Source organism: Equus caballus, unplaced genomic scaffold (genome assembly GCF_041296265.1).
Source record: "Equus caballus isolate H_3958 breed thoroughbred unplaced genomic scaffold, TB-T2T unassigned-0002597, whole genome shotgun sequence".
In the NCBI taxonomy this organism is placed as follows: domain Eukaryota; kingdom Metazoa; phylum Chordata; class Mammalia; order Perissodactyla; family Equidae; genus Equus; species Equus caballus.
In genome coordinates this window covers 182,037-253,001 of record NW_027222360.1, presented here as the reverse complement: position 1 = coordinate 253,001, position 70,965 = coordinate 182,037, and the positions used below count along the sequence as shown (strand labels likewise).

The 70,965-nt window shown below is 49.5% G+C and overlaps 1 long non-coding RNA gene across 1 annotated transcript; it reads left to right on the top strand.

The window, feature by feature from the left end:
- Nucleotides 1–11,499: 11,499 nt before the first annotated feature.
- Nucleotides 11,500–65,614, top strand: LOC138922790 (uncharacterized). Its single transcript, XR_011435909.1, has 4 exons — nt 11,500–11,670; nt 12,402–12,496; nt 65,088–65,123; nt 65,372–65,614. It is a non-coding gene; the product is annotated as an uncharacterized lncRNA (long non-coding RNA).
- Nucleotides 65,615–70,965: the final 5,351 nt, after the last annotated feature.

Sequence of the window (70,965 nt, the reverse complement as noted above, 5' to 3'; positions counted from 1 at the left end):
CCCATGTATTTAGTCTATAAATATTCTATAACTGGATCTGCCCTGTTTTGTGATTTGAAGAGTTGGTTGACTACATTAGGCAACTAGGAATATTGTTTTAGGAAGTGCTTCACACCATGGAAGGAGATCTCCTCTACTTGTAGGTAACATAGATAAAGCTCCTATGTAGCATGATTTGGTGGCATTGTGGGGGTAGGGGTTGTCAAGCTGCCCCTGTCTAATTCTAGCCATCACCACCCCAGTGGTTTTTACCAACATTTTTCATCTTTGGGATAACTAAGAAAGATAAGGACAACAAGAACAATATTAAAACGTTCTGTAATACTTGAGATGGGAGTTTGGGTCTTAATGGGCAGAGACAAAGGGGAGTTAATTAAATTAGCAGCATTTTCTGCTCTTCCTCCAAAATAAAACGTTCCCCCTTCTCTTTAAAAACCACTTGGTCAAAATTGGCCTTAGTGTTGAAGTAACTAAATAAAAGCATGGGCTTTGTAGTAAGACAGAGCTTAGCCCAACTCTTGGCTTTTCCTCTTCCTGCCTGTATCCTCTCAGTCATGTTAATTAAACTCTGAACCTCCATTTCCTCATCTGTAAAAGGAGAATTGGAAAGGCTACTTCAGAGGACTGTTGGGAGGATTTAACAGAATAATGTTTATAAAGTACAGAGCATGCTCTTGACGTTCTTGATATAGAGTGACAATTATTACCTAGGAAACAAAAGGCAACACTGAGAATAAGGTAACAGAATTCACACTATTTTACGGCTATTTTTGGTGTAGAATTAAGAATTAAGTTATTTGTTTGAAGTCATCTAATAAAAACAAGTAAAAGAATTTCCTATACTTTAATATTTTGAAACAGTGCTTCAATGCTTTAACCAATTATTACAAAAAAACTTGTCAAATTTGAGTCATTCTTAACCTAAAATTGTTCATTTTAGTAAATTGGAATTTGTCAATCCCATGTGATAAGACTGTAGATATACCAAATATACTCCACAACTCAACTGTCTAATACTGTGTTTAGACCACTGGGAAACTGAATTTTATCTATTTTTATGTTTTCAAAGTTTTATTTTTCAAAAATCATTTAAAAAGTTTATATTGAATAAGGTGTTGTTGGTAATAGTATTTTTAGACATAATCCTTTCATTATAAGATAAAATAAATTGCTTTTTCAAAAAAGTATTGGAGAAAAAAATGACACAAAAATTTATGGTCTTGAGATTAGTTTTAGTAAGACACAACAAAATTATCAGATATTCATAGTGGGGTCTAAGTATATGGATGTTTTAAAAGGTTCGTATAAACGATAGAGACAACACCAATGACAAGATCATGGTGTAGTTCTCTTAGTGCTTGGAAGCACGGGTCTTATTACAAAACCCCAGAGTATTCAACATAGAGCAGAGAAAATGCAGCTATTAATGGTGACAAATTAACCCCACAGAGACCAGTAAGAAGTAAACAGTATATGCAAAGAATCTAACAATCTTATTTCTATGGGTGATGTAATAAGATATTTAAAAATAAATCCTGAAAATATCATATTAAATTAAAGAAACAACATTAAAATTTCACATTGAAATTATGATAATCATAGTGATGTAAGTAAAATAAAAGTAATTCTAAAGCTTCTTTTCAAAAGAGGATTTTATACAAAGAGAAGCAGTATAAGAATGTCATAGAAGAAAAAATAAATTCGTATGACAGCATTATTATGAGAAGGTGCTTCAATATCTTCTGTAATTTCTAATGTTACTATATATACGCTTATAATGTTTGTACGTATTTACTAAAGACATTTGACCTACAATGATTTAACACATGAAAATATTGTTAGCGTTTTATCACAAAATTATTTTTCTAAATAATGATATATCTTTGAGGCTTTAGGTCTTGGAATTACATATCATATATTCTAATCTAATCTTCAGTCTTAATTTACACTTATGCCCTGAGTTGTCCCTTATGTTAGAGATGAATTAAATACATGATACTGTATATTTTAAAGAAAAATAGGTGGAAAAAGTGGGTGAATGAGAAGAATGGCAAAGAGAAAAGGGAGAAAAAGTAGGATAGAGGAAAAAAAGACAATACAATAAAGAAGCAGGCCACTGTTCAGATCTTGACTCAGCTATTTAGTAGTTATCCATCCTTGAGAAATTTGCATAAACTTTATATGCCTCAGTTTTCCTCTCTTAACCATAGGTATAGTAATATATATCTTACAGAATTATGAAATTGTATATAATGTATTTAATGTGCTTTGAACAGTTCTCAGCAAGTAGTAAGAATTTAGGTGGATCATTGTTAATATTTATTCTATTCTTACCATGTGGGCTCTGGCATCAGATTGCCTGGGTTCAAATGCTTACTCTTTTGCTTACTAGGCTATGACTATGGGCAAGTCATTTAATTTGTGCTTCAATTTCCTCATTTCTGAAATGGGAGAAATTATAGCAGGGTTGTTAGGAGGATTAAAGAAGAGTACATGTGTAAAACTTAGAACAATGCCTGCTTCATCGAAAATGCTCAATAGACATTTGCTGGCACGATTATTGTTGTTAAGAGAGCAAGATATTTAAAAGTGATTAGGAAGTCAGAGGTAAAAGTGCAGATAGGAGGAAGAGCCTGCATAGTTTTTTTGGAGGAGAAAAGAAAAATAGTTTTGTAGTAGATTTGTTATACCACCCACCTACAACTTCAAGTGAAATCTTATGGTTAGGACAGGATTATGTTTATATTCAAGTTCACATTACAAAATTGCATGTGGAATCATGCCATTTTCCTCAGACGAGGAGCTTAGAGGTCATCCAGTCTGGAGCCCCAGATTTGCCTCAGGGCACACAGATGGTTAGTGGAAGCACTAAGGATAGAAGACATTATGTGATTCCTAGTGTGTTACTTTTCTTACCTTCATCACGCTACCTCCGTTTAGCTATATTGGAACTTAGTCTATAAGGGACTTAACTTAGTTTGAGACCAAGCAATCGTGGGAGCTAATGCTTGAAATAGAGGCATTGAAATAGTTAATTATATATAGTTTCTGTTATATTTTCTTAGAGGACATTACCCCCTTTCTTTGCTTTGTATTAAGAGAAAGACTGAAATTATGTCAAGAAAATAGTTACCTGGGAGCTGTATCTCAATTTTAATATTATAGGCCACTTTTCTTCTCTTCATATCAAAAGCAGTTCTGGGCAAGGCCAGGGAAAGCTACTTATAGGTCCCTTCTGCCGGACCTTATCACAGACACCTGACAGGCAGTGAACAGTGCACCTAAGCCACTAGCACTGCCAGTAGCGTCCACATGTTGGTGATCTGCTAACGTGAGGTGGCACTTCAGAAGTAGCAACTGAAAGCACTCTTAGGAATGGAACTGAACTCTACCATAACCCTCATAACATGGGTGATATTTTATTCCTAAAATGTACTTCCAACAAGATGATCTCCATAGCTCCTGCTGCAGGAGTATGTCTCATATTCAAATGCCAAATTGTTGAAATATAATTTTGTATTTGGGTCAGTTTATATATGACTACTCTCTTGTTGACCAATTATTGTCACAGTAATTATCAGTACATATCAAAGACATACTTTGTAGCTGTAATTAGCTATTCGTGTCAGGAGCTATAATTTTTAAAGTATAACATACATGCCCACAACGGCACAATCATTAGTGTACCACTCGGTGAACTGTCACAAAGTCAACCCATACACGTAAGCACCACTGAGAAGAAACAGAACCTTACCTTCATCCTAGAAGCTCCCATCCCAGAAACCCCTTCCCAGTCTTATCCTCATCTTCAGCCTCCTACCCCCATCCCCACTTCCTCCTGCCCCTGCCCCATGCCACAGCAAAGGCAGGCATTTTACCGATCATTCATTAGTATTTGCTGGGTTTTGAGCCTTATATAAATAGTATCATGCAGTACGTATGAGAGTTTTAGTTGCTCCACATCTTTGTCAATGTTTGATGTGAGTCTTTTTCCTTTTAGGCATTCTTATGAGTGTATAAGCGTGCTTCATTGTAGTCTTAATTTGCATTTCTCTGATGACTGAGGAGGTTAAGCACTTTTCATTTGTTTATTGGCTACTTGGATAGCCTTTTTTATGAAGTACCGATAAGTTTTTTTCTTCATTTTTAAACTGGCTTATCTGGTTTTTGCTTGTTCATTTGTAAAGCTCTTGTGTATTCTGTAATGAGTAGTTTGTCAGATACACACACACACACACACACTCAAATCTCTTTTCCCACTCTATTCTTGTTCAGTCTCTTAAGTGTCAAGAGAAGTTCATAATTTTAATATAGTTCAATTTATCAATCATTTTCTTTGTTGTTAGTGCTTTTTTTGTCCTGTTTAAGAAATATTTGTGTCACCAAGGTCATAGAGTTATTCTCCTATTTTTTTTTTTTTTGAGAAGATTAGCCCTGAGCTAACTACTGCCAATCCTCCTCTTTTTTTCTGAGGAAGACTAGCCCCTGAGCTAACATCCATGCCCACCTTCCTCTACTTTATACATGGGACGCCTACCACAGCATGGCGGCTTGCCATGCGGTGCCATGTCTGTACCCGGGATCTGAGCCAGCGAACCCCAGGCCATCGAGAAGCAGAACGTGCCAACTTAACCGCTGCACCACTGGGCCGGCCCTCTCCTATTTTATCTTCTAGAAATTTATTGGTTTTTCATTTCACATTAAGATCATCAGTTAGAATTGATGTTTATATATGGTATGAGGTAGGGTAAGATTCAGATTTGTCAAGGTGGCAAAGATAAAACATAAATGACAAGAAATAAACTCAGATTGTAAGTCCAAAGAAAAAGTACAGAAGGGTAGCCTGCTTTTTTAATTTTTAAAAATTAATAGACAATTTTCTTTAGAATAGTTTTAGGTTTACAGAAAAATTGAGCAGAAAGTGTTCAGTTCCCAAATTTCCCCTCCTCCCATAATTTCCCTTGTTATTTACATCTTGTATTAATGTGATACCTTTGTTATAACTGATGAACCAATATTTATACATTAGTAACTGAAGTCCATAGTTTACATTAGGATTCACTCTTTGTATTATACAGTTCTATGGGTTTTCACAAATGTATTACATAACCTTAGTTTTAAATCCTTTCTCACCTTTCAGTGAAATAGCAACAGATGTGACCGTGTTTCAATATATCCTTTTATTAGCAGAGCTGAAAATAGCAGTAAAATGAGAAGATATAATGTTAAATATTAAATCCTTAAGTGAGGCACTTTTGACAACGTATTCAAAATATTTGGTGAGGAAGATAAAATGTGTTGATCTGGGATACAAAATAGGTGAGTGCTTTAGGTCATGAATTTTATCTCTGACACTGAGGAATGTAATTCTCACAGAGGCTATGCAGTTGGCTGTTGTGAGCATGGCATACTACTGGCACTGCTCTCACAGTACTTTCCAAAGAACAACTGCAGAATAAAAGTCAAATGAAATCTGTCCAGAGCTATTTGTAATTTTGTTGCAAAAGCACGAAGAAAACCCAATAGGCATTAATCTGCTAAAGCGACGTGGAAAGTACCATGCCATGTCAAACACCAGTTCATCTGTGCTAGTGTTTTTACTTCTTAACAGAGACTGTCAGCTACTATTTAAACCGCTTTTAACCCAAATTCATAAAATCCCATGATTATTTTAGATCACCAGCCAGATTCTCTATGAGCCAAAACTATTCTTAGTGCTTTAACTGATTCAGCAATTCACTATTTTGGTAGCTTGCTGAGAATCTTTCGGTAATTTTTTTGTGTCTATCTAATTTTTGTCACACATTTAAATGTAAGAATATCTACATTCTGTTTCCAGTCTATTTATTCAATCACATTTTTCACTCCTCACTTATACCAGCACTCAAAGCCTTTTCTTTTTTCATTCCTCAGGGAAACTCACTCACTTTCAAGGGGGCTAACAGGAGTCCTCTAGAGCAGTGACAATAGTAGGGCTAGGGAGGAACCACATTGGACTATTTGTCCTCTTTTAAAGATTGGCACCTGAGCTAACAACTGTTGCCAATCTTCTTTTTTCCTTCTTCTTCTTCTCCTCCACAAAACCCCCCAGTACATAGTTGTATATTCTAGTTGTGAGTGACTTGCCTGTGCTATGGGACACCACCTCAGCGTGGCCTGCTGAGCGGTGCCGTGTCCGCGCCCAGGATCCCAACCAGCGAAACCCTGGGCTGCCAAAGTGGAGCTCAGGAACTTAACCACTCGGCCACCGGGTGGCCCTAGACTATTGTAAAAGGGCCCATGAACTCATGGTGATTCTCACTGGTGAAATCAGTGCCTGACACCAACCCATGCTGTAACTTGATCAAGCTGTTTATCATTCAGTTGGCATTGCCGAGTTTCCTCTCTGTCCTGTTGCTTATACTATACTTATGATCTATTGAAATTATATGTGGTCTTCAAGGCCTCACTCACAGTCTACTCCTCCATGAAGCATTTCCTGTCTCTTGCAGCAAGAAATGATCTTTGCCTCCTCTAAACACCTCCCATTAACTCTTCATAGGCTGCCCTGCATATTTGGGAACTTATCTTCTCTCTCCTACCAAACTGTAGGCTCCCAAGGAAAGAGTCTGAAAATCACATTTATCCTTGCATGTCCTATAGCACCTTGCCTAATTTCTTGCATATCTAGGTGTTCAGTAAATATCTGCTGAGTGCATTTTACCTTATATTATGTGGATCTCTTTCAAACCCAGCTGAGCTGTCTGTGAGCAAGTAAATATGAAATTATCTGGTAGTCATAATAGGGCATAAGTTAAATATTTGCACTGATATGGAGAAAAAACCTTTGCACTGAGATAAGTCAGAGAACAATAAATATCAAAGTTAGACTATGACTATCTATATCACTCTAATTTCTTCATTAATTTTCAGCTTTTAATTTAGAACTTTGGAAATAATCTATAGACGGGCCAGATAGAGACTCAAATTGTTGGAAAGATTAAAATAATGACTTGGAGAGAACAATTTTGAAGAATGAGACTAAATTAAATAGATATGATAATAACTAGAGAAAATAATAACAGCTAACATTTAGAGAACTTATTATAGGCCATAGATTAGACTAACACTTCATTTGTATTTCACCTTAAAACAACTCTTTGAGATAGAATTGTTTGAGATAGTATTATTGTCTCCTCATTTACAAATGAGAAAATAGGCATGGAGAGGATAAGTGGCAAGTTCTACTTACCTTACTACCTGCCAATAAGTAGTAAAGCCTGGATTCAAACCTATCTGACTCCTCTTAACTGTAATTCTGCATTGACAGTAATTTAGGATGTTCATTCATCTATCCATCCCATCCGTGCATCCATGCATCCATTCAATACACATTAAGGAGTACTATGTGCTGGAGACTCTGCTGAGTACTAGGAATAAGAATAAAACACACATTCTTGACCCTTAAGAAACTTAAAGTCCATTGAGAAGGCCAGCAAAAGTTTCCAGGAAACCTTTACTAAAGAGTTAACTCTTGAAGAAAGAGCTAGACAAAGAGAAGAGAAGTATATTGAAGTCAGAAGAAAATCATGTATGCAAATAGCAGAGGATAAATAGAGTGTTGCATGTTTGGGCTGCCGCTAGACTGTAGAGTGAGGGTTGGTTGAAACAGGTAGACAGAGGCTGGATTATGAGGGTCAGCTAACTTGCATTTCTATTAAAGGAACTACACTAGAAATATTTGTGTATTCCTATTAGTAGTATTTTATTGACCAAATCCATAGTATTTGATTGCCTAGCTGTAATAAGGGCAGGGAGTTAATTTGAAAAAGTTAAAGAATGCTAAGTGAAAATAGTCATAATTCCTATAGACTTACTTTTGTTCCAAGTCTCCTTCTAAAAAAATAATGAAACAAAAGAAAGCTTTAAATAAAATCTCGTACAAATATTGTATTTTCAATAATTCATTAAATTTCTAAGAAATTGCTGGTACTAATGAAAAATTTACATGTGGTTGTTTTGGCCATAATTTCATCTGTATAAAATAAAACATTTAGTTACTTGAAAACTCAATAGTTTTGTAGTTTGCTTTTAGATCTAGAGGATGGCCCCAAACAAGCTATGGTTAGGTGAACGGACAGAAGCCTTTACTACTGCTCGAACTTTATTGGCCTCTGGAGCTGATGCTATTGAAAGGATTATGTCTTCATAAGAGGCTTGCATTTCTCATCATCAATTTGATTAAAATAAGATATATGAAAAATCAAGCAAAATGTAAATTACAAGATATACTTAGTATTTTGAAACATTTTTCTCTACCAAACATTGCTAAGAGTAAGGCAGCCCTCCCAAGTATATTGCTGCTAATAACCTTTAATTTTACACTTTCAATTATAACTCCTCTTTTTCTGTCTATAGTATGATGTATTTGTTTTTAATTAAAAAAAAAAACCCACACCCCTAGTGTGGATTCTGGAGCCAGAGTGCCTAAATTTAAATTCTTGCTCCAGTATTTACAAATTATATGAACTTACTCAAATTCCTTAACCTGTCTGTGTCTGTTTCATCATCTGTGAAATAAGGATAATGATAGCATTGACTTTGTAGGGTTGTTGTGAGTTAATACATGAATGTTTAAAACAATACATATTAAGCAGTCACTAAATGTTAGCCAATAATATTACTTATATACCTTGCAAACTTTTACTCATCCTTCCTGACAAGTCAAGCCTCACCAACCACCTCTAAAACCCTCTTGTGATTCCACCTTCTTTCCGCCTTCGTTGCAGAGTCTGGCTCTACCTCTTCTGTGTTCACAGTACACCTGGTGCTTTACCACATTGTAATTGACTATCCCCCTGCACCAGGCCCTGAGTGGAAAGCAGGAACTGTCCTACTCAGCTTTACATTCTTAATATCCATTTTAATGCTTGGAATGTTGTACGTGGTCAATAAATACTTGCTGAAAGAATGGTAATGACCTGCAAATATCACAGTGTTAAGACTGGAAATCATTTTATTCAGTTCAGATGTTACATAATATTCCCATGGACAGACATTCTCACTATTAATTACTCTTGTGGCTTTTGTATCAATATAAATTGCCAGAGCATCTTTATAAATTTAGCTGCCTATTAAATAAGCCTCGAATAAGCCATATAAAAGAGTTACAAAGTTTGTGATTTACCCACAAAACCTTTCAGTCTCATTCAACAACTGATTTCTTGAATTGGGTTAAAAATAAAAGTAAAACCAGTTGTTTAGGGCCACGTACCAAACCAACTCAATTTTAAAAAATTTTTCAAATAGTAATTTTGATAATCTGAAGACACAGTTTTGAGGATAGTTTTTGATTAATAAATTACTTATTAAAATTAAATGACAAATCAAAATTTTGGCCATCTCACATTAACATACTTTGGTATCTAAGTCACAGAAAGAATATCAATTAGTTTTTCTACATTGTCTCCGACACAAAAACTGATTGCATTTTGCTTTATTTTGGCTGACTGTGCTTTGAATCACAGAATGTTCACTTCTAAAGAATCTATTGCTGCTATGACAGCACATGAAAGCATCATGCATTCTCTGGCTCCAGAGGGAGCAAGGGTCCTTTTAGAGTTAGAGTTCAAGGGCAAACCCCCTGTCTTATATCCCAAAGTAATTTGTCCACAGTCACATTCTCAGGTTTTTCAGACACTCTTGGCCCGCTCCACCCTGACTCCTGGTCTACTAACCTTGCCTCCTGCTTTTTAATTGACCTCTACATTTGGTTTTGGACTTTTTATTTTTATGCAAATATATTTAGCCAGGTTTCTTTGAATCCATATTTTGTTAATCCTTAGCTCTGTTTTCCTCTGCTTGAGAACTCAGGAGATTTTTGTGGATAACATTTGAGAAATTACCCTTTAAATAGCTATAACATACAGAAATGCATACTAATCCAGCTACAGACCTCTCACACAGTAGAAACACGGTAGAAAGCTTTTGACAGTAATATGCACTCTTTTACTGCTTGTTTTGCACACACAAAAATCTTACACAAATGTCAGCATTGTTGTATTATTCCACAATTTATTGTTTAAGAGACATTTACTAGTGACCTGCTCTTACTGGTCCAGTTTCCTAGTAAACATTTCTGTAAGGGAATGGTTTTTGTGCTTTCCTTTTCACTGAGAAAGATGGTCTTGACAGGAGATGAGTCACCTTTCACAGTACCCTGACAACAAGGTGTTTTTTTAATAGAAAAACAGCAGGAGATTCAGCCTAAATTGGATCACTGGCAGGATAGGAGCAAGGTACCACTCTATTGAGCCTTATGGACTAAAGCAGAGATTTATCTCATCTTATCTTTAATCTCACCTAGAAAACAGTCATATTTAATGTTTTTCTTTGGGCATATAAATCATGTTTGGCTTGAAAAGAAGCTGAATTGTGGAATTTGGACTGAAAAGGAGTTGAAGATTTACATTGAGCTCACTCCCAATTTTGGTATCCTCTAGCAGGGATATTTTCTCTGCCAAGCTTAGGAATTTTGACAATCAATTTGACTCAGAAGCATTCATTTCTAATAAGAAAAATATATTTTTCTTCTATTTAAACCCTATTTTAAATTGAAAAAGATATCAAAATAAAGGATCATAATTTCATTGAATGAACTTAAGCTTTTCACAAAATTTCTAATTTTCTGAAATGAAATCTGTCATTTGAACGAGTCAAATCAGAAATTTGACTAAAGATTTATTTATTTATGAAGATTTTATTTTTTCCTTTTTCTGCCCAAAGCCCCCGTACATAGTTGTGTATTTTCAGTTGTGGGTCCTTCTAGTTGTGCTATGTGGAACGCTGCCTCAGCATGGCTTCATGAGCAGTGCCGTGTCTGTGCCCAGGATTCCAACTGGGAACCCGAGGCCGCTGAAGCAGAGCGTACAAACTTAACCACTCGGCCCCGGGGCTGGCCCCAAAAGATTTGTTTTTTTTAAGATCGGTACCTGAGCCAACATCTGCTGCCAATCTTTTTTTCCCTTCTCTCCAAAGCCCCAGTACACAGTGTATATTCTAGTTGTAGGTCCTTCTGGTTCTGCTATGTGCGATGCTACCTCAGCACGACTTGATGAGCGGTGCTAGGTCTGCACCCAGGATCCAAACCGGCAAAACCCTGGGCCGCTGAAGTGGAGCGTGAAAACTTAACCACTTGGCCGTGGGGCCAGCCCCTTGACCAAAGATTTTTAAGTCTCACTAATATTCTGAAATCTTTACATTTTGTTTTTAACCGTGACTTGAATGAATAATTTTTTATGTGTTTTATAATCCCAATCAAACTTACATTGACACGTTGCTATGTTGCTCTCTTGAGAAACTTTTTACCGTTACTTGTTTTAGTTATGATATGTTATTTATTTTTTCATGTATAATAAAATAGGATCTTTAATATTAAATCAAAAAAGCTTATATGATTGCATATTTTTTTAAGTCTGTCTTGAGTATATTAACTCTATTTTATTTCTCTGTGTTGGTTTTAGATCACTGAATTAGCAGGCTATACTGCTCGAGTGTACAATATGTTTTGGGTCTTTGATGAAGTGAAAAGAGGCATTTATAAGAGAACTGCTGTCATGCAAGAGTCTGAAAACCATAGCAAGAATGGAGCTAACATAGAATTATCCCTCAGTGATACGTTGGAAATCAAAGGTATTAGACTCAAATTTTTTTGTATTTTTCCTGTATTTAAGTGTTTATCAACAGAACTAAAGTTTTTTAGAAGCTAGTCTTTAACAGATAAAAGAAACCAACATTTATTTATTTAAATAGTTATTCCTAAACTTAGTATTGCAGTGTGAGGAGTGGTGACTAACATTACCATTAAAAAAATTGTTACCTTTATTTAGAACAAAATTTCTAGAATTATTTTTGGAAACTGCACATATGGCAGAATGAATTGTTTGCTTTTAAAAATCAAATAACAGAATTAGAACTAATGTCATATTGTTCTTCATCATCCTATGTTTTTAAACTTATTTGGTTATCATATTTTTAAAAATTATATATAAATGTCTTAATTCCCTTTCTGGGGCACCGTGTTTTTTCTGTAAGAAAAGTTAATTTAGAGAAACAAGTAGTTGTAAAGAGTATGGCTGGGTTATATCAGATAGAGTTTAGCTTTGCTCTCATTATGATGTTGACATTAGGTTATTGGTAAGTAATGTTTCTGAGAAAGATTTTCCAAGTAGATGTGTCAAAACGTCCAAATTTACGAACTTTTCTTTAGATATAGATATCTATATTTCACTTGGTTTTCTGATTTGTTACTGTGAATTATCTTTATAACGAATTTATCTATGTTGCATTATACTTTAAGTTATTTACGTAGTTAAGAATAACGTGTGATAGCTTTTGTAACTTAAGTCGTTCTTAACTTATAGGAGAAGTTATTGATGTGGATCATGGAATTATTTGCGAAAATGTTCCCATACATACACCAACGGGAGAAGTGGTGGTTTCCAGGCTAAACTTCAAAGTAAGATGATATTCAAAATCTTCTGATTGTTGCCATCACACTAATAAAACAACACAGAATTCATGTACATTTGTTAAATACATGGAGGAGCATATGGAAAGAGGGGGAAATCAAGGAAGGTATGCACAGTGGCTGAATTGCCAAAAGCAGTTAATTCCTCAGAAAGCAGAAAGAAAGAGAAATTTGATGTCTACTGCTTTATTGCCAGGTTGAAAATTAAAATTACAGTTCACTGAGAGCCTATACAAGGTTCCCAAACGGTTTTTCACACTGCGTTTTCCTCACCTGAAAAAACAGGCCAAGAGATTGTGACGATCCATAATTAGCGTTTTAATCCATTTGGCAGGACTCAGTGTTTTTCACGTTCTGTGATACTGGGATCTGCGTCTTCACTGTCATGTGTTAAACCTTTAAGTCTTGTCCAAAAGTCATGTCATTACCTAGAGAATCCTTCTGTGAATTTCCAGGCAGGTTGCCATCTTTCTGCTTCCGCCTCCTCTCCTCACCTTTACAATGGGGAGAATAACGGTAACCTGCCTTTTGGATGTGAGGATCAAATGAGACAGTTGGTGCAAAGCAGTCGGCGCAGGATCTGGCACAAAGTGAAGCCTTCAATAAATTATGATTACAGTAGTTTTGACTTCCCTCCAGTCGGAATATCGTTGAGTTGAAGTTAGTGGCTATGTCACAGCTGTGTCTCAGGCTGGTGTCTGCCGCCCTGAGCCAAGCCGTAAAAATCCCTAGAATAACTTTGCAAAAGCCTGTTAGCCTCTTGAGGCTCCTACACTTCTTTATTTTATTTTGTTTTATTTTGTTTTATTTTACTTTATTGCAGTGACAGTGGATTCTAACATCACGTAGCTTTCCAGAGGTACGTTGTAATACATTTCGAATTCTGTGTAGATTACGTCGTGTTTACCGCCCCAAAACTAATTATAGTCCGTCACCTCACATGTGAGCCTCATCGCCCCTTTGGCTCTCTCCCCTCCCCCTCCCCTACGGTAACCACCAATCCAATCTCCGTTGCTCTGTGCGTGTTCGTCATTGTTTTTATCATGTACTCATGAGTGAGATCACACGGTGTTTGACTTTCTCCCTCTGATTTATTTCACTTCGCATAATACCCTCAAGGTCCATCCACGTTGTCACAAATGGCCGGATCTCATCGTTTCTTAGGCCGAGTAGCATTCCATTGTGTATACACACCACATCTTCTCTGTCCATACTTCCCTTGATGGGTACCTAGGTTGCTTCCAAGTTTTGGCTGTTGTGAATAATGCTGCAGTGAACCTAGGGGTGCATGTGTCTTTCTGCATTGGTGTTTTCCAGTTCTTTGATAAATACCCAGCAGTGGCTAGCTGGATCATACATATGGTAGATGTATTCTTAGCTTTGAGGATACTCCATACGGCTTTCCATGGTGGCTGCACCAGTCTGCACTCCCACCAGCAGTGTAGGAGAGTTCCCTTCTCTCCACATCCTCTCCGACACTTGTCTCCTGTCTTGTTAATTAGAGCCATTCTGACCAGAGGAAGGTGACCTCTCCTTGTAGTTTTGATTGCCTTCCTCTGATCGCTAATGATGTTGAGCCCCTTTCCATATGCCTGTTGGCCACCCGTATACCTTCTTTGGAGAAGTCACTGCTCAGATCTTTTGCCCGTCTTTTTAATCGGGTTGTTGATTTTTGTTGTTGTTGAGCTGTCGGAGTTCTTTCTGTGTTTTGGATATAAACCCTTTATCCGATATATGGTTTGCAAGTATCTTCTCCCAGTTGTTAGGTTGTGTTTTGGTTTTGTGGATGGTTTCCTTTGCCGTGCAGAAGATTTTTTTTTCACTTTGATGTAGTCCCGTTTGTTCATTTTGTACTGTGTTTCCATTGCCCAGTCAGACATGGTACTTGAAAGTAGGCTGCTAAGACTGCTGTCAAAGGGCATACTGCCTATGTTTTCTTCTAGACGTTGCATGGTTTCGGGTGTGGCATTGCAGTCAGACCCGAGGAGGCTGCAGTTCCCCGAGAGCGAGCGTGTGGGCGGGGCCCCAGCAGTTCTCCCAGGAGGGTGTCCCTGTCCCTGTCCGCAGTCCACCACCTGAGGGGGGTGGGCGGGGCAGCGGCCAGGGAGCCTCTGGGGCGGCGCGCGCGCGCGCGCGCGCACGGCTGCTGGGCCGCCGTCCGGGGAGGCGTCGCCACGCGCCTGCCTGCCCAGAGCCGAGCCCGGCGGAGTCCGGCCGCGCTCTGCTGCTCTCTCCTGGGCCGGGCTCGCCCGTTCCCCCGGCGTCCCTGGACGCCGCTCCGTGTCCCCGCTGCGCACAGCAGCCCGGGCCCTCCACAGCCACGGCCGCTAGCCTGAGGAGGCCCTCCTTCAGCTCCCGCTCTTCCTGCTCGCCGGACACGGACGACCAGGGCGCCTGCGAAGAGGATTCCATCTGGGAGAGGTACCTGGGGGCGTGGGCCTGGGGGCTGGTGGGAGGCGAGCGTGTCCCTGAGGAATAGGCTTGTGCGCCGAGAGGTGCCCGTCAGGCCGCGGGACAGCCGCGCGCGCGGCGAGGGGGTCTCTTCGTGCGCTTCACGCGTTCGTGGAACGGGCGGTGTGCCGGGCACCTGCCCAGGGGCCAGCCTGGGGATGCGGTGCCCGGGAGTCGGCGCTGAAGCGGCGCCCGTGGTCTTGGCTTCTTGGAAGGCCAGACGACGTCGGTAACGACACTGGTCTCGATGCGTTCTGAGGGGTGCAGGTCTCCCTCTTTTCGAGGCTACGTTCCGTTGGGGTTTTCACGGCTGTCGTGGCCCTGAAGCTCAGGCCGGTTCAGGGGAAGTGGCCTGTGGAGGGCCGCGTAATATTCGTGTGCAGAGCCAGTGCTTTCCAAAGGCCTTGACAGGGCAGAAGTCTACCTGTTAGGGGTGCAGTGGGGCTGTCCGGGGAGCATTGTGAGCACAGGTGTGTGTCCCACACTTGAAAGTCTGGCAAAGAAAGCGTGAGGCTGGAGGGTGCTCCGTTCGTTCCCTCCTTCCACAGAAAGTCTGGAGAGTTGACTTTGGGACTTCCTTTCCTCGGGTCGGTGCGTGTTCAGTGGTCTGGACACTTGGTGGGCAAGACTGACAGGGTGTTTGACGTACTGGACCTCGCAGCCTAGTTGGAAAGGACAGATAGGCAGCAACTAATTACCTAGGAGATACGTAAAAGCCATTCTGTGTTGAGTGCTGAGAAATACGGCATTTACTGTTAGACTTTGTGACTTAGGCAGTGATGTTTAAGCTGAGAGCAGATGTGCCTAAAAGCAAAGGAGGACTTGTGCGGGAGAGCGTTGGGACAGGGCAAGGGAGGAGGATGGCCTGTCAGAGGAGCTGAAAGCATGCCTGAGACTGGGGCCGCGTAGGGACTGTAGGGTGGGGAAAACCAAACTTTTCGATTAAGGCTGGCGCTTTCATAGGCTTTCGGAGACTAAGCGGTGATTCAGCACGTGGACTCTGGAGCCAGACTCTGTCACATGGGTCCTAGCTCTTGCCACCTAGGGCTGTGGAACTTGGGCAAGTTACTGTACCATTCTGTGTGTCAGTTTCCTGATCTGTAAAACGGGGATGATTATAACACACACTCCATAGGTGAGTGTAAAGGTTAGAGGCTATTTCATGTCCGTAAAGTACTTAGAGCAGTGTCTGGCCTTCAGTAGGCGTTAGTAGTGGTTGATTAAATAAATGGATAAATGCATACATAAGTATTCAAGGCTTGAGGCTGTCCCTCGTGCAACGTGTGAACTGGAATGGATTACACCCGGCTTTGTTTCCTTTCCAGCTTGCAGTTGCTACTGACCGCATCTGTGGCACTGTGGAATTAGAAATAATCTCTCGACTTGGCTGCTCTTGGTAACAGAATCTAATGCTGTCCAGATTATCCCAGGGAAATAAAAGCCTTGTCAGTAGCCTAGTAGGGTCAGGCTTATTTAATAGGTATCGCTTATATTGGTTTGGCTGGTATTTGTTGGTAACTTTTTCTTGGCAAAGCTGTTGCTAAAAGTAGATTAGCTGTAAAATAGTTCAGACCCAGGGAAAAGTAGAGAGTCGGTAAGCAGGAGCACGCTTTTCTTGACTTCCCTGCCTGTCTTTTTGACTCCAGCCGCTCTCCCCCCCAGACGCGGTGCCCTCTGCGGTGCAGTCATCTAAACCGTGCAGGGTCCGGAACCGTGAGAATCTAAGGCAGTAGTCATGCTTTGCTTAACAGTGGGGCTAGGTTCTGAGGAGTGCGTCACTGCCAGGCAATCTCGTGAGCGTGCAAGCACCACGGAGTTCATAAACCTAGATGGCAGAGCCTCCTATACACCTTGGCTCTATGGGATAATCTTTTGGGACCCCCGTTGTTGACTGAAACGTCCTGATGTAGCGCCTGACGGTACTTCCCAACTCCAAGGGCACGGGAGTGTAGCCTGGGGGGCTCTGTCAAAGAACGGAGACGCTGAGGCCTACTCTGGACCCACTGACTCAGAATCTACTGGGATAGTTCCCGGCTTTAAAGACCAGCCATAGTCCTCATCTGCAGACATCTCCTCAACGGTTTTCCACACCGGGTTTTCTCACCTGAGAAAACAGGCCAAGAGATTGTGAGGATCCACAGTTAGTGTTTTAATCCATTTGGCAGGACTCAGTGTTTTTTTCACGTTCTGTGATACTGGGATCTGCGTCTTCACTGTCATGTGTTAAACCTTTAAGTCTTGTCCAAAAGTCATGTCATTACCTAGAGAATCCTTCTGTGAATTCCAGGCAGGTTGCCATCTTTCTGCTTCCGCCTCCTCTCCTCACCTTTACAATGGGGAGAATAACGGTAACCTACCTTTTGGATGTGAGGATTAAACGAGACAGTTGGTGCAAAGCAGTCGGCGCAGGATCTGGCAAAGCGAAGCCTTCAATAAATTATGATTACAGTAGTTTTGACTTCCCTCCAGTCGGAATATAGTCGAGTTGAAGTTCGGGCTATGTCACAGCTGTGTCTCAGGCTGGTGTCTGCCGCCCTGAGCCAAGCCGTAAAAATCCCTAGAATAACTTTGCAAAAGCCTGTTAGCCTCTTGAGGCTCCTACACTTCTTTATTTTATTTTGTTTTATTTTGTTTTATTTTACTTTATTGCAGTGACAGTGGATTCTAACATCACGTAGCTTTCCAGAGGTACGTTGTAATACATTTCGAATTCTGTGTAGATTACGTCGTGTTCACCGCCCAAAAACTAATTATAGTCCGTCACCTCACATGTGAGCCTCATCGCCCCTTTGGCTCTCTCCCCTCCCCCCTCCCCCTACGGTAACCACCAATCCAATCCTCCGTTGCTCTGTGCGTGTTCGTCATTGTTTTTATCATGTACTCATGAGTGAGATCACACGGTGTTTGACTTTCTCCTCTGATTTATTTCACTTCGCATAATACCTCAAGGTCCATCCACGTTGTCACAAATGGCCGGATCTCATCGTTTCTTAGGGCCGAGTAGCATTCCATTGTGTATACACACCACATCTTCTGTCCATACTTCCCTTGATGGGCACCTAGGTTGTTTCCAAGTTTTGGCTGTTGTGAATAATGCTGCAGTGAACCTAGGGGTGCATGTGTCTTTCTGCATTGGTGTTTTCCAGTTCTTTGGATAAATACCCAGCAGTGGGCTAGCTGGATCATACATATGGTAGATGTATTCTTAGTTTTCTGAGGATACTCCATACGGCTTTTCATGGTGGCTGCACCAGTCTGCACTCCCACCAGCAGTGTAGGAGAGGTCTCTCTCTCCACATCCTCTCCGACACTTGTCTCCTGTCTTGTTAATTAGAGCCATTCTGACCAGAGGAAGGTGACTCTCCTTGTAGTTTTGATTTGCCTTCCTCTGATCGCTAATGATGTTGAGCCCTTTCCATATGCCTGTTGGCCACCCGGATACCTTCTTTGGAGAAGTCACTGCTCAGATCTTTTGCCCGTCTTTTTAATCGGGTTGTTGATTTTTTGTTGTTGTTGAGCTGTCGGAGTTCTTTCTGTGTTTTGGATATAAACCTTTATCCGATATATGGTTTGCAAGTATCTTCTCCCAGTTGTTAGGTTGTGTTTTGGTTTTGTGGATGGTTTCCTTTGCCGTGCAGAAGATTTTTTTTTCACTTTGATGTAGTCCCGTTTGTTCATTTTGTACTGTGTTTCCATTGCCCAGTCAGACATGGTACTTGAAAGTAGGCTGCTAAGACTGCTGTCAAAGGGCATACTGCCTATGTTTTCTTCTAGACGTTGCATGGTTTCGGTGTGGCATTGCAGTCAGACCCGAGGAGGCTGCAGTTCCCCCGAGAGCGAGCGTGTGGCGGGGCCCCAGCAGTTCTCCCAGGAGGGTGTCCCTGTCCCTGTCCGCAGTCCACCACCTGAGGGGGGGTGGGAGGGGCAGCGGCCAGGGAGCCTCTGGGCGGCGGCGCGCGCGCGCGCGCGCGGGGAGCGCGCACGCGCTGGGCCGCCGTCCGGGGAGGCGCCGGCCAGCCGCGCCTGCCTCGCCCAGAGCCGAGCCCGGCGGAGTCCGGCCGCGCTCTGCTGCCTCTCCCGGGGCCGGGCTCGCCCGTTCCCCCGGCGTCCCTGGACGCCGCTCCGTGTCCCCGCTGCGCACAGCAGCCCGGGCCCTCCACAGCCACGGCCGCTAGCCTGAGGAGGCCCTCCTTCAGCTCCCGCTCTTCCTGCTCGCCGGACACGGACGACCAGGGCGCCTGCGAAGAGGATTCCATCCTGGGAGAGGTACCTGGGGGCGTGGGCCTGGGGGCTGGTGGGAGGCGAGCGTGTCCCTGAGGAATAGGCTTGTGCGCCGAGAGGTGCCCGTCAGGCCGCGGGACAGCCGGCGCGGCGCGGGCAGCGAGGGGGTCTCTTCGTGCGCTTCACGCGTTCGTGGAACCGGGCGGTGCCGGGCACCTGCCCAGGGGCCAGCCTGGGGATGCGGTGTCGGGAGTCGGGCGCTGAAGCGGCGCCCGTGGTCTTGGCTTCTTGGAAGGCCAGACGCGACGTCGGTAACGACACTGGTCTCGATGCGTTCTGAGGGGTGCAGGTCTCTCTTTTCGAGGCTAGGTTCCGCTGGGGTTTTCACGAAGCCTGTCGTGGCCCTGAAGCTCAGGCCGGTTCAGGGGAAGTGGCCTGTGGAGGGCCGCGTAATATTCGTGTGCAGAGCCAGTGCTTTCCAAAGGCCTTGACTGGGCAGAAGTCTACCTGTTAGGGGTGCAGTGGGGCTGTCCGGGGAGCATTGTGAGCACAGGTGTGTGTCCCACACTTGAAAGTCTGGCAAAGAAAGCGTGAGGCTGGAGGGTGCTCCGTCTGTTCCCTCCTTCCACAGAGAAAGTCTGGAGAGTTGACTTTGGGACTTCCTTTCCTCGGGTCGGTGCGTGTTCAGTGGTCTGGACACTTGGTGGGCAAGACTGACAGGGTGTTTGACGTACTGGACCTCGCAGCCTAGTTGGAAAGGACAGATAGGCAGCAACTACCTAGGAGATACGTAAAAGCCATTCTGTGTTGAGTGCTGAGAAATACGGCATTTACTGTTAGACTTTGTGACTTAGGCAGTGATGTTTAAGCTGAGAGCAGATGCCTGGAAAGCAAAGGAGGACTTGTGCGGGAGAGCGTTGGGACAGGGCAAGGGAGGAGGATGGCCTGTCAGAGGAGCTGAAAGCATGCCCTGGAGACTGGGGCCGCGTAGGGACTGTAGGGTGGGGAAAACCAAACTTTTCGATTAAGGCTGGCGCTTTCTATAGGCTTTCGGAGACCAAGCGTGGTGATTCAGCACGTGGACTCTGGAGCCAGACTCTGTCACATGGGTCCTAGCTCTGCTACCCATGGCTGAACTTGGGCAAGTTACTGTACCATTCTGTGTGTCAGTTTCCTGATCTGTAAAACGGATGATTATAACACACACTCCATAGGTGAGTGTAAAGGTTAGAGGCTATTTCATGTCCGTAAAGTACTTAGAGCAGTGTCTGGCCTTCAGTAGGCGTTAGTAGTGGTTGATTAAATAAATGGATAAATGCATACATAAGTATTCAAGGCTTGAGGCTGTCCCTCGTGCAACGTGTGAACTGGAATGGATTACACCCGGCTTTGTTTCCTTTCCAGCCTGCAGTTGCTACTGACCGCATCTGTGGCACTGTGGAATTAGAAATAATCTCCCTCGACTTGGCTGCTCTTGGTAACAGAATCTAATGCTGTCCAGATTATCCCAGGGAAATAAAAGCCTTGTCAGTAGCCTAGTAGGGTCAGGCTTATTTAATAGGTATCGCTTATATTGGTTTGGCTGGTATTTGTTGGTAACTTTTCTTGGCAAAGCTGCTCGGTTAAAAGTAGATTAGCTGTAAAATAGTTCAGACCCAGGGAAAAGTAGAGAGTCGTGTAAGCAGAGCACGCCTTTCCTTGACTCTCTGTCGAGAGCTTTTGTGACTCCAGCCGCTCTCTGCCTCAGACGCGGTGCCCTCTGCGTGTGCAGTCATCTAAACTGCAGGGTCCGGAACCGTGGAGAATCTAAGGCAGTGCAGTCATGCTTTGCTTAACAGTGGGGCTAGGTTCTGAGGAGTGCGTCACGGTCAGGCAATCTCGTGAGCGTGCAAGCACCACGGAGTTCATAAACCTAGATGGCAGAGCCTCCTATACACCTTGGCTCTATGGGACTAATCTTTTGGGACCCCCGTTGTTGACTGAAACGTCCTGATGTAGCGCCTGACGCCTTCCCAACTCCAAGGGCACGGGAGTGTAGCCTGTGGGGCTCTGTCAAAGAACGGAGACGCGGAGGCCTACTCTGACCCACTGACTCAGAATCTACTGGGATAGTTCCCGGCTTTAAAGACCAGCCATAGTCCTCATCTGCAGACATCTCCTCAACGGTTTTCCACACCGGGTTTTCCTCACCTGAGAAAACAGGCCAAGAGATTGTGAGGATCCATAGTTAGTGTTTTAATCCATTTGGCAGGACTCAGTGTTTTTCTTACGTTCTGTGATACTGGGATCTGCGTCTTCACTGTCATGTGTTAAACCTTTAAGTCTTGTCCAAAAGTCATGTCATTACCTAGAGAATCCTTCTGTGAATTCCAGGCAGGTTGCCATCTTTCTGCTTCCGCCTCCTCTCCTCACCTTTACAATGGGGAGAATAACGGTAACCTACCTTTTGGATGTGAGGATTAAACGAGACAGTTGGTGCAAGTCGGCGCAGGATCTGGCACAAAGCGAAGCCTTCAATAAATTATGATTACAGTAGTTTTGACTTCCCTCCAGTCGGAATATAGTCGAGTTGAAGTTCGGCAATCACAGCTGTGTCTCAGGCTGGTGTCTGCCGCCCTGAGCCAAGCCGTAAAAATCCTAGAATAACTTTAAAAGTTAGCCTCTTGAGGCTCCTACACTTCTTTATTTTATTTTGTTTTATTTTGTTTTATTTTACTTTATTGCAGTGACAGTGGATTCTAACATCACGTAGCTTTCCAGAGGTACGTTGTAATACATTTCGAATTCTGTGTAGATTACGTCGTGTTCACCGCCCAAAAAACTAATTATAGTCCGTCGCCTCACATGTGAGCCTCATCGCCCCTTTGGCTCTCTCCTCCCCCCCTCCCCCTACGGTAACCACAATCCAATCGTTGCTCTGTGCGTGTTCGTCATTGTTTTTGTTATGTACCATGAGTGAGATCACACGGTGTTTGACTTTCTCCCTCTGATTTATTTCACTTCGCATAATACCCCAAGGTCCATCCACGTTGTCACAAATGGCCGGAGCTCATCGCTTAGGGCCGAGTAGCATTCCATTGTGTATACACACCACATCTTCTCTGTCCATACTTCCCTTGATGGGCACCTAGGTTGCTTCCAAGTTTTGGCTGTTGTGAATAATGCTGCAGTGAACCTAGGGGTGCATGTGTCTTTCTGCATTGGTGTTTTCCAGTTCTTTGGATAAATACCCAGCAGTGGGCTAACTGGATCATACATATGGTAGATGTATTCTTAGTTTTCTGAGGATACTCCATACGGCTTTCCATGGTGGCTGCAGTCTGCACTCCCACCAGCAGTGTAGGAGAGTTCCCTTCTCTCCACATCCTCTCCGACACTTGTCTCCTGTCTTGTTAATTAGAGCCATTCTGACCAGAGGAAGGTGACCTCTCCTTGTAGTTTTGATTTGCCTTCCTCTGATCGCTAATGATGTTGAGCCCTTTCCATATGCCTGTTGGCCACCCGTATACCTTCTTTGGAGAAGTCACTGCTCAGATCTTTTGCCCGTCTTTTTAATCGGGTTGTTGATTTTTTGTTGTTGTTGAGCTGTCGGAGTTCTTTCTGTGTTTTGGATATAAACCCCTTATCCGATATATGGTTTGCAAGTATCTTCTCCCAGTTGTTAGGTTGTGTTTTGGTTTTGTGGATGGTTTCCTTTGCCGTGCAGAAGATTTTTTTTCACTTTGATGTAGTCCCGTTTGTTCATTTTGTACTGTGTTTCCATTGCCCAGTCAGACATGGTACTTGAAAGTAGGCTGCTAAGACTGCTGTCAAAGGGCATACTGCCTATGTTTTCTTTCTAGACGTTGCATGGTTTCGGGTGTGGCATTGCAGTCAGACCCGAGGAGGCTGCAGTTCCCCGAGAGCGAGCGTGTGGGCGGGGCCCCAGCAGTTCTCCCAGGAGGGTGTCCCTGTCCCTGTCCGCAGTCCACCGCCTGAGGGGGGGGGGGGGGGCGGGGCAGCGGCCAGGGAGCCTCTGGGCGGCGGCGCGCGCGCGCGCGCGGGGAGCGCGCACGGCTGCTGGGCCGCCGTCCGGGGAGGCGCCGGCCAGCCGCGCCTGCCTGCTCAGAGCCGAGCCGGCGGAGTCCGGCCGCGCTCTGCTGCTCTCTCCTGGGCCGGGCTCGCCCGTTCCCCCGGCGTCCCTGGACGCCGCTCCGTGTCCCCGCTGCGCACAGCAGCCGGGCCCTCCACAGCCACGGCCGCTAGCCTGAGGAGGCCCTCCTTCAGCTCCCGCTCTTCCTGCTCGCCGGACACGGACGACCAGGGCGCCTGCGAAGAGGATTCCATCTGGGAGAGGTACCTGGGGGCGTGGGCCTGGGGGCTGGTGGGAGGCGAGCGGTCCCTGAGGAATAGGCTGGTGCGCCGAGAGAGGTGCCCGTCAGGCCGCGACAGCTGCGCGGGCAGCGAGGGGGTCTCTTCGTGCGCCCACGCGTTCGTGGAACGGGCGGTGCCGGGCACGGCTCCCGGGGCCAGCCTGGGGATGCGGTGCCTGGAGTCGGGCGCTGAAGCGGCGCCCGTGGTCTTGGCTTCTTGGAAGGCCAGACGCGACGTCGGTAACGACACTGGTCTCGATGCGTTCTGAGGGGTGCAGGTCTCCCTCTTTTCGAGGCTACGTCTCTGGGGAGCCTGGCCGTGGCCCTGAAGCTCAGCGGTTCAGGGGAAGTGGCCTGTGGAGGGCCGCGTAATATTCGTGTGCAGAGCCAGTGCTTTCCAAAGGCCTTGACTGGGCAGAAGTCTACCTGTTAGGGGTGCAGTGGGGGCTGTCCGGGGAGCATTGTGAGCACAGGTGTGTGTCCCACACTTGAAAGTCTGGCAAAGAAAGCGTGAGGCTGGAGGGTGCTCCGTTCGTTCCCTCCTTCCACAGAAAGTCTGGAGAGTTGACTTTGGGACTTCCTTTCCTCGGGTCGGTGCGTGTTCAGTGGTCTGGACACTTGGTGGGCAAGACTGACAGGGTGTTTGACGTACTGGACCTCGCAGCCTAGTTGGAAAGGACAGATAGGCAGCAACTAATTACCTAGGAGATACGTAAAAGCCATTCTGTGTTGAGTGCTGAGAAATACGGCATTTACTGTTAGACTTTGTGACTTAGGCAGTGATGTTTAAGCTGAGAGCAGATGCCTAAAAGCAAAGGAGGACTTGTGCGGGAGAGCGTTGGGACAGGGCAAGGGAGGAGGATGGCCTGTCAGAGGAGCTGAAAGCATGCCCTGGAGACTGGGGCCGCGTAGGACTGTAGGGTGGGAAACCAAACTTTTCGATTAAGGCTGGCGCTTTCTATAGGCTTTCGGAGACTAAGCGTGGTGATTCAGCACGTGGACTCTGGAGCCAGACTCTGTCACATGGGTCCTAGCTCTGCCACCTACGGGCTGTGTGAACTTGGGCAAGTTACTGTACCATTCTGTGTCAGTTTCCTGATCTGTAAAACGGATGATTATAACACACACTCCATAGGTGAGTGTAAAGGTTAGAGGCTATTTCATGTCCGTAAAGTACTTAGAGCAGTGTCTGGCCTTCAGTAGGCGTTAGTAGTGGTTGATTAAATAAATGGATAAATGCATACATAAGTATTCAAGGCTTGAGGCTGTCGTGCAACGTGTGAACTGGAATGGATTACACCCGGCTTTGTTTCCTTTCCAGCTTGCAGTTGCTACTGACCGCATCTGTGGCACTGTGGAATTAGAAATAATCTCCTCGACTTGGCTGCTCTTGGTAACAGAATCCAATGCTGTCCAGATTATCCCAGGGAAATAAAAGCCTTGTCAGTAGCCTAGTAGGGTCAGGCTTGTTTAATAGGTATCGCTTATATTGGTTTGGCTGGTATTTGTTGGTAACTTTTTCTTGGCAAAGCTGCTCGGTTAAAAAGTAGATTAGCTGTAAAATAGTTCAGACCCAGGGAAAAGTAGAGAGTCGTGTAAGCAGAGCACGCCTTTCCTTGACTCTCTGTCGAGAGCTTTTGTGACTCCAGCCGCTCGCCTCAGACGCGGTGCCCTCTGCGTGTGCAGTCATCTAAACCGTGCAGGGTCCGGAACCGTGGAGAATCTAAGGCAGTGCAGTCATGCTTTGCTTAACAGTGGGGCTAGGTTCTGAGGGGAGGCCACGGTCAGGCAATCTCGTGAGCGTGCAAGCACCACGGAGTTCATAAACCTAGATGGCAGAGCCTCCTATACACCTTGGCTCTATGGGACTAATCTTTTGGGACCCCGTTGTTGACTGAAACGTCCTGATGTAGCGCCTGACGCTACTTCCAACTCCAAGGGCACGGGAGTGTAGCGGTGGGGCTCTGTAAGAACGGAGACGCTCGAGGCCTACTCTGGACCCACTGACTCAGAATTACTGGGAGGTTCCGGCTTTAAAGACCAGCCATGTCCTCATCTGCAGACATCTCCTCAACGGTTTTCCACACCGGGTTTTCCCTCACCTGAGAAAACAGGCCAAGAGATTGTGAGGATCCGTAGTTAGTGTTTTAATCCATTTGGCAGGACTCAGTGTTTTTCACGTTCTGTGATACTGGGATCTGCGTCTTCACTGTCATGTGTTAAACCTTTAAGTCTTGTCCAAAAGTCATGTCATTACCTAAGAATCCTTCTGTGAATTCCAGGCAGGTTGCCATCTTTCTGCTTCCGCCTCCTCTCCTCACCTTTACAATGGGGAGAATAACGGTAACCTACCTTTTGGATGTGAGGATTAAACGAGACTGTTGGTGCAAAGCAGTGGCGCAGGATCTGGCACAAAGCGAAGCCTTCAATAAATTATGATTACAGTAGTTTTGACTTCCCTCCAGTCGGAATATAGTCGAGTTGAAGTTCGGTTATGTCACAGCTGTGTCTCAGGCTGGTGTCTCCCCTGAGCCAAGCCGTAAAAATCCCTAGAAACTTTGCAAAGCCTGTTAGCCTCTTGAGGCTCCTACACTTCTTTATTTTATTTTGTTTTATTTTATTTTATTTTACTTTATTGCAGTGACAGTGGATTCTAACATCACGTAGCTTTCCAGAGGTACGTTGTAATACATTTCGAATTCTGTGTAGATTACGTCGTGTTCACCGCCAAAAACTAATTATAGTCCGTCGCTCACATGTGAGCCTCATCGCCCCTTCGGCTCTCTCTCCCCTCCCCCCTCCCCCTACGGTAACCACCAATCCAATCTCCGTTGCTCTGTGCGTGTTCGTCATTGTTTTTGTCATGTACTCATGAGTGAGATCACACGGTGTTTGACTTTCTCCTCTGATTTATTTCACTCGCATAATACTCTCAAGGTCCATCCACGTTGTCACAATGGCCGGAGCTCATCGTTTCTTAGGGCCGAGTAGCATTCCATTGTGTATACACACCACATCTTCTCTGTCCATACTTCCCTTGATGGGCACCTAGGTTGCTTCCAAGTTTTGGCTGTTGTGAATAATGCTGCAGTGAACCTAGGGGCATGTGTCTTTCTGCATTGGTGTTTTCCAGTTCTTTGGATAAATACCCAGCAGTGGGCTAGCTGGACATACATATGGTAGATGTATTCTTAGTTTTCTGAGGATACTCCATACGGCTTTCCATGGTGGCTGCACCAGTCTGCACTCCCACCAGCAGTGTAGGAGAGTTCCCTTCTCTCCACATCCTCTCCGACACTTGTCTCCTGTCTTGTTAATTAGGAGCCATTCTGACCAGAGGAAGGTGACCTCTCCTTGTAGTTTTGATTTGCCTTCTCTGATCGCTAATGATGTTGAGCCCTTTCCATATGCCTGTTGGCCACCCGTATACCTTCTTTGGAGAAGTCACTGCTCAGATCTTTTGCCCGTCTTTTAATCGGTTGTTGATTTTTTGTTGTTGTTGAGCTGCGGAGTTCTTTTCTGTGTTTTGGATATAAACCCCTTATCCGATATATGGTTTGCAAGTATCTTCTCCCAGTTGTTAGGTTGTGTTTTGGTTTTGTGGATGGGTTTTGCCGTGCAGAAGATTTTTTTTCACTTTGATGTAGTCCGTTTGTTCATTTTGTCTGGTTTCCATTGCCCAGTCAGACATGGTACTTGAAAGTAGGCTGCTAAGACTGCTGTCAAAGGGCATACTGCCTATGTTTTCTTCTAGACGTTGCATGGTTTCGGGTGTGGCATTGCAGTCAGACCCGAGGAGGCTGCAGTTCCCCGAGAGCGAGCGTGTGGGCGGGGCCCCAGCAGTTCTCCCAGGAGGGTGTCCCTGTCCCTGTCCGCAGTCCACCGCCTGAGGGGGGGGTGGGGGGGCAGCGGCCAGGGAGCCTCTGCGCGGCGCGCGCGCGCGCGGGGGAGCGCGCACGGCTGCTGGGCCGCCGTCCGGGGAGGCGGCCGGCCAGCCGCGCCTGCCTGCCCAGAGCCGAGCCCGGCGGAGTCCGGCCGCGCTCTGCTGCTCTCTCCTGGGCCGGGCTCGCCCGTTCCCCCGGCGTCCCTGGACGCCGCTCCGTGTCCCCGCTGCGCACAGCAGCCCGGGCCCTCCACAGCCACGGCCGCTAGCCTGAGGAGGCCCTCCTTCAGCTCCCGCTCTTCCTGCTCGCCGGACACGGACGACCAGGGCGCCTGCGAAGAGGATTCCATCTGGGAGAGGTACCTGGGGGCGTGGGCCTGGGGGCTGGTGGGAGGCGAGCGTGTCCCTGAGGAACAGGCTTGTGCGCCGAGAGGTGCCCGTCAGGCCGCGGGACAGCTGCGCGGCGCGGGCAGCGGGGTCTCTTCGTGCGCTCACGCGTTCGTGGAACGGGCGGTGTGTGCCGGGCACCTGCCCAGGGGCCAGCCTGGGGGATGCGGTGCTCGGGAGTCGGGCGCTGAAGCGGCGCCCGTGGTCTTGGCTTCTTGGAAGGCCAGACGCGACGTCGGTAACGACACTGGTCTCGATGCGTTCTGAGGGGTGCAGGTCTCCCTTTTCGAGGCTACGTTCCGTTGGGGTTTTCACGAAGCCTGTCGTGGCCCTGAAGCTCAGGCCCGGTTCAGGGGAAGTGGCCTGTGGAGGGCCGCGTAATATTCGTGTGCAGAGCCAGTGCTTTCCAAAGGCCTTGACTGGGCAGAAGTCTACCTGTTAGGGGTGCAGTGGGGCTGTCCGGGAGCATTGTGAGCACAGGTGTGTGTCCCACACTTGAAAGTCTGGCAAAGAAAGCGTGAGGCTGGAGGGTGCTCCGTTCGTTCCCTCCTTCTTCCACAGAAAGTCTGGAGAGTTGACTTAGGACTTCCTTTCCTCGGGTCGGTGCGTGTTCAGTGGTCTGGACACTGGTGGGCAAGACTGACAGGGTGTTTGACGTACTGGACCTCGCAGCCTAGTTGGAAAGGACAGATAGGCAGCAACTAATTACCTAGGAGATACGTAAAAGCCATTCTGTGTTGAGTGCTGAGAAATACGGCATTTACTGTTAGACTTTGTGACTTAGGCAGTGATGTTTAAGCTGAGAGCAGATGCCTAAAAGCAAAGGAGGACTTGTGCGGGAGAGCGTTGGGACAGGGCAAGGGAGGAGGATGGCCTGTCAGAGGAGCTGAAAGCATGCCCTGGAGACTGGGGCCGCGTAGGGACTGTAGGTGGGGAAAACCAAACTTTTCGATTAAGGCTGGCGCTTTCTATAGGCTTTCGGAGACTAAGCGTGGTGATTCAGCACGTGGACTCTGGAGCCAGACTCTGTCACATGGGTCCTAGCTCTGCCACCTACGGGCTGTGTGAACTTGGGCAAGTTACTGTACCATTCTGTGTGTCAGTTTCCTGATCTGTAAAACGGGGATGATTATAACACACACTCCATAGGTGAGTGTAAAGGTTAGAGGCTATTTCATGTCCGTAAAGTACTTAGAGCAGTGTCTGGCCTTCAGTAGGCGTTAGTAGTGGTTGATTAAATAAATGGATAAATGCATACATAAGTATTCAAGGCTTGAGGCTGTCCCTCGTGCAACGTGTGAACTGGAATGGATTACACCCGGCTTTGTTTCCTTCCAGCTTGCAGTTGCTACTGACCGCATCTGTGGCACTGTGGAATTAGAAATAATCTCCTCGACTTGGCTGCTCTTGGTAACAGAATCTAATGCTGTCCAGATTATCCCAGGGAAATAAAAGCCTTGTCAGTAGCCTAGTAGGGTCAGGCTTATTTAATAGGTATCGCTTATATTGGTTTGGCTGGTATTTGTTGGTAACTTTTTCTGGCAAAGCTGCTCGGTTAAAAGTAGATTAGCTGTAAAATAGTTCAGACCCAGGGAAAAGTAGAGAGTCGGTAAGCAGAGCACGCTTTCTTCTTGACTCTCTGTCGAGAGCTTTTGTGACTCCAGCCGCTCTCTGCCTCAGACGCGGTGCCCTCTGCGTGTGCAGTCATCTAAACCGTGCAGGGTCCGGAACCGTGGAGAATCTAAGGCAGTGCAGTCATGCTTTGCTTAACAGTGGGGCTAGGTTCTGAGGAGTGCGTCACGGTCAGGCAATCTCGTGAGCGTGCAAGCACCACGGAGTTCATAAACCTAGATGGCAGAGCCTCCTATACACCTTGGCTCTATGGGACTAATCTTTTGGGACCCCGTTGTTGACTGGAAACGTCCTGATGTAGCGCCTGACGGTACTTCCCAACTCCAAGGGCACGGGAGTGTAGCCTGTGGGGCTCTGTCAAAGAACGGAGACGCTGAGGCCTACTCTGACCCACTGACTCAGAATCTACTGGGATAGTTCCTGGCTTTAAAGACCAGCCATAGTCCTCATCTGCAGACATCTCCTCAACGGTTTTCCACACCGGGTTTTCCCTCACCTGAGAAAACAGGCCAAGAGATTGTGAGGATCCGTAGTTAGTGTTTTAATCCATTTGGCAGGACTCAGTGTTTTTCACGTTCTGTGATACTGGGATCTGCGTCTTCACTGTCATGTGTTAAACCTTTAAGTCTTGTCCAAAAGTCATGTCATTACCTAGAGAATCCTTCTGTGAATTCCAGGCAGGTTGCCATCTTCTGCTTCCGCCTCCTCTCCTCACCTTTACAATGGGGAGAATAACGGTAACCTACCTTTTGATGTGAGGATTAAACGAGACAGTTGGTGCAAAGCAGTCGGCGCAGGATCTGGCACAAAGCGAAGCCTTCAATAAATTATGATTACAGTAGTTTTGACTTCCCTCCAGTCGGAATATAGTCGAGTTGAAGTTCGTGGCTATGTCACAGCTGTGTCTCAGGCTGGTGTCTGCCGCCCTGGAGCCAAGCCGTAAAAATCCCTAGAATAACTTTGCAAAAGCCTGTTAGCCTCTTGAGGCTCCTACACTTCTTTATTTTATTTTGTTTTATTTTATTTTATTTTACTTTATTGCAGTGACAGTGGATTCTAACATCACGTAGCTTTCCAGAGGTACGTTGTAATACATTTCGAATTCTGTGTAGATTACGTCGTGTTCACCGCCCAAAACTAATTATAGTCCGTCGCCTCACATGTGAGCCTCATCGCCCCTTCGGCTCTCTCCCCCTCCCCCCTCCCCCTACGGTAACCACCAATCCAATCTCCGTTGCTCTGTGCGTGTTCGTCATTGTTTTTGTCATGTACTCATGAGTGAGATCACACGGTGTTTGACTTTCCTCTGCCTCTGATTTATTTTACTGCATAATACCCTCAAGGTCCATCCACGTTGTCACAAATGGCCGGAGCTCATCGTTTCTTAGGGCCGAGTAGCATTCCATTGTGTATACACACCACATCTTCTCTGTCCATACTTTGATGGGCACCTAGGTTGCTTCCAAGTTTTGGCTGTTGTGAATAATGCTGCAGTGAACCTTAGGGTGCATGTGTCTTTCTGCATTGGTGTTTTCCAGTTCTTTGGATAAATACCCAGCAGTGGGCTAGCTGGATCATACATATGGTAGATGTATTCTTAGTTTTCTGAGGATACTCCATACGGCTTTCCATGGTGGCTGCACCAGTCTGCACTCCCACCAGCAGTGTAGGAGAGTTCCCTTCTCTCCACATCCTCTCCGACACTTGTCTCCTGTCTTGTTAATTAGAGCCATTCTGACCAGAGGAAGGTGACCTCTCCTTGTAGTTTTGATTTGCCTTCCTCTGATCGCTAATGATGTTGAGCCCTTTCCATGCCTGTTGGCCACCCGTATACCTTCTTTGGAGAAGTCACTGCTCAGATCTTTTGCCCGTCTTTTAATCGGGTTGTTGATTTTTTGTTGTTGTTGAGCTGTCGGAGTTCTTTCTGTGTTTTGGATATAAACCCCTTATCCGATATATGGTTTGCAAGTATCTTCTCCCAGTTGTTAGGTTGTGTTTTGGTTTTGTGGATGGTTTCCTTTGCCGTGCAGAAGATTTTTTTTCACTTTGATGTAGTCCCGTTTGTTCATTTTGTACTGTGTTTCCATTGCCCAGTCAGACATGGTACTTGAAAGTAGGCTGCTAAGACTGCGTCAAGGGCATACTGCCTATGTTTTCTTCTAGACGTTGCATGGTTTCGGGTGTGGCATTGCAGTCAGACCCGAGGAGGCTGCAGTTCCCCGAGAGCGCGGTGGGCGGGGCCCCAGGAGTTCTCCCAGGAGGGTGTCCCTGTCCCTGTCCGCAGTCCACCGCCTGAGGGGGGGGGGGTGCGGGCAGCGGCCAGGAGCCTCTGGCGGCGGCGCGCGCGCGCGCGCGCGGGGAGCGCGCACGGCTGCTGGGCCGCCGTCCGGGGAGGCGTCGGCCAGCCGCGCTGCCTGCCCAGAGCCGAGCCCGGCGGAGTCCGGCCGCGCTCTGCTGCTCTCTCCTGGGCCGGGCTCGCCCGTTCCCCCGGCGTCCCTGACGCCGCTCCGTGTCCCCCGCTGCGCACAGCAGCCCGGGCCCTCCACAGCCACGGCCGCTAGCCTGGAGGAGGCCCTCCTTCAGCCCCGCTCTTCCTGCTCGCCGGACACGGACGACCAGGGCGCCTGCGAAGAGGATTCCATCTGGGAGAGGCCTGGGGCGTGGGCCTGGGGGCTGGTGGGAGGCGAGCGTGTCCCTGAGGAATAGGCTTGTGCGCCGAGAGGTGCCCGTCAGGCCGCGGGACAGCTGCGCGGCGCGGGCAGCGAGGGGGGCCCCTTCGTGCGCTTCACGCGTTCGTGGAACGGGCGGGTGTGCCGGGTACCTCTGCCCAGGGGCCAGCCTGGGGATGCGGTGCCCGGGAGTCGGCGCTGAAGCGGCGCCCGTGGTCTTGGCTTCTTGGAAGGCCAGACGCGACGTCGGTAACGACACTGGTCTCGATGCGTTCTGAGGGGTGCAGGTCTCCCTTTTCGAGGCTACGTTCCGTTGGGGTTTTCACGAAGCCTGTCGTGGCCCTGAAGCTCAGGCCGGTTCAGGAAGTGGCCTGTGGAGGGCCGCGTAATATTCGTGTGCAGAGCCAGTGCTTTCCAAAGGCCTTGACTGGGCAGAAGTCTACCTGTTAGGTGCAGTGGGGGCTGTCCGGGGAGCATTGTGAGCACAGGTGTGTGTCCCACACTTGAAAGTCTGGCAAAGAAAGCGTGAGGCTGGAGGGTGCTCCGTTCGTTCCCTCCTTCCACAGAAAGTCTGGAGAGTTGACTTTGGGACTTCCTTTCCTCGGGTCGGTGCGTGTTCAGTGGTCTGGACACTTGGTGGGCAAGACTGACAGGGTGTTTGACGTACTGGACCTCGGTAGCCTAGTTGGAAAGGGACAGAGCAGCAACTAATTACCTAGGAGATACGTAAAAGCCATTCTGTGTTGAGTGCTGAGAAATACGGCATTTACTGTTAGACTTTGTGACTTAGGCAGTGATGTTTAAGCTGAGAGCAGATGCCTAAAAGCAAAGGAGGACTTGTGCGGGAGAGCGTTGGGACAGGGCAAGGGAGGAGGATGGCCTGTCAGAGGAGCTGAAAGCATGCCCTGGAGACTGGGGCCGCGTAGGGACTGTAGGGTGGGGAAAACCAAACTTTTCGATTAAGGCTGGCGCTTTCTATAGGCTTTCGGAGACCAAGCGTGGTGATTCAGCACGTGGACTCTGGAGCCAGACTCTGTCACATGGGTCCTAGCTCTGCCACCTACGGGCTGTGTGAACTTGGGCAAGTTACTGTACCATTCTGTGTGTCAGTTTCCTGATCTGTAAAACGGGGATGATTATAACACACACTCCATAGGTGAGTAAAAGGTTAGAGGCTATTTCATGTCCGTAAAGTACTTAGAGCAGTGTCTGGCCTTCAGTAGGCGTTAGTAGTGGTTGATTAAATAAATGGATAAATGCATACATAAGTATTCAAGGCTTGGAGGCTGTCCCTCGTGCAACGTGTGAACTGGAATGGATTACACCGGCTTTGTTTCCTTTCCAGCTTGCAGTTGCTACTGATCCGCATCTGTGGCACTGTGGAATTAGAAATAATCTCCCTCGACTTGGCTGCTCTTGGTAACAGAATCTAATGCTGTCCAGATTATCCCAGGGAAATAAAAGCCTTGTCAGTAGCCTAGTAGGGTCAGGCTTATTTAATAGGTATCGCTTTATATTGGTTTGGCTGGTATTTGTTGGTAACTTTTTCTTGGCAAAGCTGCTCGGTTAAAAAAAGTAGATTAGCTGTAAAATAGTTCAGACCCAGGGAAAAGTAGAGAGTCGTGTAAGCAGAGCACGCTTTCTTGACTCTCTGTCGAGAGCTTTTGTGACTCCAGCCGCTCTCTGCCTCAGACGCGGTGCCCTCTGCGTGTGCAGTCATCTAAACCGTGCAGGGTCCGGAACCGTGGAGAATCTAAGGCAGTGCAGTCATGCTTTGCTTAACAGTGGGGCTAGGTTCTGAGGAGTGCGTCACGGTCAGGCAATCTCGTGAGCGTGCGCACCACGGAGTTCATAAAACCTAGATGGCAGAGCCTCCTATACACCTTGGCTCTATGGGACTAATCTTTTGGGACCCCGTTGTTGACTGAAACGTCCTGATGTAGCGCCTGACGGTACTTCCCAACTCCAAGGGCACGGGGAGTGTAGCCTGTGGGGCTCTGTCAAAGAACGGAGACGCTCGAGGCCTACTCTGGACCCACTGACTCAGAATCTACTGGGATAGTTCCCGGCTTTAAAGACCAGCCATAGTCCTCATCTGCAGACATCTCCTCAACGGTTTTCCACACCGGGTTTTCCCTCACCTGAGAAAACAGGCCAGAGATTGTGAGGATCCGTAGTTAGTGTTTTAATCCATTTGGCAGGACTCAGTGTTTTTCACGTTCTGTGATACTGGGATCTGCGTCTTCACTGTCATGTGTTAAACCTTTAAGTCTTGTCCAAAAGTCATGTCATTACCTAGAGAATCCTTCTGTGAATTCCAGGCAGGTTGCCATCTTTCTGTTTCCGCCTCCTCTCCTCACCTTTACAATGGGGAGAATAACGGTAACCTACCTTTGGATGTGAGGATTAAACGAGACAGTTGGTGCAAAGCAGTCGGCGCAGGATCTGGCACAAAGCGAAGCCTTCAATAAATTATGATTACAGTAGTTTTGACTTCCTCCAGTCGGAATATAGTCGAGTTGAAGTTCGTGGCTATGTCACAGCTGTGTCTCAGGCTGGTGTCTGCCGCCCTGAGCCAAGCCGTAAAAATCCCTAGAATAACTTTGCAAAAGCCTGTTAGCCTCTTGAGGCTCCTACACTTCTTTATTTTATTTTGTTTTATTTTATTTTATTTTACTTTATTGCAGTGACAGTGGATTCTAACATCACGTAGCTTTCCAGAGGTACGTTGTAATACATTTCGAATTCTGTGTAGATTACGTCGTGTTCACCGCCCAAAAACTAATTATAGTCCGTCGCCTCACATGTGAGCCTCATCGCCCTTCGGCTCTCTCCCCTCCCCCTCCCCTACGGTAACCACCAATCCAATCTCCGTTGCTCTGTGCGTGTTCGTCATTGTTTTTGTCATGTACTCATGAGTGAGATCACACGGTGTTTGACTTTCTCCTCTGATTTATTTCACTTCGCATAATACCCTCAAGGTCCATCCACGTTGTCACAAATGGCCGGAGCTCATCGTTTTTAGGGCCGAGTAGCATTCCATTGTGTATACACACCACATCTTCTGTCCATACTTCCCTTGATGGGCACCTAGGTTGCTTCCAAGTTTTGGCTATTGTGAATAATGCTGCAGTGAACCTAGGGGGTGCATGTGTCTTTCTGCATTGGTGTTTTCCAGTTCTTTGGATAAATACCCAGCAGTGGGCTAGCTGGATCATACATATGGTAGATGTATTCTTAGTTTTCTGAGGATACCCATACGTTTTCCATGGTGGCTGCACCAGTCTGCACTCCCACCAGCAGTGTAGGAGAGTTCCCTTCTCTCCACATCCTCTCCGACACTTGTCTCCTGTCTTGTTAATTAGAGCCATTCTGACCAGAGGAAGGTGACCTCTCCTTGTAGTTTTGATTTGCCTTCCTCTGATCGCTAATGATGTTGAGCCCTTTTCCATATGCCTGTTGGCCACCCGTATACCTTCTTTGGAGAAGTCACTGCTCAGATCTTTTGCCCGTCTTTTTAATCGGGTTGTTGATTTTTTGTTGTTGTTGAGCTGTCGGAGTTCTTTCTGTGTTTTGGATATAAACCCCTTATCCGATATATGGTTTGCAAGTATCTTCTCCCAGTTGTTAGGTTGTGTTTTGGTTTTGTGGATGGTTTCCTTTGCCGTGCAGAAGATTTTTTTCACTTTGATGTAGTCCCGTTTGTTCATTTTGTACTGTGTTTCCATTGCCCAGTCAGACATGGTACTTGAAAGTAGGCTGCTAAGACTGCTGTCAAAGGGCATACTGCCTATGTTTTCTTCTAGACGTTGCATGGTTTCGGGTGTGGCATTGCAGTCAGACCCGAGGAGGCTGCAGTTCCCCGAGAGCGAGCGTGTGGGCGGGGCCCCAGGAGTTCTCCCAGGAGGGTGTCCCTGTCCCTGTCCGCAGTCCACCGCCTGAGGGGGGGGGGTGGGGCGGGGCAGCGGCCAGGAGCCTCTGGGCGGCGGGCGCGCGCGCGCGCGGGGAGCGCGCACGGCTGCTGGGCCGCCGTCCGGGAGGCGTCGGCCAGCCGCGCCTGCCTGCCCAGAGCCGAGCCCGGCGGAGTCCCGGCCGCGCCTGCTGCTCTCTCCTGGGCCGGGCTCGCCCGTTCCCCGGCGTCCCGGGACGCCCGCCGTGTCCCCGCTGCGCACAGCAGCCCGGCCCTCCACAGCCACGGCCGCTAGCCTGAGGAGGCCCTCCTCAGCTCCCCGCTCTTCCTGCTCGCCGGACACGGACGACCAGGGCGCCTGCGAAGAGGATTCCATCTGGGAGAGGTACCTGGGGGCGTGGGCCTGGGGGCTGGTGGGAGGCGAGCGTGTCCCTGAGGAATAGGCTTGTGCGCCGAGAGGTGCCCGTCAGGCCGCGGACAGCTGCGCGGCGCGGGCAGCGAGGGGGTCTCTTCGCGCTTCACGCGTTCGTGGAACGGGCGGTGTGCCGGGCACCTGCCCAGGGGCCAGCCTGGGGATGCGGTGCTCCGGGAGTCGGCGCTGAAGCGGCGCCCGTGGTCTCGCTTCTTGGAAGGCCAGACGCGCACGTCGGTAACGACACTGGTCTCGATGCGTTCTGAGGGGTGCAGGTCTCCCTCTTTTCGAGGCTACGTTCCGTTGGGGTTTTCACGCCTGCTCGTGGCCCTGAAGCTCAGGCCGGTTCAGGGGAAGTGGCCTGTGGAGGGCCGCGTAATATTCGTGTGCAGAGCCAGTGCTTTCCAAAGGCCTTGACTGGGCAGAAGTCTACCTGTTAGGGGTGCAGTGGGGGCTGTCCCCGGGGAGCATTGTGAGCACAGGTGTGTGTCCCACACTTGAAAGTCTGGCAAAGAAAGCGTGAGGCTGGAGGGTGCTCCGTTCGTTCCTCCTTCCACAGAAAGTCTGGAGAGTTGACTTTGGGACTTCCTTTCTCGGGTCGGTGCGTGTTCAGTGGTCTGGACACTTGGTGGGCAAGACTGACAGGGTGTTTGACGTACTGGACCTCGCAGCCTAGTTGGAAAGGACAGATAGGCAGCAACTAATTACCTAGAGATACGTAAAAGCCATTCTGTGTTGAGTGCTGAGAAATACGGCATTTACTGTTAGACTTTGTGACTTAGGCAGTGATGTTTAAGCTGAGAGCAGATGCCTAAAAGCAAAGGAGGACTTGTGCGGGAGAGCGTTGGGACAGGGCAAGGGAGGAGGATGGCCTGTCAGAGGAGCTGAAAGCATGCCCTGGAGACTGGGGCCGCGTAGGGACTGTAGGGTGGGGAAAACCAAACTTTTCGATTAAGGCTGGCGCTTTCTATAGGCTTTCGGAGACTAAGCGTGGTGATTCAGCACGTGGACTCTGGAGCCAGACTCTGTCACATGGGTCCTAGCTCTGCCACCTACGGGCTGTGTGAACTTGGGCAAGTTACTGTACCATTCTGTGTGTCAGTTTCCTGATCTGTAAAACGGGATGATTATAACACACACTCCATAGGTGAGTGTAAAGGTTAGAGGCTATTTCATGTCCGTAAAGTACTTAGAGCAGTGTCTGGCCTTCAGTAGGCGTTAGTAGTGGTTGATTAAATAAATGGATAAATGCATACATAAGTATTCAAGGCTTGGAGGCTGTCCCTCGTGCAACGTGTGAACTGGAATGGATTACACCCGGCTTTGTTTCCTTTCCAGCTTGCAGTTGCTACTGACCGCATCTGTGGCACTGTGGAATTAGAAATAATCTCCCTCGACTTGGCTGCTCTTGGTAACAGAATCTAATGCTGTCCAGATTATCCCAGGGAAATAAAAGCCTTGTCAGTAGCCTAGTAGGGTCAGGCTTATTTAATAGGTATCGCTTATATTGGTTTGGCTGGTATTTGTTGGTAACTTTTTCTTGGCAAAGCTGCTCGGTTAAAAAAAGTAGATTAGCTGTAAAATAGTTCAGACCCAGGAAAAGTAGAGAGTCGTGTAAGCAGAGCACGCCTTTCCTTGACTCTCTGTCGAGAGCTTTTGTGACTCCAGCCGCTCTCTGCCTCAGACGCGGTGCCCTCTGCGTGTGCAGTCATCTAAACCGTGCAGGGTCCGGAACCGTGGAGAATCTAAGGCAGTGCAGTCATGCTTTGCTTAACAGTGGGGCTAGGTTCTGAGGAGGCCACGGTCAGGCAATCTCGTGAGCGTGCAAGCACCACGGAGTTCATAAACCTAGATGGCAGAGCCTCCTATACACCTTGGCTCTATGGGACTAATCTTTTGGGACCCCCGTTGTTGACTGAAACGTCCTGATGTAGCGCCTGACGGTACTTCCCAACTCCAAGGGCACGGGAGTGTAGCCTGTGGGCTCTGTCAAAGAACGGAGACGCTCGAGGCCTACTCTGGACCCACTGACTCAGAATCTACTGGGATAGTTCCCGGCTTTAAAGACCAGCCATAGTCCTCATCTGCAGACATCTCCTCAACGGTTTTCCACACCGGGTTTTCCCTCACCTGAGAAAACAGGCCAAGAGATTGTGAGGATCCGTAGTTAGTGTTTTAATCCATTTGGCAGGACTCAGTGTTTTTCACGTTCTGTGATACTGGGATCTGCGTCTTCACTGTCATGTGTTAAACCTTTAAGTCTTGTCCAAAAGTCATGTCATTACCTAGAGAATCCTTCTGTGAATTCCAGGCAGGTTGCCATCTTTCTGCTTCCGCCTCCTCTCCTCACCTTTACAATGGGGAGAATAACGGTAACCTACCTTTTGGATGTGAGGATTAAACGAGACAGTTGGTGCAAAGCAGTCGGCGCAGGATCTGGCACAAAGCGAAGCCTTCAATAAATTATGATTACAGTAGTTTTGACTTCCCTCCAGTCGGAATATAGTCGAGTTGAAGTTCGTTAGCTGTCACAGCTGTGTCTCAGGCTGGTGTCTGCCGCCCTGAGCCAAGCCGTAAAAAAATCCCTAGAATAACTTTGCAAAGCCTGTTAGCCTCTTGAGGCTCCTACACTTCTTTATTTTATTTTGTTTTATTTTATTTTATTTTACTTTATTGCAGTGACAGTGGATTCTAACATCACGTAGCTTTCCAGAGGTACGTTGTAATACATTTCGAATTCTGTGTAGATTACGTCGTGTTCACCGCCCAAAAACTAATTATAGTCCGTCGCCTCACATGTGAGCCTCATCGCCCCTTCGGCTCTCTCCCCCTCCCCCTCCCCCTACGGTAACCACCAATCCACCCCGTTGCTCTGTGCGTGTTCGTCATTGTTTTTGTCATGTACTCATGAGTGAGATCACACGGTGTTTGACTTTCTCCTCTGATTTATTTCACTTCGCATAATACCCTCAAGGTCCATCCACGTTGTCACAAATGGCCGGAGCTCATCGTTTCTTAGGGCCGAGTAGCATTCCATTGTGTATACACACCACATCTTCTCTGTCCATACTTCCCTTGATGGGCACCTAGGTTGCTTCCAAGTTTTGGCTGTTGTGAATAATGCTGCAGTGAACCTAGGGGTGCATGTGTCTTTCTGCATTGGTGTTTTCCAGTTCTTTGGATAATACCCAGCAGTGGGCTAGCTGGATCATACATATGGTAGATGTATTCTTAGTTTTCTGAGGATACTCCATACGGCTTTCCATGGTGGCTGCACCAGTCTGCACTCCCACCAGCAGTGTAGGAGAGTTCCCTTTCTCCACATCCTCTCCGACACTTGTCTCCTGTCTTGTTAATTAGAGCTATTCTGACCAGAGGAAGGTGACCTCTCCTTGTAGTTTTGATTTGCCTTCCTCTGATCGCTAATGATGTTGAGCCCTTTCCATATGCCTGTTGGCTACCCGTATACCTTCTTTGGAGAAGTCACTGCTCAGATCTTTTGCCCGTGCCTTTTTAATCGGGTTGTTGATTTTTTGTTGTTGTTGAGCTGTCGGAGTTCTTTCTGTGTTTTGGATATAAACCCCTTATCCGATATATGGTTTGCAAGTATCTTCTCCCAGTTGTTAGGTTGTGTTTTGGTTTTGTGGATGGTTTCCTTTGCCGTGCAGAAGATTTTTTTTCACTTTGATGTAGTCCCGTTTGTTCATTTTGTACTGTGTTTCCATTGCCCAGTCAGACATGGTACTTGAAAGTAGGCTGCTAAGACTGCTGTCAAAGGGCATACTGCCTATGTTTTCTTCTAGACGTTGCATGGTTTCGGGTGTGGCATTTGCAGTCAGACCCGAGGAGGCTGCAGTTCTCGAGAGCGAGCGTGTGGGCGGGGCCCCAGCAGTTCTCCCAGGAGGGTGTCCCTGTCCCTGTCCGCAGTCCACCACCTGAGGGGGGGGTGGGGCGGGGCAGCGGCCAGGAGCCTCTGGGCGGCGGCGCGCGCGCGCGCGGGGAGCGCGCACGGCTGCTGGGCCGCCGTCCGGGAGGCGTCGGCCAGCCGCGCCTGCCTGCCCAGAGCCGAGCCCGGCGGAGTCCGGCCGCGCCTGCTGCTCTCTCCTGGGCCGGGCTCGCCCGTTCCCCGGCGTCCCCTGGACGCCGCTCCGTGTCCCCGCTGCGCACAGCAGCCCGGGCCCTCCACAGCCACGGCCGCTAGCCTGAGGAGGCCCTCCTTCAGCTCCCGCTCTTCCTGCTCGCCGGACACGGACGACCAGGGCGCCTGCGAAGAGGATTCCATCTGGGAGAGGTACCTGGGGGCGTGGGCCTGGGGGCTGGTGGGAGGCGAGCGTGTCCCTGAGGAACAGGCTTGTGCGCCGAGAGGTGCCCGTCAGGCCGCGGGACAGCTGCGCGGCGCGGGCAGCGAGGGGGTCTCTTCGTGCGCTTCACGCGTTCGTGGAACGGGCGGTGTGTGCCGGGCACCTGCCCAGGGGCCAGCCTGGGGATGCGGTGCCCGGGGAGTCGGGCGCTGAAGCGGCGCCCGTGGTCTTGGCTTCTTGGAAGGCCAGACGCGACGTCGGTAACGACACTGGTCTCGATGCGTTCTGAGGGGTGCAGGTCTCCCTCTTTTCGAGGCTACGTTCCGTTGGGGTTTTCACGAAGCCCGTCGTGGCCCTGAAGCTCAGGCCGGTTCAGGGGAAGTGGCCTGTGGAGGGCCGCGTAATATTCGTGTGCAGAGCCAGTGCTTTCCAAAGGCCTTGACTGGGCAGAAGTCTACCTGTTAGGGGTGCAGTGGGGGCTGTCCGGGGAGCATTGTGAGCACAGGTGTGTGTCCCACACTTGAAAGTCTGGCAAAGAAAGCGTGAGGCTGGAGGGTGCTCCGCTCGTTCCCTCCTTCCACAGAAAGTCTGGAGAGTTGACTTTGGGACTTCCTTTCCTCGGGTCGGTGCGTGTTCAGTGGTCTGGACACTTGGTGGGCAAGACTGACAGGGTGTTTGACGTACTGGACCTCGCAGCCTAGTTGGAAAGGACAGATAGGCAGCAACTAATTACCTAGGAGATACGTAAAAGCCATTCTGTGTTGAGTGCTGAGAAATACGGCATTTACTGTTAGACTTTGTGACTTAGGCAGTGATGTTTAAGCTGAGAGCAGATGCCTAAAAGCAAAGGAGGACTTGTGCGGGAGAGCGTTGGGACAGGGCAAGGGAGGAGGATGGCCTGTCAGAGGAGCTGAAAGCATGCCCTGGAGACTGGGGCCGCGTAGGACTGTAGGGTGGGGAAAACCAAACTTTTCGGCTGGCGCTTTCTATAGGCTTTCGGAGACTAAGCGTGGTGATTCAGCACGTGGACTCTGGAGCCAGACTCTGTCACATGGGTCCTAGCTCTGCCACCTACGGGCTGTGTGAACTTGGGCAAGTTACTGTACCATCTCTGTGTCAGTTTCCTGATCTGTAAAACGGGGATGATTATAACACACACTCCATAGGTGAGTGTAAAGGTTAGAGGCTATTTCATGTCCGTAAAGTACTTAGAGCAGTGTCTGGCCTTCAGTAGGCGTTAGTAGTGGTTGATTAAATAAATGGATAAATGCATACATAAGTATTCAAGGCTTGAGGCTGTCCCTCGTGCAACGTGTGAACTGGAATGGATTACACCCGGTTTGTTTCCTTTCCAGCTTGCAGTTGCTACTGACCGCATCTGTGGCACTGTAATAGAAATAATCTCCCTCGACTTGGCTGCTCTTGGTAACAGAATCTAATGCTGTCCAGATTATCCCAGGGAAATAAAAGCCTTGTCAGTAGCCTAGTAGGGTCAGGCTTATTTAATAGGTATCGCTTATATTGGTTTGGCTGGTATTTGTTGGTAACTTTTTCTTTGGCAAAGCTGCTCGGTTAAAAAAAGTAGATTAGCTGTAAAATAGTTCAGACCCTAGGAAAAGTAGAGAGTCGTGTAAGCAGAGCACGTTTTCCTTGACTCTCTGTCGAGAGCTTTTGTGACTCCAGCCGCTCTCTGCCTCAGACGCGGTGCCCTCTGCGTGTGCAGTCATCTAAACCGTGCAGGGTCCGGAACCGTGGAGAATCTAAGGCAGTGCAGTCATGCTTTGCTTAACAGTGGGGCTAGGTTCTGAGGAGTGCGTCACGGTCAGGCAATCTCGTGAGCGTGCAAGCACCACGGAGTTCATAAACCTAGATGGCAGAGCCTCCTATACACCTTGGCTCTATGGGACTAATCTTTTGGGACCCCCGTTGTTGACTGAAACGTCCTGATGTAGCGCCTGACGGTACTTCCCAACTCCAAGGGCACGGGAGTGTAGCCTGTGGGGCTCTGTCAAAGAACGGAGACGCTCGAGGCCTACTCTGGACCCACTGACTCAGAATCTACTGGGATAGTTCCCGGCTTTAAAGACCAGCCATAGTCCTCATCTGCAGACATCTCCTCAACGGTTTTCCACACCGGGTTTTCCCTCACCTGAGAAAACAGGCCAAGAGATTGTGAGGATCCGTAGTTAGTGTTTTAATCCATTTGGCAGGACTCAGTGTTTTTCACGTTCTGTGATACTGGGATCTGCGTCTTCACTGTCATGTGTTAAACCTTTAAGTCTTGTCCAAAAGTCATGTCATTACCTAGAGAATCCTTCTGTGAATTCCAGGCAGGTTGCCATCTTTCTGCTTCCGCCTCCTCTCCTCACCTTTACAATGGGGAGAATAACGGTAACCTACCTTTTGGATGTGAGGATTAAACGAGACAGTTGGTGCAAAGCAGTCGGCGCAGGATCTGGCACAAAGCGAAGCCTTCAATAAATTATGATTATGTAGTTTTGACTTCCCTCCAGTCGGAATATAGTCGAGTTGAAGTTCGTGGCTATGTCACAGCTGTGTCTCAGGCTGGTGTCTGCCGCCCTGAGCCAAGCCGTAAAAATCCCTAGAATAACTTTGCAAAAGCCTGTTAGCTCCTTGAGGCTCCTACACTTCTTTATTTTATTTTGTTTTATTTTATTTTATTTTACTTTATTGCAGTGACAGTGGATTCTAACATCACGTAGCTTTCCAGAGGTACGTTGTAATACATTTCGAATTCTGTGTAGATTACGTCGTGTTCACCGCCCAAAAACTAATTATAGTCCGTCGCTCACATGTGAGCCTCATCGCCCCTTCGGCTCTCTCCCCCCCCCCCCCCCCCTACGGTAACCACCAATCCAATCTCCGTTGCTCTGTGCGTGTTCGTCATTGTTTTTGTCATGTACTCATGAGTGAGATCACACGGTGTTTGACTTTCTCCCTCTGATTTATTTCACTTCGCATAATACCCTCAAGGTCCATCCACGTTGTCACAAATGGCCGGAGCTCATCGTTTCTTAGGGCCGAGTAGCATTCCATTGTGTATACACACCACATCTTCTCTGTCCATACTTCCCTTGATGGGCACCTAGGTTGCTTCCAAGTTTTGGCTGTTGTGAATAATGCTGCAGTGAACCTAGGGGTGCATGTGTCTTTCTGCATTGGTGTTTTCCAGTTCTTTGGATAAATACCCAGCAGTGGGCTAGCTGGATCATACATATGGTAGATGTATTCTTAGTTTTCTGAGGATACTCCATACGGCTTTCCATGGTGGCTGCACCAGTCTGCACTCCCACCAGCAGTGTAGGAGAGTTCCCTTCTCTCCACATCCTCTCCGACACTTGTCTCCTGTCTTGTTAATTAGAGCCATTCTGACCAGAGGAAGGTGACCTCTCCTTGTAGTTTTGATTTGCCTTCCTCTGATCGCTAATGATGTTGAGCCCTTTCCATATGCCTGTTGGCCACCCGTATACCTTCTTTGGAGAAGTCACTGCTCAGATCTTTTGCCCGTCTTTTTAATCGGGTTGTTGATTTTTTGTTGTTGTTGAGCTGTCGGAGTTCTTTCTGTGTTTTGGATATAAACCCCTTATCCGATATATGGTTTGCAAGTATCTTCTCCCAGTTGTTAGGTTGTGTTTTGGTTTTGTGGATGGTTTCCTTTGCCGTGCAGAAGATTTTTTTTCACTTTGATGTAGTCCCGTTTGTTCATTTTGTACTGTGTTTCCATTGCCCAGTCAGACATGGTACTTGAAAGTAGGCTGCTAAGACTGCTGTCAAAGGGCATACTGCCTATGTTTTCTTCTAGACGTTGCATGGTTTCGGGTGTGGCATTGCAGTCAGACCCGAGGAGGCTGCAGTTCCCGAGAGCGAGCGTGTGGGCGGGGCCCCAGCAGTTCTCCCAGGAGGGTGTCCCTGTCCCTGTCCGCAGTCCACCGCCTGAGGGGGGGGGGGGTGGGGCGGGGCAGCGCCAGGGAGCCTCTGGGCGGCGGCGCGCGCGCGCGCGCGGGGAGCGCGCACGGCTGCTGGGCCGCCGTCCGGGAGGCGTCGGCCAGCCGCGCCTGCCTGCCCAGAGCCGAGCCCGGCGGAGTCCGGCCGCGCTCTGCTGCTCTCTCCTGGGCCGGGCTCGCCCGTTCCCCCGGCGTCCCTGGACGCCGCTCCGTGTCCCCGCTGCGCACAGCAGCCCGGGCCCTCCACAGCCACGGCCGCTAGCCTGAGGAGGCCCTCCTTCAGCTCCCGCTCTTCCTGCTCGCCGGACACGGACGACCAGGGCGCCTGCGAAGAGGATTCCATCTGGGAGAGGTACCTGGGGGCGTGGGCCTGGGGGCTGGTGGGAGGCGAGCGTGTCCCTGAGGAATAGGCTTGTGCGCCGAGAGGTGCCCGTCAGGCCGCGGGACAGCTGCGCGGCGCGGGCAGCGAGGGGGTCTCTTCGTGCGCTTCACGCGTTCGTGGAACGGGCGGTGCCGGGCACCTGCCCAGGGGCCAGCCTGGGGATGCGGTGCCCGGGAGTCGGGCGCTGAAGCGGCGCCCGTGGTCTTGGCTTGGAAGGCCAGACGCGACGTCGGTAACGACACTGGTCTCGATGCGTTCTGAGGGGTGCAGGTCTCCCTCTTTTCGAGGCTACGTTCCGTTGGGGTTTTCACGAAGCCTGTCGTGGCCCTGAAGCTCAGGCCGGTTCAGGGGAAGTGGCCTGTGGAGGGCCGCGTAATATTCGTGTGCAGAGCCAGTGCTTTCCAAAGGCCTTGACTGGGCAGAAGTCTACCTGTTAGGGGTGCAGTGGGGGCTGTCCGGGGAGCATTGTGAGCACAGGTGTGTGTCCCACACTTGAAAGTCTGGCAAAGAAAGCGTGAGGCTGGAGGGTGCTCCGTTCGTTCCCTCCTTCCACAGAAAGTCTGGAGAGTTGACTTTGGGACTTCCTTTTCGGGTCGGTGCGTGTTCAGTGGTCTGGACACTTGGTGGGCAAGACTGACAGGGTGTTTGACGTACTGGACCTCGCAGCCTAGTTGGAAAGGACAGATAGGCAGCAACTAATTACCTAGGAGATACGTAAAAGCCATTCTGTGTTGAGTGCTGAGAAATACGGCATTTACTGTTAGACTTTGTGACTTAGGCAGTGATGTTTAAGCTGAGAGCAGATGCCTAAAAGCAAAGGAGGACTTGTGCGGGAGAGCGTTGGGACAGGGCAAGGGAGGAGGATGGCCTGTCAGAGGAGCTGAAAGCATGCCCTGAGACTGGGGCCGTAGGGACTGTAGGGTGGGGAAAACCAAACTTTTCGATTAAGGCGCTTTCTATAGGCTTTCGGAGACTAAGCGTGGTGATTCAGCACGTGGACTCTGGAGCCAGACTCTGTCACATGGGTCCTAGCTCTGCCACCTACGGGCTGTGTGAACTTGGGCAAGTTACTGTACCATTCTGTGTGTCAGTTTCCTGATCTGTAAAACGGGGATGATTATAACACACACTCCATAGGTGAGTGTAAAGGTTAGAGGCTATTTCATGTCCGTAAAGTACTTAGAGCAGTGTCTGGCCTTCAGTAGGCGTTAGTAGTGGTTGATTAAATAAATGGATAAATGCATACATAAGTATTCAAGGCTTGGAGGCTGTCCCTCGTGCAACGTGTGAACTGGAATGGATTACACCCGGCTTTGTTTCCTTTCCAGCTTGCAGTTGCTACTGACCGCATCTGTGGCACTGTGGAATTAGAAATAATCTCCCTCGACTTGGCTGCTCTTGGTAACAGAATCTAATGCTGTCCAGATTATCCCAGGGAAATAAAAGCCTTGTCAGTAGCCTAGTAGGGTCAGGCTTATTTAATAGGTATCGCTTATATTGGTTTGGCTGGTATTTGTTGGTAACTTTTTCTTGGCAAAGCTGCTCGGTTAAAAAAAGTAGATTAGCTGTAAAATAGTTCAGACCCAGGGAAAAGTAGAGAGTCGTGTAAGCAGAGCACGCCTTTCCTTGACTCTCTGTCGAGAGCTTTTGTGACTCCAGCCGCTCTCTGCCTCAGACGCGGTGCCCTCTGCGTGTGCAGTCATCTAAACCGTGCAGGGTCCGGAACCGTGGAGAATCTAAGGCAGTGCAGTCATGCTTTGCTTAACAGTGGGGCTAGGTTCTGAGGAGTGCGTCACGGTCAGGCAATCTCGTGAGCGTGCAAGCACCACGGAGTTCATAAACCTAGATGGCAGAGCCTCCTATACACCTTGGCTCTATGGGACTAATCTTTTGGGACCCCCGTTGTTGACTGAAACGTCCTGATGTAGCGCCTGACGCTACTTCCCAACTCCAAGGGCACGGGAGTGTAGCCTGTGGGGCTCTGTCAAAGAACGGAGACGCCGAGGCCTACTCTGGACCCACTGACTCAGAATCTACTGGGATAGTTCCCGGCTTTAAAGACCAGCCATAGTCCTCATCTGCAGACATCTCCTCAACGGTTTTCCACACCGGTTTTCCCTCACCTGAGAAAACAGGCCAAGAGATTGTGAGGATCCATAGTTAGTGTTTTAATCCATTTGGCAGGACTCAGTGTTTTTCACGTTCTGTGATACTGGGATCTGCGTCTTCACCATGTGTTAAACCTTTAAGTCTTGTCCAAAAGTCATGTCATTACCTAGAGAATCCTTCTGTGAATTCCAGGCAGGTTGCCATCTTTCTGCTTCCGCCTCCTCTCCTCACCTTTACAATGGGGAGAATAACGGTAACCTACCTTTTGGATGTGAGGATTAAACGAGACAGTTGGTGCAAAGCAGTCGGCGCAGGATCTGGCACAAAGCGAAGCCTTCAATAAATTATGATTACAGTAGTTTTGACTTCCTCCAGTCGGAATATAGTCGAGTTGAAGTTCGTGGCTATGTCACAGCTGTGTCTCAGGCTGGTGTCTGCCGCCCTGAGCCAAGCCGTAAAAATCCCTAGAATAACTTTGCAAAAGCCTGTTAGCCTCTTGAGGCTCCTACACTTCTTTATTTTATTTTGTTTTATTTTGTTTTATTTTACTTTATTGCAGTGACAGTGGATTCTAACATCACGTAGCTTTCCAGAGGTACGTTGTAATACATTTCGAATTCTGTAGATTACGTCGTGTTCACCGCCCAAAAACTAATTATAGTCCGTCACCTCACATGTGAGCCTCATCGCCCCTTTGCCTCTCTCCCCTCCCCCCTCCCCCTACGGTAACCACCAATCCAATCTCCGTTGCTCTGTGCGTGTTCGTCATTGTTTTTATCATGTACTCATGAGTGAGATCACACGGTGTTTGACTTTCTCCCTCTGATTTATTTCACTTCGCATAATACCCTCAAGGTCCATCCACGTTGTCACAAATGGCCGGATCTCATCGTTTCTTAGGGCCGAGTAGCATTCCATTGTGTATACACACCACATCTTCTCTGTCCATACTTCCCTTGATGGGCACCTAGGTTGCTTCAAGTTTTGGCTGTTGTGAATAATGCTGCAGTGAACCAGGGGTGCATGTGTCTTTCTGCATTGGTGTTTTCCAGTTCTTTGGATAAATACCCAGCAGTGGGCTAGCTGGATCATACATATGGTAGATGTATTCTTAGTTTTCTGAGGATACTCCATACGGCTTTCCATGGTGGCTGCACCAGTCTGCACTCCCACCAGCAGTGTAGGAGAGTTCCCTTCTCTCCACATCCTCTCCGACACTTGTCTCCTGTCTTGTTAATTAGAGCCATTCTGACCAGAGGAAGGTGACCTCTCCTTGTAGTTTTGATTTGCCTTCCTCTGATCGCTAATGATGTTGAGCCCCTTTCCATATGCCTGTTGGCCACCCGTATACCTTCTTTGGAGAAGTCACTGCTCAGATCTTTTGCCCGTCTTTTAATCGGGTTGTTGATTTTTTGTTGTTGTTGAGCTGTCGGAGTTCTTTCTGTGTTTTGGATATAAACCCCTTATCCGATATATGGTTTGCAAGTATCTTCTCCCAGTTGTTAGGTTGTGTTTTGGTTTTGTGGATGGTTTCCTTTGCCGTGCAGAAGATTTTTTTTTCACTTTGATGTAGTCCCGTTTGTTCATTTTGTACTGTGTTTCCATTGCCCAGTCAGACATGGTACTTGAAAGTAGGCTGCTAAGACTGCTGTCAAAGGGCATACTGCCTATGTTTTCTTCTAGACGTTGCATGGTTTCGGGTGTGGCATTGCAGTCAGACCCGAGGAGGCTGCAGTTCCCCGAGAGCGAGCGTGTGGGCGGGGCCCCAGAGTTCTCCCAGGAGGGTGTCCCTGTCCCTGTCCGCAGTCCACCGCCTGAGGGCGGGGGGGGGTGGGGGGGGGGTGGGCGGGGCAGCGGCCAGGGAGCCTCTGGGCGGCGCGCGCGCGCGCGCGCGCGGGAGAGCGCGCACGGCTGCTGGGCCGCCGTCCGGGAGGCGTCGGCCAGCCGCGCCTGCCTGCCCAGAGCCGAGGCCCGGCGGAGTCCGGCCGCGCTCTGCTGCTCTCTCCTGGGCCGGGCTCGCCCGTTCCCCCGGCGTCCCTGGACGCCGCTCCGTGTCCCCGCTGCGCACAGCAGCCCGGGCCCTCCACAGCCACGGCCGCTAGCCTGAGGAGGCCCTCCTTCAGCTCCCGCTCTTCCTGCTCGCCGGACACGGACGACCAGGGCGCCTGCGAAGAGGATTCCATCTGGGAGAGGTACCTGGGGGCGTGGGCCTGGGGGCTGGTGGGAGGCGAGCGTGTCCCTGAGGAATAGGCTGGTGCGCCGAGAGGTGCCCGTCAGGCCGCGGGACAGCCTGCGCGGCGCGGGCAGCGAGGGGTCTCTTCGTGCGCTTCACGCGTTCGTGGAACGGGGTGTGCCGGGCACCTGCCCAGGGGCCAGCCTGGGGATGCGGTGCCCGGGAGTCGGGCGCTGAAGCGGCGCCCGTGGTCTTGGCTTCTTGGAAGGCCAGACGCGACGTCGGTAACGACACTGGTCTCGATGCGTTCTGAGGGGTGCAGGTCTCCCTCTTTTCGAGGCTACGTTCCGTTGGGGTTTTCACGAAGCCTGTCGTGGCCCTGAAGCTCAGGCCGGTTCAGGGGAAGTGGCCTGTGGAGGGCCGCATAATATTCGTGTGCAGAGCCAGTGCTTTCCAAAGGCCTTGACTGGGCAGAAGTCTACCTGTTAGGGGTGCAGTGGGGGCTGTCCGGGGAGCATTGTGAGCACAGGTGTGTGTCCCACACTTGAAAGTCTGGCAAAGAAAGCGTGAGGCTGGAGGGTGCTCCGTTCGTTCCCTCCTTCCACAGAAAGTCTGGAGAGTTGACTTTGGGACTTCCTTTCCTCGGGTCGGTGCGTGTTCAGTGGTCTGGACACTTGGTGGGCAAGACTGACAGGGTGTTTGACGTACTGGACCTCGCAGCCTAGTTGGAAAGGACAGATAGGCAGCAACTAATTACCTAGGAGATACGTAAAAGCCATTCTGTGTTGAGTGCTGAGAAATACGGCATTTACTGTTAGACTTTGTGACTTAGGCAGTGATGTTTAAGCTGAGAGCAGATGCCTAAAAGCAAAGGAGGACTTGTGCGGGAGAGCGTTGGGACAGGGCAAGGGAGGAGGATGGCCTGTCAGAGGAGCTGAAAGCATGCCCTGGAGACTGGGGCCGCGTAGGGACTGTAGGGTGGGGAAAACCAAACTTTTCGATTAAGGCTGGCGCTTTCTATAGGCTTTCGGAGACTAAGCGTGGTGATTCAGCACGTGGACTCTGGAGCCAGACTCTGTCACATGGGTCCTAGCTCTGCCACCTACGGGCTGTGTGAACTTGGGCAAGTTACTGTACCATTCTGTGTGTCAGTTTCCTGATCTGTAAAACGGGGATGATTATAACACACACTCCATAGGTGAGTGTAAAGGTTAGAGGCTATTTCATGTCCGTAAAGTACTTAGAGCAGTGTCTGGCCTTCAGTAGGCGTTAGTAGTGGTTGATTAAATAAATGGATAAATGCATACATAAGTATTCAAGGCTTGGAGGCTGTCCCTCGTGCAACGTGTGAACTGGAATGGATTACACCCGGCTTTGTTTCCTTTCCAGCTTGCAGTTGCTACTGACCGCATCTGTGGCACTGTGGAATTAGAAATAATCTCCCTCGACTTGGCTGCTCTTGGTAACAGAATCTAATGCTGTCTAGATTATCCCAGGGAAATAAAAGCCTTGTCAGTAGCCTAGTAGGGTCAGGCTTATTTAATAGGTATCGCTTATATTGGTTTGGCTGGTATTTGTTGGTAACTTTTTCTTGGCAAAGCTGCTCGGTTAAAAAAAGTAGATTAGCTGTAAAATAGTTCAGACCCAGGAAAAGTAGAGAGTCGTGTAAGCAGAGCACGCCTTTCCTTGACTCTCTGTCGAGAGCTTTGTGACTCCAGCCGCTCTCTGCCTCAGACGCGGTGCCCTCTGCGTGTGCAGTCATCTAAACCGTGCAGGGTCCGGAACCGTGGAGAATCTAAGGCAGTGCAGTCATGCTTTGCTTAACAGTGGGGCTAGGTTCTGAGGAGTGCGTCACGGTCAGGCAATCTCGTGAGCGTGCAAGCACCACGGAGTTCATAAACCTAGATGGCAGAGCCTCCTATACACCTTGGCTCTATGGGACTAATCTTTTGGGACCCCCGTTGTTGACTGAAACGTCCTGATGTAGCGCCTGACGCTACTTCCCAACTCCAAGGGCACGGGAGTGTAGCCTGTGGGGCTCTGTCAAAGAACGGAGACGCTCGAGGCCTACTCTGGACCCACTGACTCAGAATCTACTGGGATAGTTCCCGGCTTTAAAGACCAGCCATAGTCCTCATCTGCAGACATCTCCTCAACGGTTTTCCACACGGGTTTTCCCTCACCTGAGAAAACAGGCCAAGAGATTGTGAGGATCCATAGTTAGTGTTTTAATCCATTTGGCAGGACTCAGTGTTTTTCACGTTCTGTGATACTGGGATCTGCGTCTTCACTGTCATGTGTTAAACCTTTAAGTCTTGTCCAAAAGTCATGTCATTACCTAGAGAATCCTTCTGTGAATTCCAGGCAGGTTGCCATCTTTCTGCTTCCGCCTCCTCTCCTCACCTTTACAATGGGGAGAATAACGGTAACCTACCTTTTGGATGTGAGGATTAAACGAGACAGTTGGTGCAAAGCAGTCGGCGCAGGATCTGGCACAAAGCGAAGCCTTCAATAAATTATGATTACAGTAGTTTTGACTTCCCTCCAGTCGGAATATAGTCGAGTTGAAGTTCGTGGCTATGTCACAGCTGTGTCTCAGGCTGGTGTCTGCCGCCCTGAGCCAAGCCGTAAAAATCCCTAGAATAACTTTGCAAAAGCCTGTTAGCCTCTTGAGGCTCCTACACTTCTTTATTTTATTTTGTTTTATTTTGTTTTATTTTACTTTATTGCAGTGACAGTGGATTCTAACATCACGTAGCTTTCCAGAGGTACGTTGTAATACATTTCGAATTCTGTGTAGATTACGTCGTGTTCACCGCCCAAAAACTAATTATAGTCCGTCACCTCACATGTGAGCCTCATCGCCCCTTTGGCTCTCTCCCCCCCCCCCCCCCTACGGTAACCACCAATCCAATCTCCGTTGCTCTGTGCGTGTTCGTCATTGTTTTTATCATGTACTCATGAGTGAGATCACACGGTGTTTGACTTTCTCCCTCTGATTTATTTCACTTCGCATAATACCCTCAAGGTCCATCCACGTTGTCACAAATGGCCGGATCTCATCGTTTCTTAGGGCCGAGTAGCATTCCATTGTGTATACACACCACATCTTCTCTGTCCATACTTCCCTTGATGGGCACCTAGGTTGCTTCCAAGTTTTGGCTGTTGTGAATAATGCTGCAGTGAACCTAGGGGTGCATGTGTCTTTCTGCATTGGTGTTTTCCAGTTCTTTGGATAAATACCCAGCAGTGGGCTAGCTGGATCATACATATGGTAGATGTATTCTTAGTTTTCTGAGGATACTCCATACGGCTTTCCATGGTGGCTGCACCAGTCTGCACTCCCACCAGCAGTGTAGGAGAGTTCCCTTCTCTCCACATCCTCTCCGACACTTGTCTCCTGTCTTGTTAATTAGAGCATTCTGACCAGAGGAAGGTGACCTCTCCTTGTAGTTTTGATTTGCCTTCCTCTGATCGCTAATGATGTTGAGCCCTTTCCATATGCCTGTTGGCCACCCGTATACCTTCTTTGGAGAAGTCACTGCTCAGATCTTTTGCCCGTCTTTTTAATCGGGTTGTTGATTTTTTGTTGTTGTTGAGCTGTCGGAGTTCTTTCTGTGTTTTGGATATAAACCCCTTATCCGATATATGGTTTGCAAGTATCTTCTCCCAGTTGTTAGGTTGTGTTTTGGTTTTGTGGATGGTTTCCTTTGCCGTGCAGAAGATTTTTTTTCACTTTGATGTAGTCCCGTTTGTTCATTTTGTACTGTGTTTCCATTGCCCAGTCAGACATGGTACTTGAAAGTAGGCTGCTAAGACTGCTGTCAAAGGGCATACTGCCTATGTTTTCTTCTAGACGTTGCATGGTTTCGGGTGTGGCATTGCAGTCAGACCCGAGGAGGCTGCAGTTCCCCGAGAGCGAGCGTGTGGGCGGGGCCCCAGGAGTTCTCCCAGGAGGGTGTCCCTGTCCCTGTCCGCAGTCCACCGCCTGAGGGCGGGGGGGGGTGGGGGGGTGGGGCGGGGCAGCGGCCAGGGAGCCTCTGGGCGGCGCGCGCGCGCGCGCGCGCGCGGGGAGCGCGCACGGCTGCTGGGCCGCCGTCCGGGAGGCGTCGGCCAGCCGCGCCTGCCTGCCCAGAGCCGAGCCCGGCGGAGTCCGGCCGCGCTCTGCTGCTCTCCTGGGCCGGGCTCGCCCGTTCCCCCGCGTCCCTGGACGCCGCTCCGTGTCCCCGCTGCGCACAGCAGCCCGGGCCCTCCACAGCCACGGCCGCTAGCCTGAGGAGGCCCTCCTTCAGCTCCCGCTCTTCCTGCTCGCCGGACACGGACGACCAGGGCGCCTGCGAAGAGGATTCCATCTGGGAGAGGTACCTGGGGGCGTGGGCCTGGGGGCTGGTGGGAGGCGAGCGTGTCCCTGAGGAATAGGCTTGTGCGCCGAGAGGTGCCCGTCAGGCCGCGGGACAGCTGCGCGGCGCGGGCAGCGAGGGGGTCTCTTCGTGCGCTTCACGCGTTCGTGGAACGGGCGGTGTGTGCCGGGCACCTGCCCAGGGGCCAGCCTGGGGATGCGGTGCCCGGGAGTCGGGCGCTGAAGCGGCGCCCGTGGTCTTGGCCGAAGGCCAGACGCGACGTCGGTAACGACACTGGTCTCGATGCGTTCTGAGGGGTGCAGGTCTCCCTCTTTTCGAGGCTACGTTCGTTGGGGTTTTCACGAAGCCTGTCGTGGCCCTGAAGCTCAGGCCGGTTCAGGGGAAGTGGCCTGTGGAGGGCCGCGTAATATTCGTGTGCAGAGCCAGTGCTTTCCAAAGGCCTTGACTGGGCAGAAGTCTACCTGTTAGGGGTGCAGTGGGGGCTGTCCGGGGAGCATTGTGAGCACAGGTGTGTGTCCCACACTTGAAAGTCTGGCAAAGAAAGCGTGAGGCTGGAGGGTGCTCCGTTCGTTCCCTCCTTCCACAGAAAGTCTGGAGAGTTGACTTTGGGACTTCCTTTCTCGGGTCGGTGCGTGTTCAGTGGTCTGGACACTTGGTGGGCAAGACTGACAGGGTGTTTGACGTACTGGACCTCGCAGCCTAGTTGGAAAGGACAGATAGGCAGCAACTAATTACCTAGGAGATACGTAAAAGCCATTCTGTGTTGAGTGCTGAGAAATACGGCATTTACTGTTAGACTTTGTGACTTAGGCAGTGATGTTTAAGCTGAGAGCAGATGCCTAAAAGCAAAGGAGGACTTGTGCGGGAGAGCGTTGGGACAGGGCAAGGGAGGAGGATGGCCTGTCAGAGGAGCTGAAAGCATGCCCTGGAGACTGGGGCCGCGTAGGGACTGTAGGGTGGGGAAAACCAAACTTTTCGATTAAGGCTGGCGCTTTCTATAGGCTTTCGGAGACTAAGCGTGGTGATTCAGCACGTGGACTCTGGAGCCAGACTCTGTCACATGGGTCCTAGCTCTGCCACCTACGGGCTGTGTGAACTTGGGCAAGTTACTGTACCATTCTGTGTGTCAGTTTCCTGATCTGTAAAACGGGGATGATTATAACACACACTCCATAGGTGAGTGTAAAGGTTAGAGGCTATTTCATGTCCGTAAAGTACTTAGAGCAGTGTCTGGCCTTCAGTAGGCGTTAGTAGTGGTTGATTAAATAAATGGATAAATGCATACATAAGTATTCAAGGCTTGGAGGCTGTCCCTCGTGCAACGTGTGAACTGGAATGGATTACACCCGGCTTTGTTTCCTTTCCAGCTTGCAGTTGCTACTGACCGCATCTGTGGCACTGTGGAATTAGAAATAATCTCCCTCGACTTGGCTGCTCTTGGTAACAGAATCTAATGCTGTCCAGATTATCCCAGGGAAATAAAAGCCTTGTCAGTAGCCTAGTAGGGTCAGGCTTATTTAATAGGTATCGCTTATATTGGTTTGGCTGGTATTTGTTGGTAACTTTTTCTTGGCAAAGCTGCTCGGTTAAAAAAAGTAGATTAGCTGTAAAATAGTTCAGACCCAGGGAAAAGTAGAGAGTCGTGTAAGCAGAGCACGCCTTTCCTTGACTCTCTGTCGAGAGCTTTTGTGACTCCAGCCGCTCTCTGCCTCAGACGCGGTGCCCTCTGCGTGTGCAGTCATCTAAACCGTGCAGGGTCCGGAACCGTGGAGAATCTAAGGCAGTGCAGTCATGCTTTGCTTAACAGTGGGGCTAGGTTCTGAGGAGTGCGTCACGGTCAGGCAATCTCGTGAGCGTGCAAGCACCACGGAGTTCATAAACCTAGATGGCAGAGCCTCCTATACACCTTGGCTCTATGGGACTAATCTTTGGGACCCCGTTGTTGACTGAAACGTCCTGATGTAGCGCCTGACGCTACTTCCCAACTCCAAGGGCACGGGAGTGTAGCCTGTGGGGCTCTGTCAAAGAACGGAGACGCTCGAGGCCTACTCTGGACCCACTGACTCAGAATCTACTGGGATAGTTCCCGGCTTTAAAGACCAGCCATAGTCCTCATCTGCAGACATCTCCTCAACGGTTTTCCACACCGGGTTTTCCCTCACCTGAGAAAACAGGCCAAGAGATTGTGAGGATCCATAGTTAGTGTTTTAATCCATTTGGCAGGACTCAGTGTTTTTCACGTTCTGTGATACTGGGATCTGCGTCTTCACTGTCATGTGTTAAACCTTTAAGTCTTGTCCAAAAGTCATGTCATTACCTAGAGAATCCTTCTGTGAATTCCAGGCAGGTTGCCATCTTTCTGCTTCCGCCTCCTCTCCTCACCTTTACAATGGGGAGAATAACGGTAACCTACCTTTTGGATGTGAGGATTAAACGAGACAGTTGGTGCAAAGCAGTCGGCGCAGGATCTGGCACAAAGCGAAGCCTTCAATAAATTATGATTACAGTAGTTTTGACTTCCCTCCAGTCGGAATATAGTCGAGTTGAAGTTCGTGGCTATGTCACAGCTGTGTCTCAGGCTGGTGTCTGCCGCCCTGAGCCAAGCCGTAAAAATCCCTAGAATAACTTTGCAAAAGCCTGTTAGCCTCTTGAGGCTCCTACACTTCTTTATTTTATTTTGTTTTATTTTTTTATTTTACTTTATTGCAGTGACAGTGGATTCTAACATCACGTAGCTTTCCAGAGGTACGTTGTAATACATTTCGAATTCTGTGTAGATTACGTCGTGTTCACCGCCCAAAAACTAATTATAGTCCGTCACCTCACATGTGAGCCTCATCGCCCTTTGGCTCCTCTCCCCCCTCCCCCTACGGTAACCACCAATCCATCTCCGTTGCTCTGTGTGTGTTCGTCATTGTTTTTATCATGTACTCATGAGTGAGATCACACGGTGTTTGACTTTCTCCTCTGATTTATTTCACTTCGCATAATACCCTCAAGGTCCATCCACGTTGTCACAAATGGCCGGATCTCATCGTTTCTTAGGGCCGAGTAGCATTCCATTGTGTATACACACCACATCTTCTCTGTCCATACTTCCCTTGATGGGCACCTAGGTTGCTTCCAAGTTTTGGCTGTTGTGAATAATGCTGCAGTGAACCTAGGGGTGCATGTGTCTTTCTGCATTGGTGTTTTCAGTTCTTTGGATAAATACCCAGCAGTGGGCTAGCTGGATCATACATATGGTAGATGTATTCTTAGTTTTCTGAGGATACTCCATACGGCTTTCCATGGTGGCTGCACCAGTCTGCACTCCCACCAGCAGTGTAGGAGAGTTCCCTTCTCTCCACATCCTCTCCGACACTTGTCTCCTGTCTTGTTAATTAGAGCCATTCTGACCAGAGGAAGGTGACCTCTCCTTGTAGTTTTGATTTGCCTTCCTCTGATCGCTAATGATGTTGAGCCCCTTTCCATATGCCTGTTGGCCACCCGTATACCTTCTTTGGAGAAGTCACTGCTCAGATCTTTTGCCCGTCTTTTTAATCGGGTTGTTGATTTTTTGTTGTTGTTGAGCTGTCGGAGTTCTTTCTGTGTTTTGGATATAAACCCCTTATCCGATATATGGTTTGCAAGTATCTTCTCCCAGTTGTTAGGTTGTGTTTTGGTTTTGTGGATGGTTTCCTTTGCCGTGCAGAAGATTTTTTTTCACTTTGATGTAGTCCCGTTTGTTCATTTTGTACTTTGTTTCCATTGCCCAGTCAGACGTGGTACTTGAAAGTAGGCTGCTAAGACTGCTGTCAAAGGGCATACTGCCTATGTTTTCTTCTAGACGTTGCATGGTTTCGGGTGTGGCATTGCAGTCAGACCCGAGGAGGCTGCAGTTCCCCGAGAGCGAGCGTGTGGGCGGGGCCCCAGGAGTTCTCCCAGGAGGGTGTCCCTGTCCCTGTCCGCAGTCCACCGCCTGAGGGCGGGGGGGTGGGGGAGTGGGGCGGGGCAGCGGCCAGGGAGCCTCTGGGCGGCGGCGCGCGCGCGCGCGCGCGGGGAGCGCGCACGGCTGCTGGGCCGCCGTCCGTCCGGGGAGGCGTCGGCCAGCCGCGCCTGCCTGCCCAGAGCCGAGCCCGGCGGAGTCCGGCCGCGCTCTGCTGCTCTCTCCTGGGCCGGGCTCGCCCGTTCCCCCGGCGTCCCTGGACGCCGCTCCGTGTCCCCGCTGGGCACAGCAGCCCGGGCCCTCCACAGCCACGGCCGCTAGCCTGAGGAGGCCCTCCTTCAGCTCCCGCTCTTCCTGCTCGCCGGACACGGACGACCAGGGCGCCTGCGAAGAGGATTCCATCTGGGAGAGGTACCTGGGGGCGTGGGCCTGGGGGCTGGTGGGAGGCGAGCGTGTCCCTGAGGAATAGGCTGGTGCGCCGAGAGGTGCCCGTCAGGCCGCGGGACAGCTGCGCGGCGCGGGCAGCGAGGGGGTCTCTTCGTGCGCTTCACGCGTTCGTGGAACGGGCGTGTGCCGGGCACCTGCCCAGGGGCCAGCCTGGGGATGCGGTGCCCGGGAGTCGGGCGCTGAAGCGGCGCCCGTGGTCTTGGCTTCTTGGAAGGCCAGACGCGACGTCGGTAACGACACTGGTCTCGATGCGTTCTGAGGGGTGCAGGTCTCCTCTTTCGAGGCTACGTTCCGTTGGGGTTTTCACGAAGCCTGTCGTGGCCCTGAAGCTCAGGCCGGTTCAGGGGAAGTGGCCTGTGGAGGGCCGCATAATATTCGTGTGCAGAGCCAGTGCTTTCCAAAGGCCTTGACTGGGCAGAAGTCTACCTGTTAGGGGTGCAGTGGGGGCTGTCCGGGGAGCATTGTGAGCACAGGTGTGTGTCCCACACTTGAAAGTCTGGCAAAGAAAGCGTGAGGCTGGAGGGTGCTCCGTTCGTTCCCTCCTTCCACAGAAAGTCTGGAGAGTTGACTTTGGGACTTCCTTTCCTCGGGTCGGTGCGTGTTCAGTGGTCTGGACACTTGGTGGGCAAGACTGACAGGGTGTTTGACGTACTGGACCTCGCAGCCTAGTTGGAAAGGACAGATAGGCAGCAACTAATTACCTAGGAGATACGTAAAAGCCATTCTGTGTTGAGTGCTGAGAAATACGGCATTTACTGTTAGACTTTGTGACTTAGGCAGTGATGTTTAAGCTGAGAGCAGATGCCTAAAGCAAGGAGGACTTGTGCGGGAGAGCGTTGGGACAGGGCAAGGGAGGAGGATGGCCTGTCAGAGGAGCTGAAAGCATGCCCTGGAGACTGGGGCCGCGTAGGGACTGTAGGGTGGGGAAAACCAAACTTTTCGATTAAGGCTGGCGCTTTCTATAGGCTTTCGGAGACTAAGCGTGGTGATTCAGCACGTGGACTCTGGAGCCAGACTCTGTCACATGGGTCCTAGCTCTGCCACCTACGGGCTGTGTGAACTTGGGCAAGTTACTGTACCATTCTGTGTGTCAGTTTCCTGATCTGTAAAACGGGGATGATTATAACACACACTCCATAGGTGAGTGTAAAGGTTAGAGGCTATTTCATGTCCGTAAAGTACTTAGAGCAGTGTCTGGCCTTCAGTAGGCGTTAGTAGTGGTTGATTAAATAAATGGATAAATGCATACATAAGTATTCAAGGCTTGGAGGCTGTCCCTCGTGCAACGTGTGAACTGGAATGGATTACACCCGGCTTTGTTTCCTTTCCAGCTTGCAGTTGCTACTGACCGCATCTGTGGCACTGTGGAATTAGAAATAATCTCCCTCGACTTGGCTGCTCTTGGTAACAGAATCTAATGCTGTCCAGATTATCCCAGGGAAATAAAAGCCTTGTCAGTAGCCTAGTAGGGTCAGGCTTATTTAATAGGTATCGCTTATATTGGTTTGGCTGGTATTTGTTGGTAACTTTTTCTTGGCAAAGCTGCTCGGTTAAAAAAAGTAGATTAGCTGTAAAATAGTTCAGACCCAGGGAAAAGTAGAGAGTCGTGTAAGCAGAGCACGCCTTTCCTTGACTCTCTGTCGAGAGCTTTTGTGACTCCAGCCGCTCTCTGCCTCAGACGCGGTGCCCTCTGCGTGTGCAGTCATCTAAACCGTGCAGGGTCCGGAACCGTGGAGAATCTAAGGCAGTGCAGTCATGCTTTGCTTAACAGTGGGGCTAGGTTCTGAGAGTGCGTCACGGTCAGGCAATCTCGTGAGCGTGCAAGCACCACGGAGTTCATAAACCTAGATGGCAGAGCCTCCTATACACCTTGGCTCTATGGGACTAATCTTTTGGGACCCCCGTTGTTGACTGAAACGTCCTGATGTAGCGCCTGACGCTACTTCCCAACTCCAAGGGCACGGGAGTGTAGCCTGTGGGGCTCTGTCAAAGAACGGAGACGCTCGAGGCCTACTCTGGACCCACTGACTCAGAATCTACTGGGATAGTTCCCGGCTTTAAAGACCAGCCATAGTCCTCATCTGCAGACATCTCCTCAACGGTTTTCCACACCGGGTTTTCCCTCACCTGAGAAAACAGGCCAAGAGATTGTGAGGATCCATAGTTAGTGTTTTAATCCATTTGGCAGGACTCAGTGTTTTTCACGTTCTGTGATACTGGGATCTGCGTCTTCACTGTCATGTGTTAAACCTTTAAGTCTTGTCCAAAAGTCATGTCATTACCTAGAGAATCCTTCTGTGAATTCCAGGCAGGTTGCCATCTTTCTGCTTCCGCCTCCTCTCCTCACCTTTACAATGGGGAGAATAACGGTAACCTACCTTTTGGATGTGAGGATTAAACGAGACAGTTGGTGCAAAGCAGTCGGCGCAGGATCTGGCACAAAGCGAAGCCTTCAATAAATTATGATTACAGTAGTTTTGACTTCCTCCAGTCGGAATATAGTCGAGTTGAAGTTCGTGGCTATGTCACAGCTGTGTCTCAGGCTGGTGTCTGCCGCCCTGAGCCAAGCCGTAAAAATCCTAGAATAACTTTGCAAAAGCCTGTTAGCCTCTTGAGGCTCCTACACTTCTTTATTTTATTTTGTTTTATTTTATTTTATTTTACTTTATTGCAGTGACAGTGGATTCTAACATCACGTAGCTTTCCAGAGGTACGTTGTAATATTTCGAATTCTGTGTAGATTACGTCGTGTTCACCGCCCAAAAACTAATTATAGTCCGTCACCTCACATGTGAGCCTCATCGCCCCTTGGCTCTCTCCCCTCCCCCTCCCCCTACGGTAACCACCAATCCAATCTCCGTTGCTCTGTGCGTGTTCGTCATTGTTTTTATCATGTACTCATGAGTGAGATCACACGGTGTTTGACTTTCTCCCTCTGATTTATTTCACTTCGCATAATACCCTCAAGGTCCATCCACGTTGTCACAAATGGCCGGATCTCATCGTTTCTTAGGGCCGAGTAGCATTCCATTGTGTATACACACCACATCTTCTCTGTCCATACTTCCCTTGATGGGCACCTAGGTTGCTTCCAAGTTTTGGCTGTTGTGAATAATGCTGCAGTGAACCTAGGGGTGCATGTGTCTTTCTGCATTGGTGTTTTCCAGTTCTTTGGATAAATACCCAGCAGTGGGCTAGCTGGATCATACATATGGTAGATGTATTCTTAGTTTTCTGAGGATACTCCATACGGCTTTCCATGGTGGCTGCACCAGTCTGCACTCCCACCAGCAGTGTAGGAGAGTTCCCTTCTCTCCACATCCTCTCCGACACTTGTCTCCTGTCTTGTTAATTAGAGCCATTCTGACCAGAGGAAGGTGACCTCTCCTTGTAGTTTTGATTTGCCTTCCTCTGATCGCTAATGATGTTGAGCCCCTTTCCATATGCCTGTTGGCCACCCGTATACCTTCTTTGGAGAAGTCACTGCTCAGATCTTTGCCCGTCTTTTTAATCGGGTTGTTGATTTTTTGTTGTTGTTGAGCTGTCGGAGTTCTTTCTGTGTTTTGGATATAAACCCCTTATCCGATATATGGTTTGCAAGTATCTTCTCCCAGTTGTTAGGTTGTGTTTTGGTTTTGTGGATGGTTTCCTTTGCCGTGCAGAAGATTTTTTTTCACTTTGATGTAGTCCCGTTTGTTCATTTTGTACTGTGTTTCCATTGCCCAGTCAGACATGGTACTTGAAAGTAGGCTGCTAAGACTGCTGTCAAAGGGCATACTGCCTATGTTTTCTTCTAGACGTTGCATGGTTTCGGTGTGGCATTGCAGTCAGACCCGAGGAGGCTGCAGTTCGAGAGCGAGCGTGTGGGCGGGGCCCCAGCAGTTCTCCCAGGAGGGTGTCCCTGTCCCTGTCCGCAGTCCACCGCCTGAGGGGGGGGGGTGGGGGGGCAGCGGCCAGGGAGCCTCTGGGCGGCGGCGCGCGCGCGCGCGCGCGGGAGCGCGCACGGCTGCTGGGCCGCCGTCCGGGGAGGCGTCGGCCAGCCGCGCCTGCCTGCCCAGAGCCGAGCCCGGCGGAGTCCGGCCGCGCTCTGCTGCTCTCTCCTGGGCCGGGCTCGCCCGTTCCCCGGCGTCCCTGGACGCCGCTCCGTGTCCCCTGCGCACAGCCCGGGCCCTCCACAGCCACGGCCGCTAGCCTGAGGAGGCCCTCCTTCAGCTCCCGCTCTTCCTGCTCGCCGGACACGGACGACCAGGGCGCCTGCGAAGAGGATTCCATCTGGGAGAGGTACCTGGGGGCGTGGGCCTGGGGGCTGGTGGGAGGCGAGCGTGTCCCTGAGGAATAGGCTGGTGCGCCGAGAGGTGCCCGTCAGGCCGCGGGACAGCTGCGCGGCGCGGGCAGCGAGGGGTCTCTTCGTGCGCTTCACGCGTTCGTGGAACGGGCGTGTGCCGGGCACCTGCCCAGGGGCCAGCCTGGGGATGCGGTGCCTCGGGAGTCGGGCGCTGAAGCGGCGCCCGTGGTCTTGGCTTCTTGGAAGGCCAGACGCGACGTCGGTAACGACACTGGTCTCGATGCGTTCTGAGGGGTGCAGGTCTCCTCTTTCGAGGCTACGTTCCGTTGGGGTTTTCACGAAGCCTGTCGTGGCCCTGAAGCTCAGGCCGGTTCAGGGGAAGTGGCCTGTGGAGGGCCGCATAATATTCGTGTGCAGAGCCAGTGCTTTCCAAAGGCCTTGACTGGGCAGAAGTCTACCTGTTAGGGGTGCAGTGGGGGCTGTCCGGGAGCATTGTGAGCACAGGTGTGTGTCCCACACTTGAAAGTCTGGCAAAGAAAGCGTGAGGCTGGAGGGTGCTCCGTTCGTTCCCTCCTTCCACAGAAAGTCTGGAGAGTTGACTTAGGGACTTCCCCTCGGGTCGGTGCGTGTTCAGTGGTCTGGACACTTGGTGGGCAAGACTGACAGGGTGTTTGACGTACTGGACCTCGCAGCCTAGTTGGAAAGGACAGATAGGCAGCAACTAATTACCTAGGAGATACGTAAAAGCCATTCTGTGTTGAGTGCTGAGAAATACGGCATTTACTGTTAGACTTTGTGACTTAGGCAGTGATGTTTAAGCTGAGAGCAGATGCCTAAAAGCAAAGGAGGACTTGTGCGGGAGAGCGTTGGGACAGGGCAAGGGAGGAGGATGGCCTGTCAGAGGAGCTGAAAGCATGCCCTGGAGACTGGGGCCGCGTAGGGACTGTAGGGTGGGAAAACCAAACTTTTCGATTAAGGCTGGCGCTTTCTATAGGCTTTCGGAGACTAAGCGTGGTGATTCAGCACGTGACTCTGGAGCCAGACTCTGTCACATGGGTCCTAGCTCTGCCACCTACGGGCTGTGTGAACTTGGGCAAGTTACTGTACCATTCTGTGTGTCAGTTTCCTGATCTGTAAAACGGGGATGATTATAACACACACTCCATAGGTGAGTGTAAAGGTTAGAGGCTATTTCATGTCCGTAAAGTACTTAGAGCAGTGTCTGGCCTTCAGTAGGCGTTAGTAGTGGTTGATTAAATAAATGGATAAATGCATACATAAGTATTCAAGGCTTGGAGGCTGTCCCTCGTGCAACGTGTGAACTGGAATGGATTACACCCGCTTTGTTTCCTTTCCAGCTTGCAGTTGCTACTGACCGCATCTGTGGCACTGTGGAATTAGAAATAATCTCCCTCGACTTGGCTGCTCTTGGTAACAGAATCTAATGCTGTCCAGATTATCCCAGGGAAATAAAAGCCTTGTCAGTAGCCTAGTAGGGTCAGGCTTATTTAATAGGTATCGCTTATATTGGTTTGGCTGGTATTTGTTGGTAACTTTTTCTTGGCAAAGCTGCTCGGTTAAAAGTAGATTAGCTGTAAAATAGTTCAGACCCAGGGAAAAGTAGAGAGTCGTGTAAGCAGAGCACGCCTTTCCTTGACTCTCTGTCGAGAGCTTTTGTGACTCCAGCCGCTCTCTGCCTCAGACGCGGTGCCCTCTGCGTGTGCAGTCATCTAAACCGTGCAGGGTCCGGAACCGTGGAGAATCTAAGGCAGTGCAGTCATGCTTTGCTTAACAGTGGGGCTAGGTTCTGAGGAGTGCGTCACGGTCAGGCAATCTCGTGAGCGTGCAAGCACCACGGAGTTCATAAACCTAGATGGCAGAGCCTCCTATACACCTTGGCTCTATGGGACTAATCTTTTGGGACCCCCGTTGTTGACTGAAACGTCCTGATGTAGCGCCTGACGCTACTTCCCAACTCCAAGGGCACGGGAGTGTAGCCTGTGGGGCTCTGTCAAAGAACGGAGACGCTCGAGGCCTACTCTGGACCCACTGACTCAGAATCTACTGGGATAGTTCCCGGCTTTAAAGACCAGCCATAGTCCTCATCTGCAGACATCTCCTCAACGGTTTTCCACACCGGGTTTTCCCTCACCTGAGAAAACAGGCCAAGAGATTGTGAGGATCCATAGTTAGTGTTTTAATCCATTTGGCAGGACTCAGTGTTTTTCACGTTCTGTGATACTGGGATCTGCGTCTTCACTGTCATGTGTTAAACCTTTAAGTCTTGTCCAAAAGTCATGTCATTACCTAGAGAATCCTTCTGTGAATTCCAGGCAGGTTGCCATCTTTCTGCTTCCGCCTCCTCTCCTCACCTTTACAATGGGGAGAATAACGGTAACCTACCTTTTGGATGTGAGGATTAAACGAGACAGTTGGTGCAAAGCAGTCGGCGCAGGATCTGGCACAAAGCGAAGCCTTCAATAAATTATGATTACAGTAGTTTTGACTTCCCTCCAGTCGGAATATAGTCGAGTTGAAGTTCGTGGCTATGTCACAGCTGTGTCTCAGGCTGGTGTCTGCCGCCCTGAGCCAAGCCGTAAAAATCCCTAGAATAACTTTGCAAAAGCCTGTTAGCCTCTTGAGGCTCCTACACTTCTTTATTTTATTTTATTTTATTTTGTTTTATTTTATTTTATTTTACTTTATTGCAGTGACAGTGGATTCCAACATCACGTAGCTTTCCAGAGGTACGTTGTAATACATTTCGAATTCTGTGTAGATTACGTCGTGTTCACCGCCCAAAAACTAATTATAGTCCGTCACCTCACATGTGAGCCTCATCGCCCCTTTGGCTCTCTCCCCTCCCCCTCCCCTACGGTAACCACCAATCCAATCTCCGTTGCTCTGTGCGTGTTCGTCATTGTTTTTATCATGTACTCATGAGTGAGATCACACGGTGTTTGACTTTCTCCCTCTGATTTATTTCACTTCGCAGAATACCCTCAAGGTCCATCCACGTTGTCACAAATGGCCGGATCTCATCGTTTCTTAGGGCCGAGTAGCATTCCATTGTGTATACACACCACATCTTCTCTGTCCATACTTCCCTTGATGGGCACCTAGGTTGCTTCCAAGTTTTGGCTGTTGTGAGTAATGCTGCAGTGAACCTAGGGGTGCATGTGTCTTTCTGCATTGGTGTTTTCCAGTTCTTTGGATAAATACCCAGCAGTGGGCTAGCTGGATCATACATATGGTAGATGTATTCTTAGTTTTCTGAGGATACTCCATACGGCTTTCCATGGTGGCTGCACCAGTCTGCACTCCCACCAGCAGTGTAGGAGAGTTCCCTTCTCTCCACATCCTCTCCGACACTTGTCTCCTGTCTTGTTAATTAGAGCCATTCTGACCAGAGGAAGGTGACCTCTCCTTGTAGTTTTGATTTGCCTTCCTCTGATCGCTAATGATGTTGAGCCCCTTTCCATATGCCTGTTGGCCACCCGTATACCTTCTTTGGAGAAGTCACTGCTCAGATCTTTTGCCCGTCTTTTTAATCGGGTTGTTGATTTTTTGTTGTTGTTGAGCTGTCGGAGTTCTTTCTGTGTTTTGGATATAAACCCCTTATCCGATATATGGTTTGCAAGTATCTTCTCCCAGTTGTTAGGTTGTGTTTTGGTTTTGTGGATGGTTTCCTTTGCCGTGCAGAAGATTTTTTTTCACTTTGATGTAGTCCCGTTTGTTCATTTTGTACTGTGTTTCCATTGCCCAGTCAGACATGGTACTTGAAAGTAGGCTGCTAAGACTGCTGTCAAAGGGCATACTGCCTATGTTTTCTTCTAGACGTTGCATGGTTTCGGGTGTGGCATTGCAGTCAGACCCGAGGAGGCTGCAGTTCCCCGAGAGCGAGCGTGTGGGCGGGGCCCCAGCAGTTCTCCCAGGAGGGTGTCCCTGTCCCTGTCCGCAGTCCACCGCCTGAGGGGCGGGGGGGGGGGGCGGGGCAGCGGCCAGGGAGCCTCTGGGCGGCGGCGCGCGCGCGCGCGGGGAGCGCGCACGGCTGCTGGGCCGCCGTCCGGGGAGGCGTCGGCCAGCCGCGCCTGCCTGCCCAGAGCCGAGCCCGGCGGAGTCCGGCCGCGCTCTGCTGCTCTCTCCTGGGCCGGGCTCGCCCGTTCCCCCGGCGTCCCTGGACGCCGCTCCGTGTCCCCGCTGCGCACAGCAGCCCGGGCCCTCCACAGCCACGGCCGCTAGCCTGAGGAGGCCCTCCTTCAGCTCTCGCTCTTCCTGCTCGCCGGACACGGACGACCAGGGCGCCTGCGAAGAGGATTCCATCTGGGAGAGGTACCTGGGGGCGTGGGCCTGGGGGCTGGTGGGAGGCGAGCGTGTCCCTGAGGAATAGGCTGGTGCGCCGAGAGGTGCCCGTCAGGCCGCGGGACAGCTGCGCGGCGCGGGCAGCGAGGGGGTCTCTTCGTGCGCTTCACGCGTTCGTGGAACGGGCGGTGTGTGCCGGGCACCTGCCCAGGGGCCAGCCTGGGGATGCGGTGCCCGGGAGTCGGCGCTGAAGCGGCGCCCGTGGTCTTGGCTTCTTGGAAGGCCAGACGCGACGTCGGTAACGACACTGGTCTCGATGCGTTCTGAGGGGTGCAGGTCTCCCTCTTTTCGAGGCTACGTTCCGTTGGGGTTTTCACGAAGCCTGTCGTGGCCCTGAAGCTCAGGCCGGTTCAGGGGAAGTGGCCTGTGGAGGGCCGCATAATATTCGTGTGCAGAGCCAGTGCTTTCCAAAGGCCTTGACTGGGCAGAAGTCTACCTGTTAGGGGTGCAGTGGGGGCTGTCCGGGGAGCATTGTGAGCACAGGTGTGTGTCCCACACTTGAAAGTCTGGCAAAGAAAGCGTGAGGCTGGAGGGTGCTCCGTTCGTTCCCTCCTTCCACAGAAAGTCTGGAGAGTTGACTTTGGGACTTCCTTTCCTCGGGTCGGTGCGTGTTCAGTGGTCTGGACACTTGGTGGGCAAGACTGACAGGGTGTTTGACGTACTGGACCTCGCAGCCTAGTTGGAAAGGACAGATAGGCAGCAACTAATTACCTAGGAGATACGTAAAAGCCATTCTGTGTTGAGTGCTGAGAAATACGGCATTTACTGTTAGACTTTGTGACTTAGGCAGTGATGTTTAAGCTGAGAGCAGATGCCTAAAAGCAAAGGAGGACTTGTGCGGGAGAGCGTTGGGACAGGGCAAGGGAGGAGGATGGCCTGTCAGAGGAGCTGAAAGCATGCCCTGGAGACTGGGGCCGCGTAGGGACTGTAGGGTGGGGAAAACCAAACTTTTCGATTAAGGCTGGCGCTTTCTATAGGCTTTCGGAGACTAAGCGTGGTGATTCAGCACGTGGACTCTGGAGCCAGACTCTGTCACATGGGTCCTAGCTCTGCCACCTACGGGCTGTGTGAACTTGGGCAAGTTACTGTACCATTCTGTGTGTCAGTTTCCTGATCTGTAAAACGGGGATGATTATAACACACACTCCATAGGTGAGTGTAAAGGTTAGAGGCTATTTCATGTCCGTAAAGTACTTAGAGCAGTGTCTGGCCTTCAGTAGGCGTTAGTAGTGGTTGATTAAATAAATGGATAAATGCATACATAAGTATTCAAGGCTTGGAGGCTGTCCCTCGTGCAACGTGTGAACTGGAATGGATTACACCCGGCTTTGTTTCCTTTCCAGCTTGCAGTTGCTACTGACCGCATCTGTGGCACTGTGGAATTAGAAATAATCTCCCTCGACTTGGCTGCTCTTGGTAACAGAATCTAATGCTGTCCAGATTATCCCAGGGAAATAAAAGCCTTGTCAGTAGCCTAGTAGGGTCAGGCTTATTTAATAGGTATCGCTTATATTGGTTTGGCTGGTATTTGTTGGTAACTTTTTCTTGGCAAAGCTGCTCGGTTAAAAAGTAGATTAGCTGTAAAATAGTTCAGACCCAGGGAAAAGTAGAGAGTCGTGTAAGCAGAGCACGCTTCCTTGACTCTCTGTCGAGAGCTTTTGTGACTCCAGCCGCTCTCTGCCTCAGACGCGGTGCCCTCTGCGTGTGCAGTCATCTAAACCGTGCAGGGTCCGGAACCGTGGAGAATCTAAGGCAGTGCAGTCATGCTTTGCTTAACAGTGGGGCTAGGTTCTGAGGAGTGCGTCACGGTCAGGCAATCTCGTGAGCGTGCAAGCACCACGGAGTTCATAAACCTAGATGGCAGAGCCTCCTACACACCTTGGCTCTATGGGACTAATCTTTTGGGACCCCCGTTGTTGACTGAAACGTCCTGATGTAGCTAGCGCCTGACGGTACTTCCCAACTCCAAGGGCACGGGAGTGTAGCCTGTGGGGCTCTGTCAAAGAACGGAGACGCTCGAGGCCTACTCTGGACCCACTGACTCAGAATCTACTGGGATAGTTCCCGGCTTTAAAGACCAGCCATAGTCCTCATCTGCAGACATCTCCTCAACGGTTTTCCACACCGGGTTTTCCCTCACCTGAGAAAACAGGCCAAGAGATTGTGAGGATCCATAGTTAGTGTTTTAATCCATTTGTTTTTCACGTTCTGTGATACTGGGATCTGCGTCTTCACTGTCATGTGTTAAACCTTTAAGTCTTGTCCAAAAGTCATGTCATTACCTAGAGAATCCTTCTGTGAATTCCAGGCAGGTTGCCATCTTTCTGCTTCCGCCTCCTCTCCTCACCTTTACAATGGGGAGAATAACGGTAACCTACTTTTGGATGTGAGGATTAAACGAGACAGTTGGTGCAAAGCAGTCGGCGCAGGATCTGGCACAAAGCGAAGCCTTCAATAAATTATGATTACAGTAGTTTTGACTTCCTCCAGTCGGAATATAGTCGAGTTGAAGTTCGTGGCTATGTCACAGCTGTGTCTCAGGCTGGTGTCTGCCGCCCTGAGCCAAGCCGTAAAATCCCTAGAATAACTTTGCAAAAGCCTGTTAGCCTCTTGAGGCTCCTACACTTCTTTATTTTATTTTGTTTTATTTTATTTTATTTTACTTTATTGCAGTGACAGTGGATTCTAACATCACGTAGCTTTCCAGAGGTACGTTGTAATACATTTCGAATTCTGTGTAGATTACGTCGTGTTCACCGCCCAAAACTAATTATAGTCCGTCGCCTCACATGTGAGCCTCATCGCCCCTTCGGCTCTCTCCCCTCCCCCTCCCCTACGGTAACCACCAATCCAATCTCCGTTGCTCTGTGCGTGTTCGTCATTGTTTTTGTCATGTACTCATGAGTGAGATCACACGGTGTTTGACTTTCTCCCTCTGATTTATTTCACTTCGCATAATACCCTCAAGGTCCATCCACGTTGTCACAAATGGCCGGATCTCATCGTTTCTTAGGGCCGAGTAGCATTCCATTGTGTATACACACCACATCTTCTCTGTCCATACTTCCCTTGATGGGCACCTAGGTTGCTTCCAAGTTTTGGCTGTTGTGAATAATGCTGCAGTGAACCTAGGGGTGCATGTGTCTTTCTGCATTGGTGTTTTCCAGTTCTTTGGATAAATACCCAGCAGTGGGCTAGCTGGATCATACATATGGTAGATGTATTCTTAGTTTTCTGAGGATACTCCATACGGCTTTCCATGGTGGCTGCACCAGTCTGCACTCCCACCAGCAGTGTAGGAGAGTTCCCTTCTCTCCACATCCTCTCCGACACTTGTCTCCTGTCTTGTTAATTAGAGCCATTCTGACCAGAGGAAGGTGACCTCTCCTTGTAGTTTTGATTTGCCTTCCTCTGATCGCTAATGATGTTGAGCCCCTTTCCATATGCCTGTTGGCCACCCGTATACCTTCTTTGGAGAAGTCACTGCTCAGATCTTTTGCCCGTCTTTTTAATCGGGTTGTTGATTTTTTGTTGTTGTTGAGCTGTCGGAGTTCTTTCTGTGTTTTGGATATAAACCCCTTATCCGATATATGGTTTGCAAGTATCTTCTCCCAGTTGTTAGGTTGTGTTTTGGTTTTGTGGATGGTTTCCTTTGCCGTGCAGAAGATTTTTTTTCACTTTGATGTAGTCCCGTTTGTTCATTTTGTACTGTGTTTCCATTGCCCAGTCAGACATGGTACTTGAAAGTAGGCTGCTAAGACTGCTGTCAAAGGGCATACTGCCTATGTTTTCTTCTAGACGTTGCATGGTTTCGGGTGTGGCATTGCAGTCAGACCCGAGGAGGCTGCAGTTCCCCGAGAGCGAGCGTGTGGGCGGGGCCCCAGCAGTTCTCCCAGGAGGGTGTCCCTGTCCCTGTCCGCAGTCCACCGCCTGAGGGGCGGGGGGGTGGGGCGGGGCAGCGGCCAGGGAGCCTCTGGGCGGCGGGGCGCGCGCGCGCGCGCGCGGGGAGCGCGCACGGCTGCTGGGCCGCCGTCCGGGGAGGCGTCGGCCAGCCGCGCCTGCCTGCCCAGAGCCGAGCCCGGCGGAGTCCGGCCGCGCTCTGCTGCTCTCTCCTGGGCCGGGCTCGCCCGTTCCCCGGCGTCCCTGGACGCCGCTCCGTGTCCCCGCTGCGCACAGCAGCCCGGGCCCTCCACAGCCACGGCCGCTAGCCTGAGGAGGCCCTCCTTC